Source organism: Crinia signifera, chromosome 4 (assembly GCF_055691185.1).
Source record: "Crinia signifera chromosome 4, ASM5569118v1, whole genome shotgun sequence".
Lineage (NCBI taxonomy): Eukaryota > Metazoa > Chordata > Amphibia > Anura > Myobatrachidae > Crinia > Crinia signifera.
This window is the reverse complement of record NC_139220.1, coordinates 109,304,943-109,371,466: the sequence shown is the minus strand read 5'-3', so window position 1 is coordinate 109,371,466 and position 66,524 is coordinate 109,304,943. Positions and strand designations below refer to the sequence as shown.

The following is a 66,524-nucleotide window of genomic DNA, read 5'->3' as shown; positions in this document are numbered from 1 at the left end:
GTGATTTTGAGATTGTTTTCTCGTGACACATTGTACTTCAAGTTAGTGGTAAATTTGGGTCGATACAGTCTGTGTTTTTTTGTGAAAAATACCAAAATGTCGTGAAAAAATGGAAAATTTTGCAATTTGCAAAATGTCACATTTTCTGCTTGTGAGATAAATAAACATACCACTCAAAATAGTTAATAACTAACAAAGACCATATGTCTACTTTATGTTGCAATCATTATTTCAACCTCCTTTTCATTTTTTTGGACACTAGGAGGCTTCAAATATGAATAGCAAATTCTCAAATTTTCAAGAAAATTTCAAACTCTGATTTTTTTAGGGACCAGGTCAGTTATGATGTGACTTTGAGTGACTTGTATGTGAGACACCCCCATAAATGATGCCATTTCAAAAACTGCACCCCTCACAGTATTCAAAACAGCATTTTGGAAGTTTGTTAACCCTTTAGGTGTTTCACAGGAATTAAAAGAAAGTGTAGGTGAAATTTCAAAATTTCATTTTTTTTGCAGATTTGCAATTTTAATACATTTTTCTAAGGAACACAGTAGATTTTACTAGAGAAATGTGACTAAAAATTGATTCCCCCAATTCTTTGGTTTTCATAAATATCCTATATGTGGCCCTAGTGTGCACGGTGACCAAACCACAGGCTTCATAATAGAAGGAGCACCTACTTGATTTTGGAGCCTCCTTTTTATGAGATTATTTTTTAGGCACAATGTAGGTTTCTAGGCACCATAAGATGCTAAAAGTTAGGTACCCCCCCACAAGTGACCCCATTTTGCAAACTACACCCTTCAGGGAATTCATCTAGGGGTATAGTGTACATTTCAAACCCCCAGGGGTTTCACCAATTGTGGTACAACTGGGCAGTGAAAATGAAAAAAATTAATTTTTCATTTTCACAGCTCAGTTGTATCAAAATTGGTGAAACCCCGGGGGGTTTGAAATGTACACTATACCCCTAGATGAATTCCCTGAAGGGTGTAGTTTGCAAAATGGGGTCACTTGTGGGGGGGTTCCACTGTATGGGTGTTTCGGGGGTCATTCAACCAGAATCTGTGCTGCAAAATCCAAAAATCACTCCTTCCCTTCTGAGTCCTGCCATGCACCCAACTGGTATTTTTTGGTCACACATGAGGCATTGCCGTACTCGGGAGAAATTGGGGCACAGATTTTGGGGTGCTTTGTCTCCTTCATTCCTTGTGAAAATGAAAAATTTTGAGCCAGATCTGCATTTTTGTGTAAAAAAATGTAATTTTTTACAGAAAAATGCAGTTCTGGCTCAAAATTTTTTATTTTCACAAGGAATGAAGGAGACAAAGCACCCCAAAATCTGTGCCCCAATTTCTCCCGAGTACGGCAATGCCTCACGTGTGACCAAAAAATACCAGTTGGGTGCATGGCAGGACTCAGAAGGGAAGGAGTGATTTTTGGTGGTGGAATGAATGGTGGGTGCTATGTCGCATTAGCAAGACCCCCGAAGCACCAATACAGTGGAACCCCCCCACAAGTGACCCCATTTTAGTCACCAGCTTTGGGAGTGGGGTTGGCGCTGCGGCTGGCGGGGGGGGTGGGAGGGGTGCTGGCGCTGCGGCAGCCGGGTGGGTGGGAGGGAGGGGGGCTGCCGGGTGGGAGGGGGGGGGGCTGGCGATCGGTGGTAATCGGTGCGGTATACACACACACACACACACACACACATATATATATATATATATATATATATATGTGTGTATATATATATATATATATATACACACATATATATACACACACATATATATATATATGTGTGTATATATATATATATATATATATATATATATATATATATATAAATATATTTTTTCAGTTCATATATTTAATTTTTTACTTTTTCTGCAGCTTGATGCTGCTGCTGCTGCTGCGGGGGGGAGGGGGGAGGAGGGCAGCGCTGCGTGCGCTCCAGACGCTCCGGGGGAGCCGGGGGTGCTGCTGCTGCTGCCGGGTGAGTGCCCGGCGGGTTCGAGGGGGGGGCTGCACATCGGTGGTGATCGGTGCTGTACTTGACAGCACCGATCACCACCGATCCCTGTGTTACCGAGCGGCTTAGCCGCCGGTAACACAGGAAACGCTGTGAATGGCTGTTCAGATTTGAACAGCCAATCACAGCGATCGCCGACCGGGGGGGGCACCCCTGCCCCCCCTGGGCGGCGAGGGGGGATGTCTGCTGTCAGGGACAGCAGACATCACCTAACTGTCACTGCGTCTCTAGACGCAGTGACAGTTAGAAGTCATGACGTACATGTACGTCAAATGTCGGGAAGTACTTCCCGACCATGACGTACATGTACGTCAAATGTCGGGAAGGGGTTAAGGATGTAGAGTCACCACTGTGAGTGTCTGGCGCACAAAACTGTTTTATTTTTTATTGTAGTCTTGTGTGTCTGTAGATTCCCTATGGCTTCAGAAAGATCGCTATAGAGATGTATATGTTCAAATAATTATAGTACAGTAGTCCCAGTTGTTGTTTTTAGTCCCAGGATTAAGGCCCCCATACACTGTGTGATTTTCCTGCAATTTGGGCTTTTGTCCTGTGATTGTGGCAATATAGGGGCCTTTATCCTTTACAGTGACTATAAGGTAGCACATGTATGGGATCGGGCTACTATAGTATGTACAGTAGCAGGAGGATTGAGCATCTTTCTCAGAGGACATGGCCATATGATTTCTAAATATTGAGACATTTGTTTGAGGATTCACACAAATATTATGGAGGAATTGATTAGAATGATTTTTGATCTTACATGGAATGCATGAAAATAACACTTGTGGTACAAAACTACTACAAAGCAGAATGCAGAATGGACAATGTAATGGATACTATTACCTCCTCACATCACTGAGGTCATGGGTTTGAATCTCACCATGGCCCTAACTGTGTGGAGTTTGTATATTCTCCCCACGCTTGAGTGTTTTTTTTCCCCGGGTACTCCGGTTTCCTCCCACAATCCAAAAATATACTTGTAGGTTAATTGGCTTCCGACAAAAATTAACCCTAGAATAAAATGAATGTGTGTGCGTGGTAGAGAATATAGATTGTAAGCTCCTCTAGGCACAGGGACTGATGTTAATGTTCAAATATTCTCTGTCAAGCCATGCGGAATATGGGGGTTATTCTGGTTGATTCGCATGGCTGTAAATTTGAAGACCTGCGAGTCCACCAGACACCGCCCACTGAATGCCGGTACGCCCCCTCTTGCACACCGCGTACATTCGCAGGAGCTGCAAATGGATGTTTTACATAAACATCCATTCGCAGGCTGTGGGGAACAACCACATCATTTGATGGTCGCCGACCATTGAATGATGTGTAAGGCTCAAGCACATCTACGGTTACTCTGAGGTAACCTTAGACATGCGTGGGCATTCGTCAGGAAGTGGTGATATCAGCTTCCCGGTGCCCACATCACCAGTCGATTTTCATGGAACTATCCGCTGGCGCCCCACGCCTCCCACCCGCTGTCTTGGGTGTGTGTACCCGAAAAAAAACGCCGTGACCGTACGCACTTGGCATATGCACCTGCGCAGAAATGCGACTGTGCATGCACATATGCCCAACATTGGTCCACGTGGGAACGAACGGCCCATGTGAATGGACCAGAATAAGGGCCTATGTGTGTGCTATATAAATAAATAAATCTATATTTGCAGAATGATTGAAGATGTCATATGAATACAAAGAGGTACCTGTAGGAGGAATGGGAAGGTTATATTGACACTTTATATAGTAGGTCATTGATAAGACCTCAACTTGTGCAGTGAGTAAGTTCCGGTAGCCATATTGCCAAGAATTTATCAATATAATAAACCTAGAGAAACAAGCTGCTAAAGTACTGCAAACAGCAATTCAAGAAATTCTTTAATTTGAATTGAGAAGGGACTTTGGGCGAGATGTACTAAGCCTTGAAAAGTGATAAAACGGAGTGATAAACCACCAACTAATCAGCTCCTACCTGTCATTTTTCAGACACAGCCTGTGACATAGCAGTAAGAAGCTAATTGGCTGGTGGTTTATCACTCTCCATGTTATCATTTTTCAAGCTTAGTACATCTGGCCCAGAGGGGATCCTTTACATTTAATATTTGCGGCTAAATCCCCGATAACACCAATTTTGCAATCCTTAATAAATGGGCCCCTTAATGAGAGATAGTAAGTGAATCAGAGGAAAGAATACTGAGAGGTAACATGAACAAGAGATTTATTTCTACAAAAATGATGGGATGTAATAGTTTCTGAGTTACCAAATGTTTTTTTAAAGTGGCAATAATTTACACGGCATGGTAATCAAACCAAAAAAAATCCAAAAGCTACAATAAAATAATAATAAAAAAAGAAACCATCAGTCTCCAAAGAGCAGATAAACAAATTGAGGACTAGATACTGTGGATTCCCTTCTGACAGCAAGTTGTATGTTTCAGTTGCCATCAGCTGACTGATGATAAGTGACTGATCATCAAGTACTAACAAGGAATTGTTTGTAAACAGAGATATCCCCATAATTGGAATTATGACTCTTCTGATATCTGTATTTTCATCTGTCTCATTATATCAATGCAATACCGTATATTTTTAAACTGTGGGCTAGACAAGAATTGGGTAACAAGAAATTATAAGACAATATTAGGACATCTCTGCTCCACTGCATAAAATAGCCATGAACTAACCTAATGAAATGAATCAACTAGTTTCTGAACAGGGTATCAAAATATACTTAAAAATTATATTTTTTAATTTTGCAGGAGACCTATTCAACTAGTGGCCTGCAGGCCAGTTACACAAAGCGCTTTCTCCAACAGCGAAAATAGACTTGATAATTTCAGAGTTGCGGTATAGATGGGGTTTTTCCCTCTTTTTGCTTATTTTGCACATTGAGCAATTGAGAAGACTAATGTTATGACATCATAAGAAAGAGAAAATAACAAGTCAGAAGGCACTTAGGGGGGCTGGTGTTGATAAAGAGAGAGAGAGAGAGAGAGAGAGAGAGAGAGAGAGAGAGAGAGAGAGAGAGAGAGAGAGAGAGAGAGAGAGAGAGGGAACACACAATTACCAAAACTACCATTGCCATTAACTAATATTACCATTGAAAACTTATTTGACCACATCAGTCCCGTCTGCCCCAATTAAACTTTTTGGGGGGTTCATTCATGTTGGGTGCACACCTAGACTGGGTTACAATGTGTGCAATTAACATAAATATAACAGAGATCACACTCTTCCTTCAATCTCAGCCCACACTTTTATGACCCTATTGCATCATTAATTATATTGCCAAGGCATGTCACTTTCATTTGTTCAACACTGACCGAATATTTGCTTTTTTTAAATTAAAAAAATCTCCATTACGATTAAGGGATATATTTACTATGCGATCCTTTTGGATGAAATGTATCATCCTGCAGATGCAGGGACAAGTGCGATGCTGTCTGATGTTGATACATCGGGCCCCATCGCATCCCACATAGAAACCTATGATAAATGGGCCCCCAAATATGTTGCTTTGATTGTGTCAAGTAACTCTGGACTTGCTCTGGCAACAACGAAAAAGCAAGAATAACATCTGGAATCAAAGCTTACTAATGGAACTGCACAAAATGTAATAGCATTGTCGGGTACTTGTTTCCTAGCACGGTGCCCATCACATTGCAGACCATAAGGCATACGATGGTATGCGATGCGATGCAATGTTACACGATGGCAGGCGATTTTATACAATTTTAAATTGTATACCATCGCATTGTATGGCATTGTATCGCATATACAATGGTATGCGATTTAAAATTGTATAAGCACCCTAATGGGTTTTTCAATGTTAAAAGTGCCCCCTATAAGATAATTAACCGTGATGGGTGCTTAGTATGTTAAAAGCACCCCCAACGGCACCTCCACTATGAACGCCAACCCGAAGCGTGGCAAGCGCAGCGAAGGGCGGCGGGACGCGTCCTCCGACCTTTTCATACCCCCACTATCCATGTCGGCGTGGAGTTGATTTTATATAGTGCCCGAAGCGTGGCGAGCCCCGCGAGTGGACGCGGAATACATGTAAAGTAGTACACGTCCGCTCGACACGCTTTGGGCTCGGTGTGCTCGCCACACTATATAAAATAGACTCCACGTCGACGTGGATAGTGGGGGTATGAAAAGGTTGGAGGACGCGTACCGCCGCCCCCTCACAGGCTCGCTGCGGTCTCCACGCTTCAGGTTGGCGTTCATAGTGGGGGTGGCGTGGGGGTACATTTAACATTGTAAGCCCCCCATTAGGGTGCTTATACAATTAAAAATTGTATAGGGGGCTTATACAATTTAAAATCGCATCGGGTGTATGGCATGTGATGCGATTATATGTCGTACGACTTAATATTGTGGGCGACGTGCTAGGAAATAAGTACCCATTGTCGTCCTCAATACACACATTCTGGTGTACACTATGCTGTGTGAAGCCTACAGCATTAAATATGTGTCCTCTCCTTAATATTACAACTGATTTTGCATTCAGTCCAATAACAAATACTGGATTGCATCTTCCTTTATTTAACCCTAATTGTTCTACTATTTATAAGGCGATATTTTAGAATCTCCCACATCAATGAGATCGCCGTGGGTAGCACAGTGCTGGCGCTTCCATGTGTTCTGTGACCTGTGTTTGCTTTCATCTGGCTCACAGTGGGAGGCTAAATGACTGCATTGTGCTTTGAAAGGGAAATTCCTGATGATACAAGATGCTAGGAATCTCTGTCCCCCTGCTCGCTGCTGCCCCCTCCCTCTCTGCGCTGCTCCCACAGTCACAGGGATTCTATTCCTTGGAACGGACCAAACCATCTAGAGAAAGAAGGGGGAGTTCCTTCTGAGACGGAGTAGGCACGATTGCCTGAGCAATACATGGACTTCAGCTCGCGCTGTCTTCCTGGAGCTAGAGAGCGATAGGGAGCCATCATATGGTCACACACTCTGCAGCAGTGCACTCATTGCAGATGTATGACAGGCGCTGTGACAAGGATGAGTGACACAAACTGAGAGCGACCAGCCTGCAGCTGCAGCAGCGCATCTCATGGCTGCTATTATTATTATTATAGGCATCATATGAACGAGCACATGTCAGTGACAGGGAAGGGAACGAGACCCCTTCCTCACTTGGCGCACGGCCAGCAGCAGCGCACACAGACGCAGTGAGATCGCAGTGCGCATGCGCCGTGCCCTGCTGTGGCTACCGGTATGTGTATGGTAAGGTTCCCCCCGCAGTCACAGTCTGGGGAGAGTTGCTACTGCTGCGACTTTTATTACATAGGCGTAGGGCAGTGGCACAAACAGCGTGGTGCTGCCGAGACTCCTTCGTGCCGTCACTCTCCATCTAGAGCGGCCGCCGGGGCTCCCCATGCCGCACGCTGGCGGAGCTGCTGTGGCGGAGGCTGCAGGCAGCTGGGGGAGCGCTTCTCTCTCTGCCGCATCGCCCGCTGCCGGGATCTCCTCAGTGTAGCAGGATTTTTTTTTTATTACGCTGCTTTATAGTAAATTTGTTGAAACCAGCGGCCAGGTCTTGAAGAGATGATCCTTCTTCCGTGTGATGTGTGTGCAGCGCAGAGGGTCACGGGGTCAGGTGTAATTGCTGCAGTATTGATTCGATTGAATTCAATGTCACTACTTGCTGTTTATCAAGTGCTAGCAGCAAACTGCATGGCTGCCTTACTGTGGTACTTAGAGATTCTTAGAAATGGTGGAGGCGCTGTAGAACTTTGCCATGGAAATAAAGGATGATAATAATAATAATAGAGTGTAACTGGATATGCATGCTTTAAGAGTGTTAATGCAATATATCATGCTTTTTATACGGTAAGACTGACATATAATAATTGTTCAACTAGTTATAATCAGTTATGTCCCCCAAACAATAACATTATTGTAAAAATTCCCAACATATAGTGCAGCTCCCCCTAAAAAACTTTCTGTCCAATATAATAACTGGTGCAAGTATAGTCTACTAAAAAACTATGATGTTTATTACAGGTGACACCAGTGAGCAACAGCAGGGAATGGGTAACAACAAGATCGGCCCCCGAAATGCTTGAAAGGACCAGCTCTAGTCATCAAACTATGTAATTCCAGATCTTGTAATCTCTCCAGAGACAGGAGTTACAGACACCCTCCGGGACCAGACACTAAAGCCCTGTACACAGGGGGGGATATATCGCTCGGTGTCCCGTTTGCATAAGCGATCAGAGATGGTCGCTGATGAAAAAGAAAACGGGGGAGAAAACGGGAGCGCGCACCCGGCGATATATCGTCGGTGCACACTCCAATCGCGGGCAATATGGTAGCTCAGCGACCATAATGCCTGCGATATTAGACAAATTTGCCCCCGTGTGTACACAGCCTTAGGTGCATATTTATTAAGGATTGCATATACAATGCAATCTGGGTGGAATATTACCACCCAGGATCGCATTGTATTATGCGATCCTATAGCGGGGATGTATCATCCTGCACATGCAGGGACAGGGCTCTGAACTCAGCCCGCCCATCTGATGCACTTAGTGGGGGGGTCAGCGCTAACCCCACTGCCAACCCTCCTGACGGTGCAATCTGTAGCCCAGGGCTGGGCAACACCGGCCCTCCAGATGTTGATGAACTACACATCCCAGCATGCCTTGCATCAGTTTCAGCATGGCCACATAGCAAAACTAATGCAAAGCATCCTGGGATGTGTAGTTCATTAACATCTGGAGGGCCAGAGTTGCCCTGCTGTAGCCCATAGGCTACTGCTATTTTAGAATTGCGGTAGCCCCAGGAACCAGAAGTAATGCTGCCCGATGAAGGGCAGCATTTGTTTATTTAACATTTTAAATGAAGCAGCACCGCAGGTCCCATTAGCGGTGGCCACTTTTCTCCTGGCAGCCTTTTTTTTTTTGAAGATAGCGTGGAGCAATCTTCTTTTTTGAAGATTGATCACTAGCATTAATCACGCAGCACTGCAGCCTCACTAGCATTAGCGGCACCGTGCTACGGTGCTGGGCTGGCAGAAGCAAGGAGGAGCTTGAGTATCCCGGCCAGCAGCGTCATGAGCCGGCGACAGCAGCGCCGGGGAACAGTAATCTCCTGTGCGTATCAGTGCCTCCTGGTCCTCTTGCCTTGCTGACAGGTCCTGTATTGATGGCGGTGTAATGGAGGTCGTAGGGGGTGGGTTTAATGTGTGATGGGGTTATTACATGGATCGTTGGTTGAACACTGATGAAGGGGTGTGCAGTGATGGGGGTGCATAGGTGATACTGGGGGGGGGGGGGCTACTCATTCACAGAGAACATGCACCAGTGGTCTTGAATTGTCAGTGGTTTCTTGAATTTAAATGCACTTTACAGCAGGAGGAGAGGCAGTGGCCAGCCTGCTGCATTTACAGGACTCTGGTCCACATGGTTTGCTGTCACTGGTCCCCTCACAGCTGCCACATTGCGCCCGCCGGGTGCCCCAGGTCCCCTCACAGCAACTGCTGGAGTCCGCCAGACGCTTCCACACCCTGCTCTCATCCCTGCCACCCTTCTCTCACCACTGCTGGACAGTGGGTAATTGGTGGTATTGGAGGGGGGGGGGGGGGTTGGGAGAAGATTTGCCTAGGGCAGTGCTGGGCAACACCGGCCCTCCAGATGTTGATGAACTACACATCCCAGCATGCCTTGCATCAGTTTCAGCATGGCCACATAGCAAAACTAATGCAAAGCATCCTGGGATGTGTAGTTCACTAACATCTGGAGGGCCGGTGTTGCCCAGCCCTGGCCTAGGGTGTCATGAACCCTTGCACCGGCCCTGCCTATGGGTGATGGGGTGCAGGAGCATTCACAGCAGGGCTCGGAGAGTCCTGCTGCAGTCCCTCCTGATACATTTGGGTGATACTTAATATTTGCCGCTAACCCCCCGAAAAATTTTAGCGATTTAGCCGGAAATAGTAAATGATAAATTAGTCCATAAAAGCCCCGGAAGGGCACAATTTGATGAATAGAGGCTGTCCAGTCTGGCATTACGGGTTTAGTCCGGTTCCACTTTTTACTGCCTCCAAAAGACATCTCCGCCAAGTTCTCGCTGGCAGACTCAAATTCCTTTCTACATTGTTGTCATAATTGTTTGTTATTACTAAGGGGCAGATTCCACAACAGGTGTTCTTGTTATAACTCGTTATGAATGATAAATGGAGCTTCTGTAATTTTTCAAACACATGACAGGAGCCGATTGGTTGGAGCACCCTTTATCATTCTTATGGCCAGATGTAGTAAGCACATGAAAAGTGATAAAATGGAGAGTGATAAACCACCTGCTCCTACCTGCCATGTCACAGGCTGTGTTTAATAAAATTACAGGTAGAAGCTAATTGGTTGGTGGCTTATCACTTTTCTGGGCTTAGTACATCTCGCATTTAATGAGTGAAAACAAGAATATCACTTGCTGGTAAATTTACAGTGGCCAGTATTCAATGAGAAAACTTTGCCTTGTTTTATGGCGAGTTTGTGCTATTTTCACGTTGGAAGGAGCATTTTGCTCTCCAAAAGTGAACCACCCTATTCAATGTGATATTTTCGCCGTCTTTTTAAGTGATTTTCGCCGTGTCTCTCCGTGTAGCAATTCTCCATCTTTTCATGGAGAACTGGAATGTGAACTTTTAAACTAAAAGATTTTTTTTTTAATTTTGGTGTAAAAAAAATCAGGATTTTAGCACATGAATATATATTTAATAAAAAAAAAAATTACATTTATTTTTTATTTTTTACACAGAGCAGCCAGCAGGGGGCCGGAGCGCTCGAGCCGCTCATTAGATATTCATATATTCACTGCATCCGATCATTACATATGCACGATCGGGTGCAGTGAATACTGGGTCCCCCGCTGGCTATAGGGGGGGCAGCTTGTGCTGCCTGGGTCCCGGGGAGCCCACCTCCCCCCCACATATGTTCTGGGGCAGCCAGGGAGACTTTAATCTCCCTGGCTGCCACCATCCCCCGGCTCCCTGCCGCGGACGCTCGTCCGCGGAAGGGGTCAAGACTCGCCGCGAGTGGCGGCGAGTCTTAACCACATTGAATAGTGGGAGCAGGAGTGGCAGCGAGCCCTCCGGAACAGGGCGAATGCATGGTGAGAGAAAAAATCTCTCGCCATGCACAGAGAATTATTCTCGTTGAATACTGCCCAGTGACAACAAACAATTATGTCAACAAAGTAGAAAGGAAGTGGAGGCAGCCGCTGAAGGCATTCGTTATCTGTATAATGTTCATGTTACAGCTAACATAAATTTTCACAAGAAAGGTAAGCTACAGTACCCTTTTTATGTGTAATAATAAAAAAAAAAATAGCCCCCCCTTAAAATAAAAAAAATAAAAAAAGTTTTGCAAATTCTAAGAATAAGAATAAGAAAAATTCCTGAAGTTAGTTACCTTATATTTAATTGGACCCTAATATCTCAAATCATTGTAGTCCACAGTAAACTGAAAGAAAAAAAATGTTACATCCAACTCAACATGTTAAAATTGCTTTCCAACTATTTAATAGCTAGACAGCAAATCAGAGACAATGGCCCTTAGTCTGGTTCACTCGCAAAGGCAAATTACTTCTGAAATGGACAAAACCATGTGCACTGCAGGGGGGCATATGTCACATGTGCAGAGAGATTTAGATTTGGTTGGGTTCTTTTGTTTCTGTGCAGTAAAATTACTGCCTGCTTTATTTTTACACTGCAATATAGATCTCACTTTGAGGTAAAACCCCACTCTGCACAAGTTACTTCTGCCCCACCTGCAGTGCACAGAGTGGGGATATGAATGTTTTTAGAGATACCACATTGGCCTGAGGTTTTACTTGCATGTGCTTAAATGTGCTGAGCAATGTAGTTTAGCACAGTTCACTCAGCACACATTGCTGGCACACATGCTATGAGTTTGAAGAAACTCAGGGAGCCCAAGGTGTGCTCCCACCAGTGCGTGACCTAAATCATGCATAGGGGGTTGTGCGATCGAATGGACCCTCTCCCAAAGGAGAAGGGCCCGTTGCTCCCCTAAACCCTCTCCGCCATAAGGCTGAAGAGGGTAAAAAAGGGATCGGTGGGTCCTCTTCGCCGAAGCTTAGAGAGACCCTCTTTCCTCAACCCCTGGAAGGGTTAGGACGGTGGGTCCGAAGATTTGGAGAGACCCGCACTAAGTTTCCCTTCACTTTGCAGCTCGGGGTTGCCCTCGAGGGATCGAAGCTCTCCCCAAAAGGATGAGAGCTTTGGTACATTGGGGAGTGGATAGCCCATAAGGGCCAAACACAAAAAACGTGAAAAGTGACAAACGTGAGAGGGAAAATAAATAAATAAAGGGACCCCAGCCAGTAGGCCAGGATGGGGGTGTAAAAAATTGTCCTACACCATCCAAAAGGCCAGGGTAAAGATGTGAAGCCAAACCTAGAGCATGGTGATTTTGGGATCACCTGTGCAGGTTCGGACCCCTGAGTTTCGCTGGAAGCCAGCCAGTCAGCGTCCGACCAAGTGTTTCTCCATCTAGGGCACTTTCCAGCCCCTGGCATGGGAATTGATACTCCACTTGGCTTTTCGAATGACTCCCTTAGGGGTTGAGGCCCCCTTCGGAAGATCAATCTACTCAGTCTCAGTGTTTCTCGCATCCCAAGGTTAAGGTACTAAGCTGGGCTTTTCGCTGACTCCCCATCAGAGGCTACGAACCTCTGGAATGGGAGCCATCTACTCGGTCCCAGCCTTTCTCCGCTCCTTGGGAATGGATACTAGACTGAGCCTTTCACTGTCTCATCCTTCGGGGGCTACAAACCCCATCAAGAGAGTCAAACTACTGGGCCCAATGTTTCTCCCCCCCTCCTATCAGTGGGTTTACCGAAACATTACCTCCTACCACATGGCAGAGGTGAAGGTACTCAGCCAGACTTTTCGACACTCCCAGGCATGAGGGGGTCACACACCCTACGCCTATCAGACCAGTTACTCAGTCCCGCCTTTCTCTATTCTCTGCCAGAGGCCAGTCCATACCCACTGATAAGAACAGATGAGTTTGAAGAAACTCATGGAGCCCGAGGTGTGCTCCCACCACCAGTGCAGTGACTAAAGCCATGCATAGGGGGTCGTGGGATCGAATGGACCCTCTCCCAAAGGAGAAGGGTCCTGTTTTTCCCCAACCCCTCTCAGCCATAAGGATGAAGAGGGGAAAAAAGGGATCGGTGGGTCCTCTTTGCCGGAGCCCAGAGAGTTGCTCTTTCCTTAATCCCCGGAAGGGTTAGAACGGTGGGTCCTCCGCACTCGAAGGTTTGGAGAGACCCGCATTAGGCTTCCCTCCGCCTTGCGACAATCACTGAGCACTTTCCCTCTGCCTTGCGGCTCGGCACCATTCACTCTCCAATTACTGCATTATTGACCATTAATAGTAAACAATAACTTTGTATACCACAACTAAAGCAGGCCATACAGTCTGCTATATAAAGCAAACTTTACCAATATTGTATCATTTTTGGCCCTAAGAAGAAAATACGCTAAGAGTACATATTACATGACATTCTGAGGGCACAGTGTTTTTCCTCTTTAATTCATTGAATGTCCTCTCTGTTACCCTTAAAATGAAATCTTTACCTTGAAGAAACAATGGCTATCACTACTACGTGGAAGAAAATAAATAATTTGAACAGGGCAGGTTCCTCCACAATTACACCACTGTAACGTGTGTTATGTCTGCTGCTCTATTTAAATTTTTTGTTCCTGTTTTGCTTGAGGGTTCTTTCCTATGCTTGAATGATTTAAGAGAACATCAGGAAGCTTTAATGTATCATTTATGAAGGAGAATATCTGTAAACACTGGGTAAATTATTTAATATAAACTTTCAGGTGATAAACCCTTATTTGCTTCATCATTTCCCTTTTCTAAGGTATAGTTATTAAATGTGGTGGGAAAAAACAACCAAAATACATCCTTACAGTGATGAGTTCACAGAATTAAATTAATCTATTCAAAAAGGGATATTCACCTCTAGGTATTGGTAAACCAAGCTTTAACTAGCCTAATAACTGCATAGCTGGCAATATGAATACCAATTTATACAACTTAGCAAAAGGAGAATTTACCAATAACAGTTTTTGTTACTTTATTATTATTTATTTTACATTGTTCCTATGCTCTTCAGGTGCAGTTTTGATTTGTCCATTCGAACCCAATACCTTTTGCCCATCCATAATCCTATTCCTTCCTTTTTGCAAGGCATTGGTTACCGACTCCCCCCCCCCCCCCCTCTCACCCCTCCCATGCCCTACATTTTAATACACAGGAATGCCATTTGGAGCATTTTTGTGACATTGTGCTTAATAAATTCATTTATTTGTTTACCTTTACGCTTTGCAAATCTATTCAGTGTCACACTACACATTGTTTTTAGCGCAGGACTCCAAATTTACCCTTTTCCATTTTATATCAAGCTGCTATTCAGCACAATTGATATTCTTTCTTCCATTCCATATAATGACAACAGTAGTCTCTGATGGCAGTGGCCTATTTTAGAAAGATAATGTGCCCTCCCACACTGTAAAATGTTCAGGAATGGTTTGAGGAATAAGAGCTCAAGGTGTTGACTTGGCCTTCAAATCTCCAGATCTCAATACGATCGAGTGTCTACGGCATTTGCTGTAAAAACAAGTCCGAGCCATGGAGGCTCCACCTCACAACTTACAGGACTTAAAGGATCTGCTGCCAAGGTCTTGGTACTGGATAACACAGGACACTTTTACAAGTCTTGTCTAATCAATGTCTCAACATATCTAAGCAGTTTTGGCAGTATGAGGGGGACCTACACCATATTAGGTAGGTAGTCCTGGGCTGCACATAAGATTTAGCATCCCGACCCCGATCCGATGCGCACGGGACCGCGCATCGGATCGAAAGGGGGTGTCTGCAAGTGCATCCGAATCGGGTGAAATCGTGCCCAAATCGCATATTGTATGGGGGCCTTTAATGTTATTCCAGATTTATCACCTGATGATGTGGATGTGCAGTGGTAATATTGGCCCAATCCTTTGCTTGGATGTATCCATTATTGCATGCATGGATGCCACTCCACAGCATTATCAGGTATTTTTAATTAAAAATACCTTGATTACGTGTTGCGCATGTGCTGCTGCCGACATTGCAGTTTTTCTCACGAAAGCTGCTCCAAAAGCATTTATATTACTAGATGACAGTAAAAACAGTAGTAGGTCTCAAAATATAAAGCACAATCACACAAAGAATCCAGACAGACCTCTGGATAAAACAGATTTATAATATGCAGTAACATTTTTCATATTTTTATTTATTTTAAGTACAAATAATCAGAAAGAGAAGCTTATAGCTATTAAAAACTGTTGGTACAGTGTACTGTAATTAAATTCAAAGAGAATCTAACAGAACAATGTTGTAAAAACCAGAAGAAGAAAAGGGAATAATAATAAGAAACAGAGGCGTGAGATACAACAAAAGTATCATGAAGGTGCTCCCCTGCATAGATGAGGGATAGATAAATTGAACCAGGGCTACCCGTTGGTGGGTGGACACAATGTTATTTAAAAGGATGTAATATATTCCATAGAGGAAATGCCCCATAACCTGTTGATTAGAGCATTTTTGGATGGGGCTTGTGGAGATTTCCAGTGCTTGGCTATTAGGAGCTTAGAAACATTACACATATGTGCAATCAGCTTATTCTTTTTGTAGGATGTTTCTCTGACACTGACATCAATGGAAGCTTCAGCAATCCGCTGTCAAGTGTGAAACCATCCGTTGTCATCTAATTGTAACCCAAAATCACGCTTACGGGCTATTTCAAATGTTTCCTCAGGGGAGAAATTAGGGGCTAGAATGGAGTTATATAGCACAGAGATAACTCCACTGAGTCCCACGGAGAACATACGACAAAAGGGGAAGATTGTTAATGAATCCGTGATATTGGGGTCTGGACAAAATGACAGAATTGTAATAAGAGTAGTGAAAAATAGATAATTCATTTTAACAATTCCTAGATGCTAAAATAATATCAAAAGGGTGTGAAAACAAACTTTTCCACATTATTTTAGTAAAAATAATGTTAATAAATCTGGCTGTGACACCTACAGAACACAAGAACATCGGAGGAGAGATATCCTGCTCTGCAGCTGTCCATTTGTAACTTCTTTATTGTAATACAAACTGATTTTGAATTGAACAAAGTTCCTTAAAAGTTCAGATGCCTTAAGGGAAACAGTTGACTTTATTACAGTTGATCATCTAGTCATTATATTTAGCTGATGGATTATTGCTAGTACTTGCTTTTTGCTCAGTTTTCTGAGAAAATTAAAAGACACAGGAAACAAAACCTGAATTGACAAGTAGGCTAGAGTGAAGTTTCCTAAGACAATAAGTAGATGTATTTTGTGTTCTCTGGGAAATGATGGTGAGGGTATGCATACTGACAGCCCAGCTAATCCTAGTTATTAGTCTTTAGCAGTAAGCACACATTTTCCCTAGCTACAGCCACCATAGATTGAGTATGAGCTCTTTAAAATAATAGATGTTATACAATATTCTGTTAGAGTTTCTGTGCCACACCCACTGCTTTTCTCCCATGCAATGACAGTAGGCCTGATTCAGACCAGCTTGCTAGCCTTAGGCAAACGCAAGGGGGGGGGGGGGGGGGATCTGGTTGCCTTATATGCACCAGTCCCTCTGACTCACTGAATAGACACCGTACAGAGCAGCGACAGCCTGGCGGGACTCGCAACTGCCCCCTACCGCGGACACTGCCGGGTGGGATGTGGGGCAGTTGGGAGGCATGTACATGGCTATTATGTGGGAACAACTACATTTCTGTTTGAAATGTCCCACTGCCTGACTGTAGTCAGTAAATTAATTAATATGTCAGCAAGACGGCAGGAGATTTGAAAACAGGTACTGATATTTTGGCCTTTTCGTAGTCTGCTCAGAAGACTTAGATGGGGAAGTGGGGAGATACAGCCAGCAAAGTAAGTGATTTTCAAAATCTCTACTGCATGACAGACTTCACGATGGAATGAAAAATTTGGTACTTGTGTATTATAGCGGCGCCCCCAATTTCCATCGCGCGATGTTTTAATCGAATCGCATGCCATGCATCCGATGGCATGCGATGCGACGCGATTTTTAGCCCCTATACGATGAAAGATTGTATAAGCACCCTAATGGGTGCTTACAATGTTAAATGCACCCCCACGCCAACCCCCCCACTATAAACCTGAACCCGAAGCGTGGCGAGCGCTGCGAGTCCTTGAGGGGCGGCGGTACGCGTCCTCCGACCTTTTCATAGGTCTGCGCATTATCCTCAGCCAAAAAGCACAAGGATTATCCATTCAACGTGGAGTTTTGAGCTGTTCCGTCACCTGTTTCAATGCGTGTGTTCAGTGATTGTGTTGGATCGGTTTCTATTCAGTTTTTTTATTTGTTCGCCACACTTTCTATTCTCAGCTCCACGCCGACGTGGATAGTGGGGGTATGAAAAGGTCGGAGGACGTGTACCGCCGCCCCTCGCGGGCTCGCTGCGCTCGCCACGCTTCGGGTTCACGTTTATAGTGGGGGGGTGGCGTGGGGGTGCATTTAACATTGTAAGCACCCATTAGGGTGCTTATACAATGTTTAATCGCATCGCATCGTATGGCATTGTATGCCATATACAATGCCATACAATTTTTAAATTGTATGGCATTGTACAATATCGCGCGATATCGCGTCGCATCGCATACCATCGTATGCCTTATGGTATGCGATGCGATGGGCGCCGCCAAAATACACAAGTACCAAAAATTTTAACTGTTGTAATGATTTAAGTGGAAGACAAGGTGCCAGTAAGTCAAAGTGAGGTTTGGATAAGCACTGCCTGTAACCCTTTTCAAGTTTACCATTCTATTTAAATAATAATCAAACTTTCAAAGTTTTTAGTATATGTTTCCAAATTCTATGGGAAATTAATTGTGATTGAAATGTGGTGGAATTGATTATGCAGCTATTCTGGTTGAAGTTCACAAACTGAGGCTTAATGTTCTTGTCGTCTATATTATTTTATGCTCTTTTAGCGGACATTGACATCGCTCATTACACCAACCCACTGCCCATTGTGTATATATTTAGCTTCTAAATAGTGAGCAAGGATTAACCCCTTTTAGAAGACGTACAAGTAGAATACATAGAAATGTACACATTTGTTCACTTTTGAAAAGTACCATATTATTATTATTATTATTATTAGATTAGTTATATATTTTTTCATTCTTAAACTGATTTTTTTTTTTAAATAACGTTTCTACCGATAACATTGTGATAAGTTTCTGGCATACAATCCAGTTGAATTATTATTGCTTATTACAATTGCTTTTTTTTTTACATTGTACAATTGCTCTATAATACTATCCTACTGTATATGTGTTTTTCATCAAATCCAAATGTCAGTCGGTATGATATAATAAGCGTCCTTCAAAGTCATGCTTTTATAGTTTTGATAAGACATGAAGCAGTTAGCGGTTTCCTCAGTGAAGCTGGAAAGATCTGTGTTTATTTTAGTCTTTCACACTCCAGAGCGCGTCATTCTGTTTTCTAACCTCACAGTAAGTGCTGCCAATCTCACCGGCTGTTCTGTGCTGCACCCAAGTTCTTCTTTTACAAACAGCTTCCTCACCAGGAAGTTCTTTCTAAAAATGGTAAAGACTTGGCTCATGCCCAAGCTACATTGCCCAGTCAGTAGATCACGCAATAAACTCCAGTGTCTCACTTTGCACCCCCTGAATAATTTGTTCTGTTCTGGGAAGGGATATCATCTGCCATTTTCTTTTTTTTATTACAAATACAAATCTCTATATTCATTTACTATATAGTATATAAGGTGTCCAACAATATAAGGAAAACACCAAGTGTAGTAAATACTGTATATACCCATCTATCTATATGTAAATGTGTTGAAATAAAGGGTGTGCTCCGTAGTGCATGAATCTGTATAAAAAGTTTTGTCACATCCGGCACAACTGGAACTAGGTCATAAATCACTTACACAGGATTGTGGTCCGACCGCTGCAAGCAGTAACAGCTTTAGGGGGTTATTCTGGTTGACTCGCTAAGCTGCGAAGCTCGCAGAGTCCTTGTAACACCGCCCAGCCACCCCTGCAAATGCACACCCCCTGCCGCCGTTTCCCCTAGCAACAATCATGAAGACACATCCCCTCGCATGTGCTTCGAATGATTTCCCCAGCTTTCGCAAATATAAGTGGACACTGACTTATGTGTGTAGGCAGCTTTCATAGGGACACTGGGCGTTCCCATGGGCAACACCCGAGTCCACCGCCGCACGCCCCAGTCCGCACCGCTCTGCAAACGGCCCAGCAACATTGCAAATCACAGCGACTGTTCGCAGTTGGGATTTGCACCTGCGAAGAAAGGAGCATGTGCAAACCACGACCATCGGGGCAGGGGACGATTTGCGTTCACTGTGAGTGAACCAAAATCGCACCCATAATCTATTGTGCACCGCTCCAATATACGTAGATGGCTGTATGCACCCTCATTCACCCCCCCCCCCACATATATGAGAGGTACCAGTCACAGTACTGCATTGCGGGGCACAGTACAGCTGCCATTTAGAAGGAATACAGTGTCAGGCTGCTCCATCTCCATTCTCTCTGAAGCGGGGCGGAGGGGCCCGGACTGGAAATCAGTCCTGGGCCCCAAAATTCCTAGTGGCAGCCCTGCCAGTAGGGTTAACACTGCAACCTGTAGCCAGTAAGAAGCGGCACTTTGATATCATCTACTGCTCTACTGACCAGTAATACTAATGGATTTTGAGTCATTTTCACTTTTGATCCAGCTTCATCAGGTCAGCTACACCTGGCTCCGCCTACAGCCTAGTTACCCCTTGCAGAGACTGTTTATATAACCACAACAGCACTCCAACCTTCTGTGCAGCTGGGAATTATTTATTTATTATTATTTTTATTTAATTATTGACCATCACAGCGATTTATTATGACTATCAGGCATTCCTGATATCTGCACATCGAATAAACTTTGTATTACACCCATCTCTGTATGAGGAATTTATCATATTTCACCCCATTTCAACTTAAAACACTACCACTCACATATACACCACTATCCTCAACAATTACTGTACATCGGGTACCCATCTCAGACACCTGTATCTCACCAGTCTCATATACTGACACATACTCCCAGAGTTACTAAATCACACATCTAGAGATGACACGGTATGTTACCCATTCCCACACCACACCCCCATAAGTACCTTCTTGCATTCCTCATCTCTAGGCAGTGCCGGATTATCCACAGGGCGACAGGGGTGGTTGTCCCAGGCCCCACATCGGGCCCCCTCACTGGCACTGCTGCTGCAGTGGCAGGCAGCAGGGTGGGGCAGCCAGGGGGTCCCTGCTGCAGATGGGAACTAGTAGCGCTACTAGTTCCCATCCGCTGCAGGGACCCTGCTGCTGACTGCCCATCCGCCACATGGACCCCGCTGCCTCCCCAGTACTGCACAGATCCTCGCTGCCTGGACCCCACGCTGTCCAGGTACCAGGGGGGGACCTGCCTCCATCCAGGAGAGGGCGGACCTGTCTCCGTCCAGGGGGCGTGTCCTGCCTCCATTGGGGGGGGGGGGGGGGGGAATTGACACAATTTTGTTGTCTAGGGCCCCCACAGATTTTAATCCGGCCCTGTCTCTAGGCACCACACTGCACACACAAACACCCACAGCCCCTTCCCTTCCACAGCTATAGATTGTACTGTGATAACACACAATAACACTTTCTTAGGACTGGAAAGTTCAGCCATCCAAGTTGTAGGGCACTGGAGCAGCACCATCACTGCCCTATGACCCCTTTATTTAGCAAACAGATGGCCTGTAATGGTACCTTGCAGCCAGTATAGCTGCTGTAATGCGGCTTGGATCATACTCCGGGCACGCACCCTGCAGTGTACAGCGCACCACGTTTCATCCAGCTAGCTCTCGCATTACATCACATGTTTGGGGGATGGGCCTTCGCAGGGCGCTGCTCCAGTGCTGCCTATGCTCTGTGCTTTGGGATCAAATCTTTAATGGAGGGATTATTACATCTGTTTCCACGACATCAGTAGCAACTATTTTCAAAGTGGCAAAGATGTTGCTACCACGTGGAATAGTTTATGGGGAGTTGATCCTTACTCCATTGTGCATACAAGTTGATTGATATTGAAAGCCCTTTGCTGACAGTTTGGCAGGATTTACTATGTATCTGTATTTACTACTCAGTCTCCTGCTTACCCACTCCTCTGCCACTAGTGAGCTTGGCTCAGAGGGTTAGCTATAATTGCTGTACTTTCCCATTTATGCTGCACATGTTAGTGCTATCTTAAGATACAAATTCTACAATTATGGGGAAAATTTGTCCTGGCTCTGTGTCCAGCAGCAATCGTGAAACCAAAGTATTGTGCAAGCAGATGGCTGGTAACTACCAAAGTGCCTATACAGCACTAAAGTTTAGGTTGCTAGTGGAAACATCCCCATTTCTTTAGGAAGCCTGATGCCTCTCCCCGACATGCATGTCTCTGACGTGATATCAGGTGCGAATAAACAATCCCTACATGTTGCTACTAATCGGTACACAGGATCATGCATTTAATTTCACTTCCCCTACGGTGCCCAGTAACGCTCTTAAGGCCCATACACACTAGAAGATTATCTTTCCAATCTGTCTGGTTGGAATAAAAATCTGGAAATTTTGGGGAGCAAATGACAATTGACCTTTTGCTCCTAAACATGGAAAACAGACAAAAAATGTTTAAATCAGTTTATGCAGATGGTGCTTTTGTCCATTTTCCAGCATTTGGGAGCAAACGGTTGATTGCAATTTGTTCCCAGAAATTTCCAGATTTTCGTTCCAACCAGCCAGAATGGAAAGATAATCTTCTAGTGTGTATGGGCCTTTAGGGTAAGATCCACACCCTGTATATTTCCTATTAAATTCTAACTTGCTCTTATTTGCCCATTCTCTAATACTGTTTATTACTAATACAGGTCATTGAAGAGGTTTTACTGGAATTCTGCTTGACTTTAACAAACAGTTGTACAGGGTAGTTTCCAAGTTAAAAGTCTCTTCCAAGTTTGTTCAGAGCTGCAATTCTCTGGAGTTCTATTGCATTAGTGTCTCGGAGTCCAGTAGATGAGCAGATTAACTATTAACTGACAGACTTTAGCGCTGCATATATGTTTTTTATTAGGACAGTTTAAAATCCCTGCTTTATAGCTGATTTAATGATCGAGTTTAGATTGCTTTCAGTGGACTTCTGTGGGGTTAGTATGTTATACATTATGGAGAAATCCAGCCTATGTGCCGCTAGCAATTACTGGATCAGTTCATTGCCTCCTGTAGCCTGACACATATAGTTATCTATGAGGCTGTAGCTGCAAGATACTTGTCAGACACTGGACTTAATTGTTCAATTATTGTTTAGCAGGTCACCTCGGAGCGGTGGAGTACTGTATAGTTTTACCTGACTGCTACAGCTTGATGCCAGATGTGTTAAACTGTCACTAACTGGATGAGATGTGCTAATTTAACCTTTCCACGTCTCCTTCTCCACAGAAATCAAGCACCTGAATCTGAAAATTCACCCCCCCCCCCCCTGTAGTAGAGCCACGTCCTCATGCACCATCTTCACCATTGGGGCGGGATGTATTAATATACATTGCCGCCCTTCGCCATGCCCCCACCGCAATGCCAGCGCATATGTACTAACATATGCGGCTGGCATCGCGGTGCAATGATGGAGGCCCCCCACGATACCTGTACTGTGGTCTGTGGAGGTCTCTGTCACCTCCCAGCCGCCTGCTTCTCCCCTGCAGCTGGGACAGCTCAGCATAGCTGTCCCCGGCGCCTCCTCCCCCCCCCCCCCCCCCTGCAGCCGGAAGGACGTCCTTCTGTGTTTCTAGGGGCAGGAAGGGCTTACCTTCCGGGGTCCAGGAGGACCTGTAAGAAGGTAAGCCCAAGGGAGGGGGAGAGGGGGGGGGGGGTCGGCGAGGCAGCAGGGTTGCGGCGGAGGCAGCGGGTGGCGATACTCTACCCGGCAATATTGGTGCGGCCGGGTAATAATGCATAGGAAAATGCGGTAAAACAGGGGTTTTACCGCATTTTCCCCTTAGTACATCTCGCCCTTGGTCTTTTGCCCTTCTGCTCCACTCGATGGACCGGCTAATTGGTCGATCCTTACAATTGTGCATTCACACCTCCCAATCAACTGCCCAGTGTGCCGTGTCTGCTGACACAACAGGCCGGGCATTTAAATGCTAGTAAAAAGTGCCAGTGGCGTATTTATAATGGATGCACACAGGCCGCTAAGTCCCACACTGCACAAGCTCCATAATTTTTTTTAAAACTTACCCCCCCCAGAGTCTAGCTATCAATTGCTGTGAAACTCAATGAAAATATGGCCTTTCGCACTATTTTTGCAGAGATCTGCACAGGGCAATAAAGTCTGAGTGCTCTGGTCAAAGTGCTGCTTCTAAGCCAGAGGTGGGCAACTATTACTATGACAAGCGGCCCGACTAGAGCAGCTTGTCATTTAACTGGCACTTATATTTTTGCATTATTACTGCTGCCGCCGCTGTCAATGCCCGACTGTGCCTGCCGCGCACAGCATTACTGGGAGCGTGGGACAGGACGCGGTGACGTGGTAACCACCTCCCTGCCATTGGTTAGTGCGACAGCCGCATGACCTCATCCCCGTCCACTCTCCCAGTAATGCTATTCGGTAATGCTATTCGGGGCGGGCGCAGTTCGGTTTTGGCAGCCGTGTGTCTCCCCCTGCAGCATGTCGGAGATCCGGACCCCCCGCATCACCGCTCCACTCTCTGAAAACTGGGGCCTGCCACATGCCACAGCCTAATGCTGTGTACACACAGGGGCGATAGGGGCTGAAATCGCTGGGAATATGGTCGCTGAGCGACCATATTGCCAGTGATTGGAGTGTGCACCAGCGATAAATCGCCGGGTGCGCGCTCCCGTTTTCAGCCCCTGAATGGTCGCTGGTCGGAGGAGCATGCTCCTCCGACCAGCGACATCCCCTGCCTCTTCATCCAGCAGTGTTTAAATTTCTCTGGTCGCAGATGAAAACGGGACACGGGGCAATATGATTGCCAGCGATCATATTGCCCCGTGTGTACGCACCTTAAGTTGCCGGGAAGCCGCGGATGTCAGCGCGGTTCTAGCCACCCTCCTGCTGTGATACCTGTGTTATGCCTGCAGCCTGTCACCCCCCCAGAGCGGCAGTGAGTATAACTGTGTGCGGCAGCCTGTTTTTTTAATTCCGCCCCTGCTCTGTAGCTGTGTATACCTATCAGTAATTCTGTGGCCTCAGTATTGGGAATCCCTGGCTTTAGTCTAGTCTGCTGAATCTCCAGCCACCCTCCTGCAGTGCTTTAATCCTCCTGCCCCTGTCGACCCCCTCAGTGCGGCAGTTTGCTAGGGAACCCTGCCCCCCCTCAATATAATTAGTACTGGGTGTGGCATTGCAGAGCAGGTTAACCCCATGGCAATGAGCATTTACCACTGGCAGATCATGTTAACCCCCTGGCAGAGCAGGTTAACCCAATAGAAACAAGCTTTTACCCCTGGCAGAGCATGTAACCCCACTGGCAATGAGCATATTAACCCCTGGCATCCAGCATAAAACCCATAGCAACAAGCATGTAGGTAAGCAAAACTTATGTGACATATGTAATTATGGCATGTGGTATGTAATAGGCATTATAGTGTATGGCATAATGTGTAATGAGCATTACAATGTTTGGTATAATGGGTACTGGACATTACGGCATGCAGGGCCGGACTGGGACCAGAAATAGGCCCTGGCATTTTTGAGCACACAGGCCCACCAGCAGTAGGCGGGACCCTTGAGCGGCGAAGCCGCGCGGTGAAAAAGGGGCGTGGCCTCACAGAAAGGAGACGTGGCATCACAAAAAGTAGCAGTACACATTATGGAACACACCGTAATGCCCATTACACCTTATGGCACACACCGTTATGCCCATTACAGAATATGACACAATCCTTATGCCCATTACAGAATATGACACAATACTTATGCCCATTACACATTGTGGCACACACCGTAATGCCCATTACACATTGTGGCACACACACCAACACGTAATGCCCAGCACAGAATATGACACACACCATATGCCCCCCAATATTGCCAGGTATGCCCCCACTAATGCCAGATATGCCCCCAATAGTGCCAGGTATGCCCCCACTAATGCCAGGTATGCCCCCACTAATTCCAGATATGCCCCCAATAGTGCCAGATATGCCCCCAATAGTGCCAGGTATGCCCCCCAATAGTGCCAGGTATGCCCCCCAATAGTGCCAGGTATGCCACCAATAGTGCCAGGTATGCCCCCAATAGTGCCAGGTATAGAAACATAGAAATGCCCCCATTAGTGACAGCACTCACCATTGTTGCTCTGAGAATCTGATGTCCTTCTGCTGTGGCTGCTGCCTGCTACCCTTCTTCCAAGGACAGGAGAGCAGCACAGCACATCGTCACACAGCACAGCGTCTCAACTTCAGTTCCCTGTGACTGAGCCATCAGCAAATCAAAGCTCGTGGGCCTGCTGCTGATTGGCTGCCGGCCTGCGAGCTCTGATTGGCTGATGGCGGCACAGGAATACACACTGAGGGGAAGGAGAGACGCGCGGTGCGCTCTCCTCCCATCAGAGCTAGTGGAGGCAGCAATCAATGGAGGGAGGCAGGGACGGACGGGCGGGCTGCGGGCATCTGCAGTGGCGGCCGCCGCATCATGACGTCCTGACGCGTCGGCGTCATGACGTCAGTATGCAAATGACGCGGCGGCCAGTATGATGGACTGGGAGGGCGGCAGCAGGGCGGACACAACATTAACATTTACTGCAGCACAATATTGGCCCACAGGTCCATCGGCCCTTCTGGCATTTGCCAGAAGTGCCAGATGGCCAGTCCGGCCCTGACGGCATGCGGTATATGTAATGGGCATTATGGCGTGTGTAAATTTATGGTGCGTGCCTTCGGCATGCACTGTCCCTATTTTTAGTTTGTCTGGCTCCTACCTTTTCATCCTGGCTCCTAGATTTTAAAGAAATTTGTCAACCCTGGCGTAATGTGTAAGGGGCAAGTATAAAGGGGTCTACTATTGTGTTGCATAATGTTTATAAGTGGTATATCGTGTGGCACACTACACTCAAAGAGACCCCCCATTTATGTGACCACACCCTATTTTGCATGACCACACCCACTTTTCCTGAGCTCGGCCCTCGAACATTTACTGGAAGTGTTAAGCGGCCCCCCAGCTGAAATTATTGCCCACCCCTGTTCTAAGCAGTTCCAAGAGCAGGGCTTTATCAAGAGGCCAATCCCAGGATTGACAGTATTTCAATCCTGAATTGGCCTCAATAATTTGGATACAGACACCCGCATGTTTGCATGGGACACTTTGTATACATGTGAAATATATTCAATATATGTGTCAATTATGTTGCATCGGTTATAGCTAGAATGTAAACTCTCAGAACAGGGCCCTCTTCCCTCAGGTGTTTTGCCTAATCTCTTACTTTCTCTTAATCTGTGTACACACGGGGGCGATAGGGGCTGAAATCGCTGGAATATGGTCGCTGGCAACCATATTGCCAGTGATGGGAGTGTGCCCCAGCGATAAATCGCTGGGTGCGCGCTCCCGTTTTCAGCCCCATTCTAATCACTGGTCGCAGCTGATTACCTCTGCGGCTCCCCCGGCAACTCTGGTCGCTGATGAAAAGGAGAAACTGAGCAATATATTTCCCCCTTGTGTGCGCACCTTTACTTAAACCAAATCCTGTGTATTCTGCCATCCTGATACTTATTTCTGTGTCGTCTGCTAATGCAGCTATGTTTATGTACCTTTTACTTGTCCTTCATTTCAGTATAAGTCACTGTTTTGCTTATAGGTTTATGTAATCTGTAATTGGGCGATGCAGATCTCTCGTGGAGTCGTGGTGCCATATAAATAAAGGATAATGATAAAAATCCCTCAGGCTCAACAGCTCCTTCCTCTGACAGTATATACATATATCAGGTTTACATTTTCATACATAACCATATCATATAGCTGTTTTTCCAGTATTAGCAAATATTCAGGCACCACACACAAACAAGGTCTAAAATATGCCTCTAATGGCTCTGAGCATCTTGGTTGCTTAGCAACTCTTCCGCTTTGGTATTCATTTCCTTCAGCATTACAGCTTTCACAACATGCTCCTATCAGTTCTATTATCAGTTGTGTCCTTAACATTACATTTCAACTTAACATGCAAAGGTTAAACTAGCACAACAATAATGGCAGAACTGACGTTCCATTGTATTCTGTTGCTTTGCAATTTAGTTTCTCTACACCACTGGCATTTGTATACTCCTGTAGGTTCAGATGGAATTTTACCACAGAAAAGCAAAGAAGAAGGTAACTTGCAAAATATGTAACCCAGTGATTCCTATCAGTTTCAGAACTTGTGAGTGGTTGGCCCAGGTGCAAAAATATAGTTTAAGCCCCCATCTCTACTCAGACCCAAGTTCACAATTGTTACAACACAGTAAAATATATTGCTGGTTAATGTGCATTGTGTACAGTAATATTACACCTTGAAGTCTGATCACTTCATTTTTAACTGGCCTATCATCAGAGCCTATGGGGGTACTCAATCATTGCCAGATTTTTTGCCAAAGCGAAATATCATCAATTTTCCTCCATTTTTGGTGAGATTAGGATTCACCCTATTAAAGGCCCATGCCAATTTTTCAGCTGGGCAAACAATCTGGCAAAAGGTGAAAACTATTTTTGACCACTTTTTGGTGAATTGGCAGATGTTTTCATCTGATTTTGGGTCACCTCCCCCCCGTCAAAATTTTCAAAAAAAGGCCCACAATTGAATAGTCAAGCATGGAAAAGGTGCAGTTGTTTTGTGTAGCTGGAAAAAAATGACACTTAATTGAATACCCCCTATATTAGATGCCATATACTTCTGTGGTCTGAAAGATCTAACCATGCAGCAGTCAGGCCATAGTGTCAGCTTGCAGTACAGAGTTAAGTGACCCAGACAGATGTCTGGGAAATTCCTTTTCTATGTTCTATTCCTGTTCTATCGAGGCATTGGGTAAATCGAACATGTTGGAAAACACAATTTTAGCCATTACTTGACGTTAGCATCATAAGCTATACAGTTGTGCTCATAAGTTTACATACCCTAGCAGAATTTGTGTTTTTGTAGCCATTTGTCAGAGAAAATTAATGATAACTCCATTTATTGTCAAACAACTGTGTTTACTCTTTTTAAATCATAATGACAACAGAAACTACCCAAATGACACTGTAAAAGTGTGGCTGCTGCCACAAAGACTCACACCTGCGAGGTCATTGCGTTTAATTGAATTGAGCCTAATGAGTATTATTAACCTTGATTTACAAAACGCATACATTTGAGTTGAAATTCCGTTTCTTTTCTGTCTCCCTTGGTTACATGAAGTAATAGACTTTTATTCCTCTGAAAACAATCGTTATTTTCACTTGCATCCTATAATAGCAAGCTGGAAAGTATAATAGTAGCTTCAGGTTTAGACACATCTGTGCGTTTAACATACTGGAGCTAATCTTGGCCCATCCCTGTGTACACACAGACCAGTGCATTGTGATGTTACCCCTTGCATCATTTCATTAAGATGATTTAATGAGTACAACAATTAACCACAATTCAGCCTGACCTGGGATTGCTGCAGGCCCTGTGATGGTATAATCAGCACCATTATATTGCTGAAGATATTAATGCGAGAAATCCGAGAAGAAAACATTTCTACCTAGTAATTTGGAAACTGACAACTGGAACTGGGAACATACTGTATATAAATAAATATATTCTCTCCCAAGAATTAGTAATGACTATGCATGACCAAAATTATGAAGATTGCAAAATCAAACATGTAAAATAGCTAACAGAAGCAAAATTGTATTGCTGAACATTTCATATCTGCTGGTTCCAGTAATACCCCTTTTCCACTAGCAACCTGGGTCGGACCCGGTAATTTGTACCCGGTTCGAACCCAGGTGGGACATGGGTAGGAGACACATTTCCACTACAGTGCTACCCGGTAAATTGCCTGATCATCCCCTTTTACACTTAACCCGGGTAAGGCCTTTTTTTTCCCTATAGATAAACATAAGAAAAAGCCTTTTTAAAGGGCTTTACCATGGGAGGTCACAAAGTAGGGCCACCATTACACCAAAAGGGCCACCATTAAAAATATTACCATATTAGAAGAAGAGACCACACTCATTTCTTTTAAAAGAATTTTTTTTTTTACTGGCAAATATTACCACACTCATTTCTTTTAAAATAACTTTTTTTTTTTTACTGGCAAATATTACCACACTCATTTCTTTTTAAATAACATTTTTAATATTTTACTGTAAAATATTAAATATTTGGAACTTTTAAAAGTTTCTTCACACAATACAAGAAAAGACATGCCAAAAAAGGGTAACAAACAGAGTCCTGGGTGCTTCTTTCTGGTGTTATGCTGCCTTGCCTTAACCAGTGGTTCCCAACCCTGGTCCTCAAGTACCCCCAACAGTGCATGTTTTGCAGGTCTCCACACAGAATCACAAGTGCTATAATTAGCTCCACCTGTGGATCTTTTCAAATGTGCCTGAATAATGAGTGCACCTGCCGGGTGACCTGGAAAACATGCACTCTTGGGGGTACTTGAGGACCAGGGTTGGGAACCACTGGTCTAAACCTGAGGGCTATTCCTTCTTCGCCCCAATAGAAGCAATGCAAATAGGTATTTTGGTAAGGAATCTGATGTAGCGCCTTATTCCTTACCAAAAAACCTATTGACAAGAAAAGACATGCCAAAAAAGGGTAACAAACAGAGTCAGGTAAAATGTTTGCCGTACACCTGAGCCTTTGGCATACATAACAATGAAAAAAGTGCACGTAAACATGTTAAAAAACAAGTGCCCATAAGAATTTTTAAAAGTGCAAGATGTAGGCTTTAACCAAACTGTGCCCACAAGGCGACTGAATGCTATAAATGTATTCAACATTGTTATTGCAATAATGCAATAAAGAACTTCGAAGAAAAAAAAACAAGTATTTCTTAGGACAAATTACGATATACCGTAAATTCAGGGGAGTCTAGGTTTGGCAGCAGCGTGTTGGTGTTTGCCTCACTATACTCTGGGTTTAGTGGGGCACTGGTAGCAGTGCTGGAGGCATAGCTAGTGGAAGTGTTGGGTGCGTGGCTAGCACCAGTGGTGGGGTGGTAGCTAATTGCTGTGCTGGGGGCGTGGCTACTGGGGCCTCTATATGGTTGAGGCTCTCGGTGTGGCTGTTGCTCACACGAAGTGCTAGGGGCGGAGGGAGTTGGCCCTCTACTGTATTGGCCATATGCATACTCATGGTGTGCTGGGTATGCTGGGGCCTGTGAAGCATGTGGCGGATACATTGGATAATGAGGAGGTGGCATATACCCACGATTAACTATCTGTTCCAAGAAGGACAATTGTCTGTCCTGCATGTCCTTTAATTGATCCAAGAAAGAGTGCTGCATCTGTCTTTCATTTTCTAAAAACTTCTCCATACGAGCATCCTCATTGGCCTGCATGTCGGAGTCCATTTCACGCAGTTGATCTATTACTACTGAAGAGAAAGCTCTCGCTGCTTGATCGGAACGGTTTGCTTTTTTCTTCTTTGGAGGCACCTTGTAAACTGCAAGTGGGACAAACAAAAATACACTATAAACATTAAATAGCAGAGGTGTTTGCAGCCCTGTGCTTGCGGCCCTATCCCACCTACACACTTGCGGCACTCTGCAACATATACCGTTGATAACTGGGATAAATGTTTTTTTTTACTTACTATTTGAACGCAGTTTTGGTGTTTGATGTTCAGTCGCTTGCTCCGTTGCTGTTTCGGACCCCTCCTCCACCATGGACTGTGCGGTGTCAGACAAAGCAGACCTATCAAGTAGACTGCACTCTTCATCGACATCTTCCGAAATCAGGAGCGGAGAAGTTGGGCAGCACGGTGACATTGCCATGGTGGACTGTGTATCAGGTGGCTCCTGGCTACTCTCCATTGGTGGCTCCTGGCTACTCTCCATCTGGCTGGCCAACGAGGATGACAGTGCCACAGGATTAATCAGAGCTGTGTTGCCAAATGCCCTGCAGCATAGATCGTAATGGACCCACTCGACACGTGCGGCACCGCTTTTTTTCCTGTTCTGGTCACAGACCTTGGTGAACTGCCTCTTTAGTGCTTTCAATTTATTAAGCACTTGCTGGTGAGAGCGGTGTATCCCCCTAGACTCCAGCATCTGGGCAATATTTCTGTACAAGATTGCGTCTTTTACGGTACCAGTCACCTGGCGCTTGATTTCCTCCTCTGCCCTAATGAGCAGCAGCTCCTTCACTTCAGCATCAGACCAATTGCTGGCACCAATAATGAAGTTGTGCTGCGGGATGATTAGCAGTGTCCGCTGGGGCAGCCTGTGGTGCTGGCGGCAGAGAGGAAGGTGGCTGCTGGAGCAGCCTCTGATACAGCAGGGGAAAGTTAGCAGGACAGACATGCAGCACATGTGCACACAACGCTGTCCTCCGTGCTATGTGCGCAGTTTGCGGGGCTCTGAGTGATGACATCACTCACCAGCGCCCCAGCAGCACCAATCAGTGAAGATTTTTACATGCTCAGTCAAATAACCCGGTTAGGGAGCGTTTCCACTACCCTTGAAGCCGGGTGCGAACCGGGTGCTACCCTGATCATGACCTGGGTAGGATTGCCGGGGAATCCAAACCGGGTTATTTGAAAGGGAGCATTTCCACTAGCAGAAAAACCCGGGTAGAAGCGCGTCCCCGTGGAGATTACCGGGTTATTTCTTCTAGTGGAAAAGGGGTATTATTATGTCGGGTACGCATCATTGGATAAACATCAATTAGGTCAACCCCACAAGGTCGACATACATCAAGGTCGGCAGGGTCATTAGGTCAACAGGGTCATTAGGTCGACATGGGGAAGGTGGACAGTCAAAAGGTTAATATGGGTTTTTTCACTTTTTTTGTCCCCAATTTCTACACAGTCAACATGGACACTGAAGCATAGAACCACGTTCCCTCGCTATGCTCCGGGCATGGGGCCTTTCTACGCCCGGCACACTATTTTATTCTCCCACCACACCCTCGTGGATGGTAGTGCATGAGATACTGCCTGTCGGCACATCGGCTAAAAAAAAGTGAAAAACCCCATGTCGACCTTTTGATTGTCGACCTTCCCCATGTCGACCTAATGATCATGTTGTCCTAATGACCCTGACAACCTAACCCCATGTCGACCTTCTGTCATATCGACCTTAATGCATGTCGACCTTGTGGTGTCGACATAATGCTTGTCTGTTTAGTGACCGTATCCCATTAGGTCGACAGTGGTCAAAAGACCAACATGCACTAGGTCTACATGGACAAAAGGTAAACACAGACAACAGGTACACATGGCAATGGTGGAAACATGAAAAGGTTGCCTTGAGCTTTTCACAATTTTTTTTCATTCAAATAACTTGTACATACTCTACGATCCACATGGACTACAATCTGGAGCAGTAAAGTGCCCGAGGCATGATGAGCAAAGTGAGCCATGCGAGGGGATGTGTTACCATAATTGGGGATACATGTCGACAGATTGACGTAGAAAAATCTGAAAACCCCATGTTGACTTCAAATAAAAATGTACCTTCTTGTGTTACAAGCAGATGCATTAAACAATACACACAACCTAAACTCCATACTATTATTTAGCAGACAGCTCCAACATGATGGCCAACATTGTTAACCAGAGAGCTGGCACCTGATTTAGCAGCAGTAGCTTCAGCCGCGCATGTCTGTTCTTGGAGAAACCTCTCCGCTGAGAGATATTTTGACATATTTCTGATCAACCCTGACATTTTCCAGTAGATTTTGTTGGTATTTTTCAGGTGTCATTGTTTCTAAATACTGTTGCCAACTAGGCAATGAGGCTGCAAAGCAGCCACGGGCCATGATACTAAAACTGCCAGGCCAGCTGTTTTGATTATGTTACATAATGCTTCAACCTCACTTATGTCTCCACAGGACTGTGGACAAGGCCCTGGGCGCTGTGATCTTCATTGGCATTCATGCACATGAGAACATCTCTGTACACACAGTGCCCTAGGTGTGTTCCAACAATTACTAATGTGATGCCACAATTACTATCAGTTTAAAAATATATATACAGATCTGATATTGACTTTTTTATTTTATTTCTTTCTTATTTGCCCACAAATTTGTCCCAACAGTATCATTTTAATATTCGAAGATGTATTTACAGTATCTATTGTTTGAACCTTATTAGAAGCCAAAATTGTACTTGTGTGGCGTAATAGGAAGTCTGGACAATTACACGAATCAAACCCAATGTGGCTCTATATAGCTAGGAAGCTTTGTTGTGATACCCTTGAAAGTGGGGACAAAATAACTCTAATATTACCTCCAGGCTTTGCTACCATAGGTCCAGCTTTGAGCCTTCTCACCTATCCATGATTGTGACAAACCACAACATGTTGGGGACAATCCACTTTTCACATTTTTTGCAGCAGATGTGGTATTTGTTAATACGTAAACATGCATCCAACCCTTATTATTCCTCATATCTCTCTTTCCAGGGCAATTTCTCCAGTTCCTTGACCTCTTGTCAAGCGGAATGCATGTTGGTGAAGCCTGAAGTTATTGTTCCTTTCCAAATGGCGTTTCTGCAAGCCCAACATTATGCGAACCACAGAGCCTACCTTTTCATACCGCATAGTTGACACAATCCGTTTGCCTCCTTGCTCTCCCCCCCATCCATAACAAAGTAATGTTTTGATACACAAATTACCACTTACCCATGAAAGCGCTCTTTATGTTATCCTCCTGCGGGGTGCTAGAGTATCAATAGGTAGCTATCCGTAGCAATTTCTGATAGCATGGAAAAGTGTGCTCCAGGCCTGCATACAAAGACGTCAACCACCTCTGACCTCATTTAGGCACAAATGATACAATGTGCTTTGCCTGGATTGGAGAGTGGCCTATCTGCAGAATGAGTCTCGCATACAAAGCTTTATTATATGCGATCAATGGTAAATGGGGGCCTTGGTCTCCTACTAAAGAAAAACTGTAAGTTTTAAGAAGGTACTTGTGTAGTTTCACGGTGCCAGCATGGCGCCGTGCTACTTCCGGGTTCTACGCTCGCCACAAACTATGTTAAAAAAAGTAACAACTCCATGCCAAAATGGATAGTGTGTACCCCCACTATCCATGTTGGCATGGAGCTGATTTTAAATAGCGTGGCGAGCGTAGCGAGCCACCGAGCCCCGTAAGGGGACTCAGACGCGCGGCGCCATACTGGCGCCGTGAAACTACACAAGTACCTTTAAGAATGCTGTTTGTGTTACTATTGTTTTGACCCTTCTAATGCTTTCTAACTCTGGATTTTGCATATAATGAGGGTAGCTTTCATGATATCTGGCATGTTTGTCTTTCCGTGCACCTCATGTTTCATATGTAATTTTGGTAATTGTTTAAGCTTTTCCAAGTGCTGCCGCCTCCTCCATAGTGTTAACAGGATCCTGTTTGCGTAACCCGGGTTACCGCTTACACTACACAGCAACCCGTGTCCGACCCAGGATTATCCCTTCTTTTATCCTGGTTTGGAATGCCAGGTTGTTGGTTTTGTGAAAATTAAAAATGCCCTTTCAGAATGAACAGAGACCCAGGTTGACGGGGCAACAACCCAGGATCGACCCGGATTATTTTTGCGATGTTAAAGAGATATGAGAGACTTGAGGGCATGTGAGGCTGAGAGACATAAGGAAGATGAGGATTGGAGACGTAGGGGAGATGATTTGATGGCTGGAGATGGAGTGACACTGGGGTAGGCTGACAGACACAGAGGGTGGAATAAGGCTGAGTGACACAAGAGTATGTGAGGCTGAGAGATGCAGTATAATCCAGGTGAGGATAGGAGACGTATGGGAGATGATCTGATGGCTGGAGATGGAGTGGCACAGGGATAGGCTGACAGACGCAGTGGGTGGAATGAGGCGGAGTGACAAGGGGATGGTGCAGAAGAGACTGGAGAGACCCAGGGGGTCCAGGGCTGACATACACCGGTGGGGATGAGGCTGGAAATCCAGGTAGATAAGGTTGGAGTGTCACAGGGGGAATATACTATAACAGGAGGGATAGGGGACTTGGCAGTGACCCATGACTACTTTATATGTTTTTTGCGTGGTTTTCACCCATTCAAAAACCAGATGATTGTAGATGTCTCTAAATTCTATACTTTCTGTCACACTAGTACTCAATGACCTGCAATCTATTAATATCACTTATATAGACTAAATATATATTTGTATTGTTTTTATTGTTTTACTATCAGTGGAAAGTACAGTATAAACCTGTCTGTTTCCGTCTCCTATAAATATATTTTTTCTTTTTTTAGAAACAAGGCAAAAATACATTTTCCACGACAGATCTATTTCCACAAAGCTGTGTCATTTCAGAAAAACAAGTGCCGTGGTTTTGGTAGCGTTGTGGTTAGCAGAGTCAGAGGAAGTGCTACGTTTCTCTTTTATCACACTTTCCATGAGCATCTCTGTCACCAGACAAGATATGAATGAAGCAACAAGAGAACTACACAGTCTACAAAGCATCTGAACTAAGTCACCGATCCTCAGTGCTTCAACCACTTCCCTCTATTTCTCCCCAGGAAACTTGCTTCATCCGAACAATTTTAGCTTAACTTTAATTGGCATGAATATCATTAGTTGTTCGGTGATCTGCAGGTGACAGGTTGGACTAATGTGTTTCTTCTGTTCCTATAGCTTGCTGTGAAAATTGGAAAGCTGCAGACTGTAGGCTGTGTGGTTTGTAGATAAAGATCTATATCTGTCTTTAAATAGTGAGAAGTGATTGCATATACCTTACCTGGTTTTGCTGTTTAGTTTAGGTCTGTTGCATTTATTCACAAAACATGGACCCTATGGCTTTGTCAATGTTTGATTTTAGTTATCTTCTCGAAAAAAAGCTTTGAATGGCTGATGTCATAACTATTTTTATAAGGCAAGTGAGCTGTTTATTTTAGATAATCCTTATGGTATATTGTTTTGCTGTCATCGTTCGTGGGTAATGTCATAGTGAAGTGTGGGCTATTGTTTAGGTACATGTGGACAGACAGATTCCCTGCACTGGAAGTAATATCCCTCTTATTTTGTAACAGTGTAATTATGGATTTTTCTGCACGGTTGTGTAGGTTATATAAAATGTGCACAAAACAAACAATATGTCACAAACATGTTTTGTACATGCTGGACCTATTGTGTGTGTTTTTTAGTTTGCAAATTTGTAATGAGTCTGTATTAATTGTTTATATTAAACACTTGCTGTAATACATTTTAGCTGATTTGCTATGACATGGTGTGTTGTCCCTTAGATCATTTCCATTTCCCAAACTGTTAGGTACAAATAAAAAAAATAAAAAAAAGATTGAAGAAACAATTAATGGAAATACATATAAAACTCTTGTATAATGTACTGTTAGAAATACACGATTAAATCGCTGAAAAGAGGTAGACCAAATCTGGACGTGCTTTTACAGACAGAGCACTTGAATAAAACACATCAGTCAGTGCCTTATATCAATGTCTCACATGGGCCCTTATTCTGATCGGTGCGGATATTCCCGCATGCGGACGGCCCGGACAAGTTTGGCATTCTTGTTCTAGAAGATAATAGATAGAATTTGATTGGTTCCTATGGGCCACATCCCATCTTCAATAGATCTCCCATCTTAGTAAATTTACCCCAGATTGCTTTTGTGTTTGTTGTTGCCATATATTCCTCCTCTGAATGGGCTTATCTCATGGCAAGTACTTTATCCCTATGTGTTAAAAAGTAGATGAGACTCCAGCATGATGGTCGACAGTCATTAGGTCGACATGGGTCTAGGTTGACATGGGAAAAGGTCGACATGGGGAAAAGGTCGAAAGGTCATTAGTTCGACAGTTCGTTAGTTTGACAAGTCATTAGTTCGACAGTGAAAAACCTTTCCCTAGGTCGACATAGACCCATGTCAACCTTTTCCCATATCGACCTAATGGTGTCAACCTAATGACTGTCTACCATCATGCTGTAGACCAAATGACCGCATCCCACTGGTTCCATGTCAAAATAATGAAGCTGTCTAAAAGTTTCATTTAGCATGGTACCCCTACAAATGCTTCTCATTAGGCCCAATGCTTACGTCTCATAAAAAATCAGCAAGCTGAACTGTGTTCATCACCATATCTCATGTGAAAAATACCCCACTCCTGTGTCACCGTGGTCTCTGTAAAAGGTGCTAGTAAACATATTTAGCAACATGAGCTGCCCAGCATTTTTACACCAGACCTTAAGCCTGACGGGATGTCCTTTGCTGAATTGACACAGAAATCCTATTTGATCAAGTGTTTATGTTGGCAGATTAACATGTATGTATTAATGTATTGTACAGTAATATGGCTTTTAGTCAGCTTCTACATTTATTTCTAATTTACTGAATATACTAATTTGCATACGACATGCTTCTTCTCACTATCCTTACAGCATCATGGTTTAGGGCACTATGTTCCATTACTACACTTGCTGAGGAAGTGAAACTGACTATACTCAGCTTTTGTGCCCATGCTAATATTAGTTACTTCCTCACTGAGTGTAATGGAAACATGCACTTTTTCTATACAAGGCTGATTGCAATTTCCGTTTCTCCTTTTAAAAATACAATTATATAGCTAAGAATAGAAGATAAATATGTATTTGTGTATTGCTTAAATAATGGCTGCTTGAAGAACGCCACAGAAAAACAATGATAAAATGCTCTATCACCATTAAAGTACTTTGAACATGTATGATACTGCAATATAATATACTGTAGTATAGAATTTAGTCGACAGTGTTTTGGTTGACTCCAAAAAGTCAACTTGCACAAAGTTGACATGAGAAAAAAGGTTGACAAATTAGTTTTTAGGGTGTAAATGTTTTATTTTTACCACATGGACCCCCAATTAGTGTAATGCGCGCCCCCCCCCCCCCCCCCCCGCGGCAGAGGTTACCACTTCTTATCATAGTCCACGTGGATCGTAAAGTATACAAAAGAAAAAAACAAAGGTACTTATGTAGTATCTGGGCTGCCGATTTTGTGATTGTATGCCTTACCTTAAGGCATACAATCAGATGCGATGCGATGCGATTCGATGCGATTTTGCATAGGATTCAATGTTAAGAAGGTCCTTTTCATTTCCCCACTATCCAAGTGGGCATAGAGTTGATTTTATATAGCGTGGCGAGCGCAGCGAGCCACCGAGCCCGAAGCGTGGCGAGCGAAGCGAGCCCCGCGAGGGGACGCATATTTCTTAAAAAGTATTCTGTGTCCCCTCGCGGGGCTCGCTACGCTCGCCACGCTTCGGGCTCGGTGGCTCGCTACGCTCGCCACAGGTTTATATCCAACTCCATGCCCACTTGGATAATGGGGAAAGGAAAAGGACCCCTTTTTCCCATTGAATTCTATGTTAAATTGGACTCAGACCATTTTAACATTGAATCCTATGGAAAAATCTTGACCATCGCATCGCATACGATTTGGTCGCATGCGATGCGATGCGATGCGATCCGATCCGATTTCTAAATCGGACGCCCAGATACTACATAAGTACCAAAACAAATGGTGAAAAACTCATGCCAACCATTCAATTACAGCTGCAGTGCAGAGCAGTACTGCATTGTGAGCTGGATAAGAAAAGTGGGAGGTGGAGTCTGAGCATGGAGGCACTGTGTCAACAACAGGGGAGAGAGTAGGGGGAGGAGCTTCTGCAGACATGCCTATTTATCAAACTCCACATAGCTTAGCATATATTCAATGAGCTAACGTCACATGAAGAAGATAGCCAAGCCAGAGACGGATCATCTGATCACTTTTTCCTTTTTGTACATGTGCGCACATGTATATTTATTTATTTATTAACAGTTTCTTTTATAACGCACACATATTCTGCAGTGCTTTACAGAGACTATTAGAACATTCAAATCAGTCCCTGCCCCAGTGGAGCTTACAATCTATATTCCCTACATGTACACCCACACACACAGACATTCTAGGGTTAATTTGTTGGGAGCCAATTAACCTACCAGTATATTCTTGGATTGTGGGAGGAAACTGGAGTACCTAGAGCAATGGTCCTCAAACTATTTAGCTTCGGGACCCCATAAGACAATAAAAATAATTACATAAACTTACCATTGGAAATCTTTATGCCCCACACTTTAATAAACTTATCTAAAACCTTAAACTAACTTAACACTAAAATAACGAGACAGACACAAGTGCTGGCTTTCAAATATATGATGTCAAATTTATTAATTGACAGCTATAACTATAAAAGGGGTGGCGGCCCTAAAGAACGGTCATAGAAAAGAGAGAGAGGGGTAAGGTCACAATACACCATTCATACATCGTTGGTGTCCAACTCTCCCCTCGCAAACCCACACGTGCAGATGGTGCAGCCCACCCCCTGTCCAAGGGTCGTGGGCTAGTGACATATTGATGTCGGGAGAGTGCACCCCACTATATTCATACTATATTCATTTAAACAAGGAACGTTCTTTACCGTCTCCAAAGAGATAGAAAGTTACGGAGGGAGGGTGGGGAAAATCTGACCAGAGAGGCAGATCACCTGACTTCCTGCCTATTCCTAGCTCAAGGAACTCCTCCCTTGATCCCTAATTGGCTATCCTGATCTTGTCATCACACAACCTAAAGTGCAGACAGCTCAGATTCCTTCGGTAGTTTATGTCACCTCTTGCTTAATCAGCCCTCGGTTTTCTGGACCTCAGCAAGTTACTGCAGAAGGCCCTCACATCACATATGCAGTCAGCAGACAGCACATACATGGCAGCATTTTGGAGGCACAAAATGATGTGAGGAGTCTAAAATAACAGACAACTCAACAGATTTTTCAGACTCCTTGAATCACTGACTGAGATTAGAAAAGTCATCATCCTGTTGGTCAACAACATGGAGTAGCGACCCCATGCTGAGAACGTCGGGACCCACTTTGGGGTCAGGACCATAGGCAAATCTAGGGGGTGGTCCGGGGGTGCACCGGACCACCCATTAACCCATTTTGTAGCTGAGGGATGGGGCTTTCCAACGAGCCCAGCCCTGTGTCTCTAGTCCCCTGGGAACCGGAGAAACTGCCAGGCAAAGCTGGAACGTTTTCCCTATAGGATAACATGGGACCCGCTAATTCCGACCACCCACCCAGTTCAACGGCTGCCAGTTCCCCCTTCAGCATCACTGAAGCTCGAGGTTGATCTCAGTCTAACCCAAATCGCTGGGCCTTCAATCTGATACCAGGCTGGATCCATATGGGTTAATTGGTTCCAGGGATATTGAGGTTAAACTGTTTTTTTTTTTTTCATTTCTTAAATGTAATTTCATGACTGTTTATGTTATTTGAGGGCAGATTTCTCTGGAACCAAACAGCCCAGTTTCACGGGACCAAAATCATTTGAAGCCAACTCAAAAGTTCTTCAATATGATACTGGTCTCATTTAAATGGGTCAGTTGGTTCCGAAGATATAGCTGGTTGGTTAAGGGGGGGTAGGGGGAGGGGAGTGGTTGTCTCTCCCCCTCACACCAGAAAATGCAGGAACTAGGCTGGTGTATAAGGGGTCAGCCTGGGAATGTCCCTGCATGATCCTGGGACCATATTCCCGGGTAAATCCCTGTATTTTCTGTTGTGAAAGGAGTATTATTTCAAACAGCCGTGACCTGCAGTGCTCTGAATACAGCCGGGCAGCCCGCTGCTCTCTGACCAGCTTTCAATGACTGTCACCCATGCAGCTTCCGCTCCAATTCTTCTCCCCGCTTTCACCTCAGCCTGCCCCCCCTTTAATCATGTGGTGCTGGCGCCCGGTGTGCTCCCCCGACGTCGCGCACAACAACAGCGCGCACAATATTTCAAATGTCCACTCGGCTAGAGAAGACAACAGGAGGGGAGTGGGAGCATGGTCTGCGCTGCGCTCTGCTCCTCTCCCCATAGAAGCAGCTGCACCGCTCTCCATCTCTCCCTGTAGCAGCAGCGAAGGCTCATATAAAAATTTACAGTAAGTGGTATTTTTGGGGGCATTGCTTAAGGGATGTTACAAGTGGCGGTATGTGGGGGCATTACGCATAATGTGTGTCTTAATGTGTAAGGGGCATTACGGTGTGCAGCATCATGTGCAAGGGGCATTATGTGTGCAGCATCATGTGTAAGGGACATTATGTGTGCAGCATTATGTGTAATGTGTACTATGGTGCGCGGCATCATGTGTAATGGGTACTATGGTGTGCGGCATCATGTGTAATGGGTACTATGGTGTGCGGCATCATGTGTAATGGGTACTATGGTGTGCAACATCATGTGTAATGGGTACTATGGTGTGCAACATCATGTGTAATGGGTACTATGGTGCCATCAAGCAAGAACCCCCTAGCAATGAGCACGTAGGTAAGCAGCACTTTTGTGGAAAATATGTAATGGGCATTACGGTTTGTTATATAGTATGTAATGGGCATCCTGATGTGTGGCACAATGTGTAATGTATTATGGTGTGGGGCTTTATGTGTAATGGGTATTACGGAGTTTGCTAAAATGTGTAATGGGCATTACGGTGTATGGTCTAAAGTGCAATACCACACCCCTTTTTGTGATGCCACGCCTCCTCCCAATGAGGCCATGCCCCCTTTTGCCCCCGTAGCCGCGCAAAGGTCCCCCTGCTGTTATGTCTAGATCTGTGAATAACCCATTACCATAATTCTAGATTCGCCTATGGTCAGGACCCACAATTTGAGAACAGCTGACCTAGAGTAAACCCACGCAAGCACGGGGAGAATATACAAACTCATAATAGGGCCATGGTGGGAATCAAAGCCATGACCTCAGTGACCCATGACCTCAGCTATGTATAAAGGGTTTCTTTGTACCAAACAATCAGTGATGTTTTTGTTCTTTTGAGGTTAATATGTGTATTTAAAAATAAAAGTTTTAATCATTTTTTATAATAAATGTTATAAAATGTATTAAAATTAACAAAATTTTATAATAAAATTAATATGGCAAAATGTATCCTGCACTTAAATTGATCCTTGCATTGAGCATATGTGATTAAACCTACAGTGCATCTCACCGTTTTCTTAATAGTTTAGGTATCGGTTTCTGACACGCTTATTATAGAAGAGGGAGAGAACATCGCCTGCAGTGTTCTACAGCACTTTCAACAACTTTCAGCCATCAATCAAATTAAATACATATGTCTCCTAAGTAAAAGTAACTTATATGATAATCTAGAAACAGCAGAAATTGTACTAGTCACTTTTTTCCCCTTTGTGGTTTCTATTGTATTTATATTATACCAGTAAGCCCACTCAAAGCAAAAGCTTCGAAAGCTAATCTACCTTCTGTGTTTGTGCACGTGTTGAGAGAGATGTAGTTTTACTCTCTGCCAGCAGATGGCAATGTTTCGGAGACTCACGGACACTAGACATATATAGATGATAAAGTAACCTTTCTTAGTGTATTTGTATTTTTATGTACATAATGTTTTATAGCATAGTTTGGATACCTTTAGCTCTGTCTACTATTCCGGAATCGGTACATCTGTCAGACCAGACTTAGGTCTACAGTCATTAGGTTGACCCCGGAAGGTCGACTGGCCCCAAGGTCGACAGGGTTAAATGTCGACATGGCTCAAGGTCGACATGACTTAAGGTCGACATGGTTTTAGGTCGACAGTCATATAGTCGACATGAGTTATTTATTGTTTTTTTTATCCGAATGTCGACACAGTCTTCCGGCACGGTGCCTCGCTGCGCACTATTTTATTCTCCCACAGTGGATGGTAGGGCATGAAATACCGCCTGTCGGCACATGTCGGCTCAAAAAACAGTGAAAAACTCACGTCGACCTAATGATTGTCGACCTAAAACCATGTCTACCTTGGCCCATGTCGACCTTAAGTCATGTCGACCTTGAGCCATGTCGACCTTTAACCCTGTCGACCTTGGGGACAGTCGACCTTCCGGGGTCGACCTAATGACTGTCGACCTAAGTCTGGTCTGACAGATGACCGTTTCCCGGAATTTATAACCCAAATAACTGTCTTGTAGTTTCACAACACCAGCCAACCTTTAGCCTGTTTTGTATTAAAGGATGATTCCTGTTAATACGTCAACAGGGGCTAGGTCGAAAGTCAATAATTTGACCGTTATTGGTCGACAGGCCCAAGGTCGAAGTAGACAAAAGGTTTACATGCACTAGGTCAACATTGACCAAAAAAAGGTTCACATGTTAATGGCTGACATAAAAAGGTTGACATGAGTTTTTCACAATATTTTTATTTCTTTAGACTTTTTCATGCCTTACTATCCATGTGGAGGACAATTGGGAAAGGTAAAGTGCCCGAAGCATGGCGAGAGAAATGAGCTATGCGAGGGTACACATTACGCTATTTGGAGGTCCACGTCGATGCATGTCAACATTGACACGAAGACAGAGCCGGATTAACAATGGGCCTGATGGAGCTATAGCTCCAGGCCCACTCTCCAAATAGGCCCATTTTGTAGCTGAGGGTCAGGGCTTTCCAACAAGCCCAGCCCCGCGTCGCTAGCCTCCCGGGAACCGGAGATACCGCAAGGCAAACCTGGAACGTTTTCCACATAGGATAACATGGGACCTGCTAATTCCGACCTCCACCCGGTTCCAACGGCTGCCGGTTCCCCCTACAGCATCACAGAAACTCGAGGTTGATCTCAGTCGAACCCAAATCGCTGGGCCTTCAATCTGATACCTGGTCCATATGGGTTCATTGGTTCTAGAGATATTGCAGGTAAAAATATTTTTTTATTTATTTCTGAAATGTAATTTCATGGCTGTTCATGTTGTTTGAGGACAGATTTCTCTGGAACCAAACGGCCCAGTTTCACGGGACAAAAATAATTTGAAGGCTACATGTAAATGGGTCATTTGGTTCCGAAGATATAGCTGGTTCTTTAAAGGGGGGCAGGGGTGGTTTTCTCTCCCCCTCACACCAGAAAATGCAGGGACTAGGCTGGTGTAAAATGGGCCAGTCCGAGAATGTCCCTGCATGATCCTGGGACCATATTCCCTGCATTTTCTGGTATGAAAGGGGTATTATTTCAAATAGCCGGGACATGCAGTGCTCTGAATACAGCCGGGCAGCCCCCTGCTCTCTGCCCGGCTGTTAATGGCTGTAATTTCTGCCAGGCGGCGACTGTCCCCCAGTTACCACGAGTATGTATTCCCCCTTGGCAATGAGCATGTAATCCCACATGGCAACGAGCATGGAACCCCTGGCAATGAGCATGGAACCCCTGGCAATGAACATGGAACCCCTGGCAATGAACATGTAGGTAAGCAACACTTATGTAGCATAATTTTTAATAGGCATTATGGTGTTTGGCATAATACGTAATGGAGATTATGGTGTGAGGCTTAACATGTAATGGGCATTATGGTGTAAATTTTTAATGTCCGCCTTTGGCGCGCAATGCCCCTATTTATGAAGCATATTGTGCATTATTGCTCAATCTGTTTGGTATAGTGCAGGCATGTCCAAACTATGGCCCTCCAGCTGTGAAACTACAAGTCCCATCATGCATTGCCACAGTTTTGCAATTAGGGAATGCTAAAACTACTGTATGTCAAGGCATGCTGGGATGTGTAGTTTCACAACAGCTGGAGGGCCACTGTTTGGACATGCCCGGTATAGTGTGTATTTTGGCTCAATCCATGTGGCAAAATGTGAATTTTGCCTTAATCTGAGTGGCATAACGTGAATTTTGACTCAATCTGTGTGTCATAGTGTGAATTGTTGCTCAATCGGTGTGAATTTTGTCTCATTCCATGTGGCAAAATGTGTAAGAAGCAAGTACAGTATAAGTTACTATTGTGTTGCATGATTTGTATAAGGGGTATATGGTGTGGTAAACTTAGGTGACCACATAAAAGGTGCTGAAATGTTGGTATGACTGGAGTGCCGCCTCACCCCGCAAGTATCTTAGGACATCGGCGTCCTGCGGGTGCACCTTTGGAGGGCACCGGTCCAATATATCTCCCTGCATTTTTCTTATGCCAGCCCCCTGCCTTTTCCCGGCATATATAATTAGTTGAAAGTATTTACACAAATAGAGACACACCCATGAGCAGATCATCCAAACAGAACACTGGTCACGCCACCCACATTATTAGGTGCTGGCCACAACCCCTATTATTGCACATAATAGGCCCTTGATCATTTTCAGCTCCAGGCCCATTTAGACCTTAATCTGGCTCTGACTCATCTCAACCTTTTCATGTGGCGACCTTTTGTCTGTGTTGACCTAGTGCATGTCTACTTATGTCAACCTTGTTCCTATCAACCATTCGTGGTCGACTTCTTCTCTGTGGACCTAGTAACTGTCGACCCTTTGATCCATGCTCATAAGAGGATTAGTTGAAAGTTGTTACTTATTTATATTTGCGTCTATGTAAATGTCTGCAAGCGTTTGTGCTGCTTGATATCTCAACAAAACATGAAATCCTTAATTCCTTATAGACAATCAGCCCTGGGCTCATCTTTGCACCACTGGGACGTAGGGTGTGGAGGGAATAGTAATTAATATTTATCATTGATATTTTACAGATGGACTACAGGTTTCAGCAAGCTTTCCAGGGCATGATGGCATTTAGTGAACCACAAATACCAGCATGCACAGACATAAAGGACCCACTGGCACATATAAAATAAAATAATAATAATTGATCATTTCCAGGATTTGCTGAGATTTGCTGTTTCGCTAGTTCTGGCAAGTTACAGCTCACCCAAATTTGGAATAGTCAACGTCATATAAATCCCATGAGTTACTAATTAAATAAATAAAAATACCTTTTTTTTTCTCTGTCTGGGTTTTTAATGTATAGTGTACTGCAAGCTTATAGCTTGTATATAATTATATGTTACTGAGTATAGTTATTCTGCTTTAGCTGACCTTTGGTAGTTTATTTTACAGAATATCTGTACAGAGGAAATATAAAGACTTCATAGCAACTAGTAAAATAAATGAAGTGATGTAAGCATTCTGTGCAGCTACAGTATGTCTGGGAATCACATTCAATGCAGTTGCTATGGTTTTTCTACTTCATCATAACTATAATCATTTAGTTACACTAACCCAATCACTCAGTATATGTTGTCAGGAAGTCTTAGGAATCAGGCGGGGTATCTATCAACGTGCAGTGTGATGGGAAAGTCTGAACGCACCAAACAGTGGATATAAGAAACCCAGCGGTTTGGAGGGTCAAAACTAACCAGCAGTGTATAATAGGTTTGAATCCCCTGATTTGTGTGTGGTTTGGTATACTATAAATGCCATGCTTATCCCCACATTTTATGTAACATGGACACTTCCCGAACATCATCAAACGTTCAGCTGCCCTGTGAATTTTTTGTTTTCTTTAAGTTGGGGAGAAAAATAAGATTGGGGCAATGGTTGAGCATTGCGGAGCAGCATAGTTCCCATGTAAAGTCTATGGGAGAAGTCTGTGCGAGCAATGGAAACATTTGCTATACTGTTACATCCAAAATATCCACTATGGAATCATTGCCCTTATCTACATAAGACATTCGGGTAAGATGGGAGTTCTATTGGAGATGAGATGTTGTCCATAAGATCTATTATATTCTAGAAGGTGCTAAATAAATAAGTAGAATCTGATTCCATCTTCAATAGAACTCCCGTCTTAGTAAATGAACCCTTCAGTTCAGTGTCACACTTGGTGTACACATGGTGTTCTATGTTTTATAGCATCCATACCCTTAACACAGTGGTTCCCAAACTGAGTGCCATGGTACTAGAGTGGCCAATCAGCAGTATCCTGGGATTCGGCCCTAAAATTGTCATAATTTGAATCCTGAATTTCAGGATTAGCCTGGTCACTAAGATGCTCCTGGATGCTCCTGCCCTCGGCTGTGCTGTGTGCAGCATGATGTGGTCATAGGTCACACTGCGCAGCCTGTCGCACCTATTATCTCCAGTCTGCCATTGTTGCCTGCCATCCTGGCAAGCCCCATGTAAGTAAACCTGTGGATCGGCCGGTTTGGGGGAAGGAATTTTTTTAAATGAATACACAGATACAAGGGATGCTCAATCCTGTCCCCCACCTCATAACTGAACCAAGGATCACATATAAGCACGACTTATGTAATTTTATATTTACTTAAAATGTTATCCATAGCAAACTTTTGGCCTAGGGGTTCCATGAAAATAATTCTAACACTCTAGCCATAAACCTCTAGACCAAGCATTTCCAACCACGGTCCTCAAGACACACCAACAGTGCAGGTTTTTTAGGTATCCAGGCTTGAGCACAGGTGACTTAATTAGTATCTGAGGGATTCTGATTAAACCATCTGTGCTGAAGCCTGGATATCACTAAGGGCGGGATGTATTAATATACATCGCCGCCATTCGCGTAACAGCCACCGCGATGCTGCCGCATATGTACTAACATATGCGGCTAGCATCAGGTTGCGGTGACGGAGACCCCCGCGATACCTGTGATGTGGTCTGCGGGGGTCTCCGTCACCTCCCGGAGGCTGCCAGCGCCCCCCTGCGTCTCCTCCTCCCCCTGAAGCCGGATGTCCTCCCGGCTGTGACACCTGGGGGAGGAGGAGATCAGGGGGACGGGGGGGGGGGGGGCGCACGGACGGCGGCGGCCGTCCGTGTAAATATTTGTGTACAGACATGGAGATGCGGCAGGGTTTCTGTACACACCAGCAGAAGCTTTACAACTATGAAAACCCAGTTACTTAACCAGTGGACTGGGTATATTGAAAAACTAGCCGTACTAACTTTTATAAACACTGGTAGATGGCTAGGGGGTGTGTGTGTGCTCTCTAACATCCACGCCCCCTCACTGCTGCCCATCGCCGGCTACCACAAACATAATTATCGCATATGATCTAACATATGTGATAATTATGACAAAAGACAGCTCTTGCGTTATAAGCTGTCTTTTGCGGTGACCCGGCGATGAGCGGTGGGTCCCAGCGGCTCCCTCTCTTACCCGGCCTGGATGCTGCTGCTGCAGGGGGGGCTGGCTCTCCTCCTCCTCCCTGCACCCAGATGAGGATGTGCAGTGGAGGAGGTCACCGGTCCGGGCAGCACAGCTCTGTGCTGCCCGTACACAGGTGAGGGGGGGTCGGTGCAGGGCGGTGTGGGGTCGCGTTAGGAGCCCATAGGCTTCTATGGGGCACCGCCAGATTGTTCTGGTGATGCCCCACGTCGTGGTAACCCGACGGGGGAATCTTAGAGCATCCCAAAATGTGGTAAAAACACAGATAACTGGGTTTTTACCGGATTTTTTTTTAGAGAATCTCCCCTTCGGAGCTTGAGCAGATAGGGTATAATTCAGCTCACCAACTGATAAGTGTATGTGGGCGCTGCGTAGTGCTGCAGCATGCTGGAACATCAGTAAATGCATCAGATAATCATAGGTGTCACTGGAGCTAAGTGGAAAACTATTGTCTTCCACTAAGGCACTCTCACACAATCTCAAGATAGCTCTGCACATGCTCAGTAGTAGCGTTGGCAGCCATCTAGGTAAGGAAATTACACTTTCATGGAGGAGAAGCAGTATGGATTTTGTGCAGTTGCAAGCTGCACTTTCAACAAAAAACAGCCCACTTTAATGCACTTACGATAGTTTATAAGCCAGCCTTGTGATGAAGGTGAGGGCAGGCTCGTTTTTCTTCTGTGTCTGTATATCTCTGTGTGCATATATTGATGTAAACTTACGTTAAAAATATATGAGCATTATTGTGTAAGGCGTGTAATGGACAGTTACGTCCACTTGAACGGCCTTGTCCACCATGCTCAGATAATTAAAAATGGACACTTAATTTTATTGTTCACAGTGTGTCATAGGAGCAGATGTAGTAAGCCTTGGAGATAGATAAATTGGAGACACATAAAGTAGATGATTGTCTGGTACTTCTCTGTAAATGTTAGCAATCTCTGAGACATAGTATATCTGCCCCAAGTCTAATGAGTAAGGATGCATGAAACCCACACCAGTGAAGTCTGAGGATCAGGAGGATGAGTGGCAACACACACTGAACTCTTTTCTTTATGAGTTAGACCAGCGGTTCTCAAACTGTGGGTCCTGACCCCAAAGTGGGTCCTGACCTTCTCAGCATGGGGTCACGACTCCATTTTGCTGACCATCAGGCTGATGACTTTTCTTATCTCAGTCAGTGATTCAAGGAGTATGGAAAATCTGTTGAATTGTCTGTTATTTTAGACTCCTCCCATCATTTTGTGCCTCCGCAATGCTGCCATGTATGTGCTGTCTGCTGACTACACATGTGATGTGATGACCTTTTGCAGTCACTTGCTGGGGTCCCGTAATAATTTTTAATGTCTAATGGGGTCCCAGAGCAAAATAGTTTGAGGACCCCTGAGTTAGACAATTCCCCAAACATACAGATGCGCCCTACCTTGTCTATTAAGTCTTCTAAATCTGTTATAAAGATATTAGGAAACCAAAAAAAAAAAATTCCTGCTGCTTATCAAAGCTATAGAAAATCTTAGCCTACTTTCTGGCCCTATAGCAACCATATTGAATGCATCCTTAACCTAATACTTCTATTGAGACACCTCTGTACACAGCAGTTGTTGTTTTTATGAACTTTAGTAGTGTTTTAATTCACAATATGTCAAAACATAGTGCCCTCAGTTCATAGTATGCTACATTTTAGTGCCACAGTTCATAATATGCCACACTGTAGTGTCCCCAGTTCATAATATGTCACATTGTAGTGCTCACAGTTCATTCAGTGCATCATTACAGTGCCTCCATTTCATATTATATACCATTACAGTGCCCAGTTAAGATTATGCCACATTACAGTGCCCCCTTACCATTATAACATCCACTACACATGCGACTCACTGAAATAGAATGTGGGTGCAGGACGCGGTCCCGACAGTCGGGATCATGACAGTCATTTACCCGACGTTGGGATCCCAACTGTCAAAACGCCGACAGACGGGTGCCCGATGGCCACCCGCTATTTTCCCTCGTGGGGGTCCACGACCCCCATAGAGGGAGAATAAAATAGGTGGCGAGAGTAGCGAGTCACCGTGCCCACAGTGTGGTGAGCGCAGTGAGCCCGCAAGGGGCTTTGTTGCGCTCACCATGCTGTCTGAGTCCGGGCAGTCGGGATCCCGACGTCGGGCTAATGACTGTCGGGATCCCGACTGTCATAACCCTATACCACACTCATAGAATGTCACCCCATTCACACAGCCTGGACCTAATTACTTAGCAGGCCCTACTGGGAACTTGCCAGACATCTATATGTCCTAGTCTGGGTCCTTCTAAACCGCTGGTAATGGCAACCACTATTGATACACCCATGCCTACTGATGAACGCCGTGTTACAACCCAGTCACATCCATTCAGCATTAAGTAACTAGAATACATGTGACTCTGAATCACTCATACTGTATGCTTGATTGTAGAGTATGTGTAGTGCTAATACTTATACTTGCAAGATATGTGTATGATATGGGATGCAGTTTAAATCCCGGCGGTCGGGATCCCGGCGTTCAGAATCCCGACACTGGAATCCCGACCGCCAAAATCCCGACACTTTCTCCCTCCGTGGGTGTCCACGACACCCCTGGAGGGAGAATAAATTAGCGTGCCGAGCGTAGCGAGGCACCGGGCCCGCTGCGTGGCGAGCGCAGAGAGCCCGCAAGGGGGGGGGGGGCGATCCACGTCCCCCCCTGTCGGGATTCTGCAAACATTTCGGTAAATTATAGTCCAACAAGTCACTGTCAGTATATATGTATACCCCTGTATATATTAGAAACAAAGGCAGAATGTCTGTACAGTCTTCTACAGTTTGAAATAAACACTGAAATGTGAGATGAATCAAGGCTTGGAGAGAGACCAAGTGGAGCAGTGGTCCAAATCAACCAATCAGCTTCCAACTGTTAGTGGTTGCTTGGGGCAACTTTTAATATTTATATCTCTCTAAGGCTTGATACATCTCCCCATTATTGAGTGGATCAAGTCAGTGCTAGAGACATTCAGTTGCATGAGTGGGCAGTAAGGCCACCTGATATAGCCCAGCTGTGTGTTTTGCTGCCACAAGCAGTCATAGTCACAGCAGGCTCAGATAAACTTCTTCTCTTTCTAATAACCCATCCGCAAGAAGGGCAATTTCCTGGAGACTATCCAGAGAGTATCAGTGAATGGAGCAGAGCGTAGCTGCTGTGCGGTGATGATGGGAGCTATGACAGGTAGCAGGAGTTCTCTAAACGATTTGTTCCAGCTCTTTTATATCAGCTGTGATCTCTACAGGCACTCTGTGCAATAAGCCTGGCAGAGTCATTAGCAAGTAAGAGGAGAGGTAGTGTTAAGCCAGAGTCATTTACACCTGTTACAGTCCTTCTTTCTCTGAGAATTATTTAGCAATATTTTCCATATTTTGTCTCGCGTGTGTCACAAATCATTCTTAAACAGTGTGGAGTAATAGATGGATAATGTTTAGGTAGACAATCATTATGAGTCGACACCACATGGTGTAAATGAAGACACCAAATGCATATTCGCAAACACATAAGTGACCCAACCTGCCAGCTCAGGGCAGCAATAATTGTACCTACAATATGAAATGTCATTTGGGCCTTGCTCACAGAATTCCATACATTGCAAGAAACAGCTTCACCCTGATGGACAAGACTTCCAAAAGCCCTCAGATATGCCCAAGCTATAGATCAGATGTGGGAACCTTTGGCCCTTCAGCTGTTGTTGAACTACACATCCCAGCATGCCCTGCAACAGTTTTAGCATGAGCAAATAGCAAAAGTATATCAGGGCATGCTTGGATGTGTAGTTCAACAACAGCTGGAGGGCCGAAGGTTCCCCATCCCTGCTATAGATACATAAAATTATAGGTATGAGGTGACTGGTAGACAATGTCTAGGTAAGCAGTCACTAATGGTCAACAGTTACTATCTCGACACCTTGAAATGGTTGTCATATCCAAGGTCGACATTGACAAAAGATCAACACAATTTATAGTCGACACATGCTTATGTTTTTTTTTTAAAGGTGGTTTTTCAGACTTAACTGTCCTATGTCACATATGTCGACATAGAGACCAAAAAATGTGGAAAACTCATGTCAACCATGTCTATGTCGACTATAAGCTTGTGCCGGCCTTTTGTCAATGATGACTTTGCGTATGTGGATCATTTCAAGGTGTCAACCTAGTGACTGTCGACCTAGACCAGGGATAGCCAACTCCAGTTGTCGAGAGCTACCAGCAGTTAACGTTTTCCAGGTCTCCTCACAGAATCACAGAAGTAATTAGCTCCACCTGTGGATCTTTTAAAATGTGTCTGTCAGTAATGAGTGCACCTGTGTACCTGCGAGGTGAGCTGGAAACCATGAACTGTTGGTAGCTCTCGAGGACTGGAGTTGGCTACACCTGACCTAGACATTGTCTACCATTTATAACCAAAATTGTATTGCCTATTATTTTCTCTACTGATAAATTTATTTTCAGATATATATTTGGACAACCTTTTAGATGCTTTCCTTCAGAAGACTATTCACACCAAACATGCAATTTTGTAATATTGGAATCTTTTTATTTGGGGCTAAAGATCATTCTGGTAATAAGACGGCTTTCCCAATGGTTGTCACATTTCCTTGAATTAAATGTAAATTTGACTCTAAAAACGTATCTACTACTTTAAAATTGTTGTCAGCAGCTACATATAAAAAGTGAGTGGAGAACGATAAACAACCAGCCAATCAGCTTGTAGATGCCATGTTACAGGCTGGGTTTGAAAAATGGTAGGAGCTGGTTGGCTGGTAGTTAATTACTCTCCGCTTTATCATTTTTATAGCTTGGCGCATCTGGCCCTTTGCATCTGTCACCTCATGACAGATACGTCATTAGCTTCTCAGATAATTTGATTTGTCCTAAGTGTGGGTAAACTAATGCAAATTTGTATCGTTGTTTTAGGCCTACCAAGTGTGGAAGTTTAGAGGAAGAACTACTTACCTTTTACACCAATGTTGGCTATCCTTGGAATTCTGCCACCAAATATTAGGGTCTCTAAGATCGGGTGGAACCAAGCATGGTAAAATCCTCAGCATCTAGAAAATCTATTCTCCAAATGTGAACTTCGAGCTCCTACGACTCATTTATTCCATTACAACATGTTTTATGTCAGGCCTTAGCATAGGTGTGCGCACATTGAGTGTTAGGGGTGCACAGGCACCCCTAATGCTGTGCCCACCTTATGAAAACCTCCCTGCCACTAGCAATATCTGCAATACCTTTTACCAAAGACTTTTAGGACTGTATTCCATTAAAAGAAGCACCCTTTAATCAATTACGTGTTTTGCATTGTTATTTGTACTAGACCATTGTCATATCACTACATACCTGCATCATCCATATATGTTTTTTACTTTATTTGCCTTTACTGTTACACAGATTAATTAGAAGATTACAACTGTAATAGGCAGGAGAAAATATGTTGTGGCTGAGAGACGTTTTATATTGTAGCGAGTGCCAATAGATAATGGTAGACATGCCTGATTGGCACACCCTATGGGCAGTAATAGACATGCACAACAGGGGGTACCACACACACCCCTTTGATAATGCACCCCCTAAAAAAATGTGCTGCGCACACCTATGGGCCTTAGCAACCTGTGGCTCTCCAGCTGTTGCAAAACTACTTGTCCCAGCATGCCTTGCCACAGTTTAAGCACTCCGTAATTGCAAAACTGTGGCAAGGCATGCTGGGACTTGAAGTTTCACAACAGCTGGAGAGCCACAGGTTGGCCAGGCCCGCACTAAGTGAGGAGAATGGATTTGTTAGAATCAAACCATATATTCTCTGAAACAAGGGAAAGCTGTATTGGGGGCCAATGTATTATGGCTGGCATATTCAATGTGATCTGGTTGGAATCTTACTGCCAAGGATCGCATTGCTATATCCAATCCATCACCGGGCAGATGCTGGGACAGGAGCTCCAAAAGTAACCCATCCCTGCGATCTGCTCTTCCGTGTGCTGGGGTGTCTGCACATGTGCGGTCAGCGCTGACACCCAGCTGACCGCTGTCTACAATGGGCTGCCGCCATGCATTCTGTATATTGATACATCAGGCAGCATTGCATCTCCTAGAGAAACTAGTGGGGGATGCTGCTGTGTGCATGGAGTATATTTACTAAAGTGTGGGTTTTCAGAATTGGAAATGTTTTTCAAAGCAACCAATCAGATTCTACTAATTTATCTAGCATCTTTTAGAAGATAATAGCTAGTATCCGGTTGGTTGCTTCCTAGTTGTAGACATACAGCTATATGATACTTTTACTGCAGTTCCTGTACTATTTATACTATGGCACACCTTTATGACCTTTGAGATTTTGATCATGAGACCATGAGAACACTTTCTTTAAGTATGTCACTGTTTCAATAAAAAAGTTTTGGAACATAAACTGAATCCCCCTACATATCATTTCTATAGGACATGCTGGAAAATCCAATCAGCTGATGATTGCATTGTGCTGTGTCTGCTCGGAATCCCTGTCATTGGTGGCACACATGTGTTAGTGAATGTCTTGTGTTAGATGAGCAAAGAATGGAGTGTGTAAATACTGCCCCTGGCAGCAAAAGATTAATAATCCCAATGCTGGTTTCTTTCTACAACATTCTATTGAACAGTCGGTTGGTAAATGGTAAAATTATATATATATATATATATATATATATATATATATATAGATATAGATATATATACACATCACAGTTTTGTTCTAATTTTCCGATATAGTAAAGCGTGTTTTCTAGGCACAGATTCCTCTCAGCAACACAGAAGTGCAACTTAAATACAGATCTGACTACACGTTACATTTTGTGTGTGTTACATTAGTATAATTTCTCACATTCTGTGATTCTTAGGTAAAACTTCCTTCTTATAATCAATCTGACCCTGCATCTAATTTAATGGAAGGATATACCGGTAGTTTAGAGGAAATACATGAGAAAATGGCAAAAAATACACATGGACATCTATCCAGGCAAATGTACATTATTATTCTCATGTTTTGCCTGTAGCAGGGGAAATAAAACATGCCTAGAGCTGGCAGTACTGTCTGGACCTGGGCCCTTATTCTGGTTCACTCGCAAAACCAAATTCCCTCTCAAATGGACAAAACCATGTGCACTGCAGGTGGGGCAAATGTAACTTGTGCAGAGAGAATAAGATTTGTGTGAGTTATTTTGTTTCTGTGCAGGGAAAATACTGACTGCTTTATTTTTACACTGCAATATAGATCTCACTTTGCAGTAAAACCCCACCCAAATCTTATTCTCTCTGCACATGTTATATCTGCCCCCCTCCAGTGCACATGGTCCATTTGAGAAGGAATTTGCCTTTGCGAGATAACCAGAATAATGGCCCTGGTACCAAGTGAAGAATGAAGGATATTATTGAGTATCTATAAGGCAATATGCAGGGTACATGTGTGAAATCTTAATGACACATGTATTTAATGTAGATTTCCATAAAATTTTGTACAATGTAATAAACACTTAGCACTTATCTTAATATCATGGAATTAAAAATTCTTCTGTTGATTCTCCACATCTTCGGTTAGAAGGAACACACTAATGGCCCATACACACTAGTAGACTTTCATTTCAAAAGACTTTGCCAAAATCTTTGATAGATATATCTTTCACCAAAGTAGTGCGTACACACTGGACTATTTTCCTCAAAGAGCGAGAGATTTTCAGGAGGCGAAAGACTTTGCTGAAAATCTTTCATATACAAGGCTATTTACATAATGGTCTGGGTTTGAATTCCAAGGGTGGGAGCAGGGTCCATTTTAATCAGTGCATTCCTGTTCTTGGTGCCTGATTCAGAACTGATTGCTGGCAAAATCCCACCCGTGTGCACGGCAAACATTTTATTTGTAGCCGTGCACGTAGGGAGAAAATTATTCACACCATCATGTCCATTACACATTATACCACATACTAGAACGCCCATTACACAATATGCCACACACCATTGGGTGATCGGCAGTGGGTGATAGTGATGGATAGCGGGTGACAGCAGTGTAAGGGTGGTGGATGAGGGTGACGGGCAGTGGGTGATAGTGACAGATAGTGGGTGACAGCAGCATGAGGGTGATGGGCAGTGGGTGATAGCGATGGATAGTGGGTGATAGCGATGGATAGTGGGTGACGGCAGCATAAGGGCGACATCGGTGTGAGGGTGACGAGCAGTGAGTGATAGTAATGGATAGTGGGTGACAGCAGCATGAGGGTGGTGGATGAGGGTGACGGGCAGTGGGTGACAGCAGCGTGAGGGTGATGGGCAGTGGGTGATGGTGACGGATTGTGGGTGACGGCAGCGTAAGGGTGGCCGGTGATGGTGACGGATAGTGTACTGGCTGGGGGGGGCACATGCCATCCTGCCACCCGACACAGTCCGCTACTGGAACTTGGGCCCCTAGGATTATGGGGCCCTAGGGCAACTGCCCATCAAGCCCTTGCATTAAGATGTCCCTGAATATATACATTGCTGGCCTGTGCCAGCAATGTATATATTACTTGCTAATACGTAATCATTGGTGCCCTGTGGCACCAATAATATATACATTGCTGGTCTGTGCCAGCAATGCATATATTACTGGCTTATTAATAACATTGGTGCCCAGTGGTGCCAGTAATATATACATTGCTGGCATGTGCCAGCAATGTATATATTATTGGATTATTAATAACATTGGTGCCCAGTGGTGCCAGTAATATATACATTGCTGACCTGTGCCAGCAATGTATATATTACTGCATTATTAACATTATTGGTGGCCAGTGGTGCCATCAATATACACATTGCTGGCATGTGCCAGCAATGTATATATTAATGGATTATTAATAACATTGGTGCCCAGTGGTGCCAGTAATATATACATTGCTGACCTGTGCCAGCAATGTATATATTACTGCATTATAAATATCATTGGTGGCCAGTGGTGGCAGAAATATATACATTGCTGGCATGTGCCAGCAATGTATATATCACTGCCTTTAACATTGGTGGTCAGCGGAGGAGCAGGGAGGATGCGGCCAGTGGGCTGGGGGCGGGGCGTTCGGCTGGGGGGCGGGGCGCTCCGACGTGCTGCTGTGTAGCCGGAAGGAGGGGGAGAGGAGGCTGCGCTGCGTACATGTCTGCAGCCTGTGACCGGACAGCGTGGGAGCGAGGAGAGGTGAGTATAAGCAGGGGGAGGGAGCGGGCGGTCAGCTGGGCTGAAAGTCTGTGATCTTTCAGCCCGGCTGCCGTACACATTTAGCGATGATGGCTAAAAAACCAGCCATCATCGCTAGATGTGCTGGTAAAACCAGCAGACTTTCCACCTCGCTAGCGATGATGCGGGAGCGCGCATCATCGCTAGTCGGGGATCTCTGGCCCATACACACTAGGCGATTTTCAGCTGAAAATCGTCAAGTGTGTATGGGCCTTTAGATACAATTACAGTGACCTAAGGAAGTGGAGCAGAATCCCGCAGGCAAAGGAGCACCAAAACAGAGCCCAATATGTTTTTATTCCAATGATCTTATTCAGAGGTCTGGCTTCCGGTGTTATCCACTGACCTAAAATACTATTCTGGTGATAACATAAGAAACAGCATTTGTGCAAACATAATAATAGGAATGAAAACAGCTCATACACAAAATGACTGATTGGGATTCTTAAAGAAAAAATTATTGTATTAAAATAGATGTCTAATAAAGCATATTAAACATTGCCCGATTGATTCATTGCCTGATTACATCATCTATATTTGTGTTGAATATGTGTAATATAAAGAGAATATCACAAAGTATAAAGAAAATGATACAATATTATTTTTCAATATAAAATCTCATATTGTACACAATATAGATTTTATATGCACACTATACTGTTTAACCCACAAACACTACATCAAATACAACAGGTATACAGTAATAAAGGTACTCTTTACCTAGAAGGGCGCCCATCGTGGTGATCGCGGGCATCGCGGGCAGTACATTAACGGCCGCGACGCGATGCCCGCGATCACTGCGATTTCCCATAGGGTTCAATGTTAAATTTTGTGCTGACCGCGATTTTACATTCAATGCTTCAATGGCCGCGATTTGGCCATAGGAATCAATGTTAAATGGGCTACAGAGCCCAAATAGGCACAATTAACACTTAAATGTCCCCCCAAATTTGTAACGCCACCCCACGATCCACGCCAACCCGAAGCGTGGCGAGCGCAGCGAGCCCGCGAGGGGCGGCGGTACGCGTCCTCCGACCTTTTCATGCCCTACTATCCACGTCAGCGTGGAGTTGAGAATAGAATAGTGTGGCGAGCGCAGCGAGCCACCGAGCCCAAAGCGTGGCGAGCGCAGCGAGCCCCGCGAGGGGACGCGGATACCTTCACAGTTATACGCGTCCCCTCGCGGGCTTCACAGGTGTCCGTGGCGACGCGGACACCTGTGAAGTCCGCGAAGGGACGCGTTTACCTGTGAAGGGTTAATTGTGCCTATTTGGGCTCTGTAGTCCATTTAACATTGATTCCTATGGTAAAATCGCGGGCATTGAGGCATTTTACATTAAAATCGCGGTCAATCATCCTTTTTAACATTGTTCCCTATGGGAAAATCGCGGTCATCGCGGGCAGCAGATTTTTATGTACCCGCGATTTACCCGCGATGCCCACGATGCCCGCGATTTTTTACCCCCGACGCCCGCGATTCCAATCGCGGGCGCCCTTCTAGGTAAAGAGTACCGTAATAAATACATATTAATTATTAATGCAATCATATAACTTAACATTGAATATAGTTCAGTTATTAAACTAAATAATACCTAACATTTTTACAATTCAATACATTTAATAATAAGTTCCATGTACAAAGGGTACTATGTCTGTCCATCGTTGTCCCGCCTCCCCACAGATTCTGGTGCCCCTAAAGCTGCTTAATGGTAGAGCCGTCCCTGAGAAAGTTCATAATAATTTTTTTTTAATACGGACATATTATTGTATCCTAATTTTATTTCAATCAAAGTTTTTCTGAAAAATCAAGTTACAGCCACACTTTATACCTAACGAATGTGGAATTACATGAAATTCTTTTATTTAATAGACCATTTGCACATATTACATTTTGGTTATAGATAGTGGCAGGTGCTAGTGGCAAGAATTTATCTGTCTAAATGAATGACGTTTTAATATATGCTACTTGTACACTACATATAGAGAAATAATCTCTCTCTTAGAAACAATCATGGTATTATTTATATTCAGTATATATATCAGTACAATGTTATAAGTAAATTGTAAAAGAGGACTACATTAAGAACCCCTGTCCTTGTGAAATACAATTTATTAAAGTATTAAAATATTAAAGCCTAAAATAGAAAAGCAATTTTAATACTTATGATTTATGGCCAATCATGTTCCCAGCTGGTGTCTGTCTGGTGATCATCATTCTGTCATGACGATGGGCCTGATTTATGTGGAGGTCTGGAGCTGCAGCTCCATCCTCCCCATTGTTCATCTGGCCCTGCCCCCTGTAAATCATTCTCTCCAGCTGATAGGGTGACAGCCGGCTCCTTCCATCCTCTCCTGCAACTGCCCCTGTGCCTATCTATCCACCTATCTATCTATCTATCTATCTATCTATCTATCTATCTATCTATCTATCTTATAAAATACTAGCTGAGATACCTGGCATTGCTCAGGCTTGGTTGTGCAATTAGCATTACTTTGAACTTTGCCCTTCTTTTTTTTTAAGCTTAACCGCTCGCCATGCCCATAGTGCAACCAGCATACACTTCTAGGGGTAACTTACACCCAAAGTATTTTTCTTACACAGATTCTAAATTGTATGTGTACCAAATTTGTTGTAAATTGCTTCAGGCATTCCAGAGTTATGCTGGAACATACATACATACATACATACGCGCACATACATACATATATATATGGCTACAATACACATAGCTATCACATCAATGTTTGATTCCAGGCATGTTATCTGGTCTGAAGCTCACAGCACACTTTGCTTTTATAGGTGAGCAGCTACCAACACACCTGTCACTAATCATCTAGGGAAATGGTTAACATAAGCTATGAAATCTTAGTTAAAAACAGGGTGCATGAGAGAATGTGACCACAATAAGACTAATTAAAAAAAAATAATCTAATAAACAATATATACACTTAACATCGGCACTCACCTTTCCTAGTTTTGGGGTGCCCTATGGCTTGTGACCACATTGTTTAAACAGACATTGTAGGGGCTCTGCACACACTAAATTAACTGATAATAAATAGTGGAGATTTGGTTCATGAATTGATCAATGCATTTAAGCCTGCAGCCCCCTTCAAGGGACCCCACTTTTCTGCAGGTCCTAACACTATCGCTGAAAATGGCTACAATACACATAGCTATCACATCAATGATTGATTCCAGGCATGTTATCTGGTCTGAAGCTCACAGCACACTTTGCTTTTATAGGTGAGCAGCTACCAACACACCTGTCACTAATCATCTAGGGAAATGGTTAACATTATATCAGATGGCAGTTTTGTTGTTGCCCATTACTGACTCCAAACTGCCCTGACTCACTTTAAAAAAATATGTAACCTGATATTGATTCATTGGACCTGCTTTGATCACAAAGCAGCCGCTGTATACTTTAAATCTTTAACCTCCCACCACCAGCACCACACGCACCCCCCCCCCCCCCAAATACACACACACACACCCTGCAACCCTCATTGTCTCCTGCTGATAAGGGGATTAATGGGACAAATCATTTATTGCTCTCTGTACTTGCTTTGCTCTCTAGCTGTATAAGCCAGGCAAGGCAGTGCACAGCATCTCTGAGCATGTGTGTTCCTTTCAAATGACGGTTACTATTTCTGTCTCAGCTCAGGAGTGTTCTGCCAGGACTTACATAATTAGGCACTGATAAATTTATCAGCTTGCAAAAGTAAGCTGGTTCCTCTGCAGTTACAGAATAACATTTCTGTCATTTTACAGCGATTTATTAAATGAATTATGCAATAGCAATAGAAAGACTCAGAGACTGACCAAAACCTCATGGATCCTGTTGCAAGACACCAATTTAGGCCACCATAATCCTCGCCTTTGGTGAAAACCCCACATAAATATACAGTATGGGTAACCAATACCACTCAGTGCCCCCTGGTGTCTAGATAGCAGTGAGGTTGTCTAATGGATTGCCCAGCTCTGGAATCATACATTTTATGGGCTGAGCAGCAGCCCATAAAAATTTGGGTTCTGCGCATGCACCGGACCCGAGACCCTGAATATGCATCTGGAGAATCTGGGTAAATCTGGGTAAATTGTAATGTGCCATTATTCTCGGTACATTATGACGTGGTGTGTCTATCCCTGGGGCGGCCAAGCATTCTGCGCTTACTTTCACTGGCTTCCTTGCCATGCTTTAAGACCTTAACTTAACTGTTTTCCTTACTTGATGCCTGAAATGTTGCAATACTCACGGTAGCTCCCTCTGTTCCCCAGGATTAAGTGCTAATTGTGCCTATGGATCACCAGGGCTGCACCAGAAATGTTGGGTCCCGGGACTGATTTCCAGAGCCACAACCAGTCCATGCTCAAATATCTGCCCAGCTTCTAAACCATACATATATGCTCTACCTGAAATATCAGGGGGGCTCCCAATTATTGGTAATAGCTTCAGGGGAGCCAGTCACCCTCCCTAATACTGGTGTAATGGAAAGGACATAGGGGTTATTTTGGTTCACTCTTTCTGACAAAATCCTTCTTAGATGGACAAAACCATGTGCACTGCAGGGGGGAAGATGTTACTTGTGCAGAGAGAATTAGATTTGGGTGAGTTATTTTGTTTCTGTGCAGGGTAAATACTGACTGCTTTATTTTTACACTGCAATATAGATCTCACTTTGAAGTAAAACCCCACCCAAATCTAATTCTCTCTGCAACAGTTACATCTGCCCCACCTGCAGTGCACATGGTTTTGACCATCTAAGAAGGAATTTGTCAGAAAGAGTGAACCAAAATACCCCCCATAATGACAAGATTCTATGCAACTCACAAAATTTTGGCCTCTGTAAAATACCACAATGTAGGTCAACTTACTGCAGCGGAGGATGCCTGTGTCTCCTGTCTGGTGACTCCGAGAGGGGAGTTCAATTAAGTCTGAATATCTCATTTAGAAACTGCTAATGATGAGATAACGGGTTTTGATGAGGGAAGGTCCTGGATGGGCCTCCCCATCACTGACAGTACCGAGTACTGATCTCTGATCATACAGGTAGGGGACATGTCATCTACATACAGCTAAGAGCAACAGTTGGCAGACACAAGGTATCCTGTTATCTGGATTTTTAGCTAGAACAGAAGGGATAATTGTTTCATCGCTCATAGGTGGGAATATAATAGCCTGCAAATCGCAGGCATTAGCAAGATTCTGGCAGAATTTTGCCTTGTGAATGATTGCCACTTTAAAACATTGGGCAGACTTGTCGGAATCTCGCCCTTGCCTTTAAGTCTTTGGCTATTACATTCCTCCCCAAATGGTGTCAAGAGCAAATTAACTGAATTCAGAAAGTTCTGAGATTCAGGGGTGTAGCCAGAACTTTATGTGCCCCATATCACATTATGAAGGTGCTGCTCCCCAATGCTTCTTCAGGGGCACCTCTCACCACAATGGGTGTTCATTTGATACCCCATAATATTGCTAGTTAATTTTATGAAAACTACAGTAACAGTTCACTAATTTCTTATTACACACAGTTCCCCAGTACATATTATGCCGCTTGTGTGACTGAGAATCAGCCCCTTCTATTAGATATTACAAGCTGAGAATTTTCATTATAATGCATTTCTTTTCTCACCGTAGTAAGTATAATACTGCCCACTCTGACAGTACCAGTAGTCAGAAATTATTCAATTAGAGGATAGAGGGTCTACCCCAGTCTCCCCTTCCTGTTGAATTTGGATTTTTTGCACCTATTGAATTTGTTGCACTGCATTGATAAAGGTCCATGTAAGGACCGAAACATTGCCAGGCCTTTCCTTTGTGAATTAAACCATTGGACTTCTTTTGAATCATTGAAACCTTCAGACTGGTGAGTGCTGTTTTCCCATCTCTGGGATTACATGGTATTAGATTTGTGAGGGCTGCTTAATTGTGCTACTCTCTAAAGGCCCCCATACACTAGGGCGACTTGTCCTTAGGACAAGTCGCCCCCGACTTCCCCCTGAGCTTCCCCGTCTGCTCCCCGGGGGAGCTTGATTAGATTGGCACTTGATGTGCCATTTTTTACATGTGATAAATCGTCTCGATTTATCACATGTAAAAACCCCGGGGAGCAGGGGGGGGGGGGGCTACAGAGGTGGGAGCTGGTGGGAGCAGGGGGGCGGGGGACACGTCTGTGTCCCCCGCTGCTGGGGACGCTGCGGGGGACAGCGTCGGTGCGAGGCGGTAGAGGCAGCAGGGGGGGCTGGGGACGCTGCGGGGGACACGTCTGTGTCCCCCGCTGCTGGGGACGCTGCGGGGGATAGCGTCTGTGCGAGGCGGTAGAGGGAGCAGGGGGGGCTGGGGACGCTGCGAGGGACACAGGCGGCAAAGAGCCGGGCAGGGGGAGCCGGCCGGGAGCTGTCAGTAATGAATAAAAAAAAAAAAGCCCATACAATGAATGGGCAGCCTGTGATTGGCTGCTGAGCGCTCTCTCAGCCAATTGCTGACTGGCTGAGAGAGCGCTCAGCCAATCACAGGCCGCCCATTCATTGTATGGGCTTTTTTTTTTTATTCATTACTGACAGCTCCCGGCCGGCTCCCCCTGCCCGGCTCTATGCCGCCTGTGTCCCCCGCAGCGTCCCCAGCCCCCCCTGCTCCCTCCACCGCCGCGCCGCCCCACTAGGTCCCAAGTCGGGTGGTCGGACGTGCAGCAGGTCCGACCACCCGACGCAGATCCGATGCGCACGGGACCGCGCATCGGATCTGAGGGGACATCAAAACTAGCCGATTTTGGTCCGATTTCGGCCAGATCCGACTGATCTGGCTGAAATCTGACCAAAATCGGCTAGTGTATGGGGGCCTTTAATGGATGCCTGGTTCTAGGGTGACACTGCAGAGCTTTGATCACACACATATATATATATATATATATATATATATATATATGTCCAAAATAGATCCGGCACTCCCACTGTAGACCAATACTTGCTCCGGTGCCTTCCCAGGGGGGATACCCCAAATATACAGCACAACAGCTCACCAAAGCAGAGGCGTCACTCTGAGACTTGCAGAAGTGATTCTTTATTCAGCAAAGCATGAACAATCCAACAATTGTTTCGAGCCTACAAGCTACATATATATATAGCCATAATAGTGTTACAAGGCGCCCAAACAATGGTGATTCCTGTCTTTCCTTATCTTATAAATCCATACAGAAGCAAATTTTTACTTCTTATATGTAAAACATTTATTAAAACAATTTTAAAACAACCTTTTTCTTGTCATAGGAGTGGTATTTTTAGTTTATGGATGAAAACATGTTAGATTTGTGAGGGCTGCTTAATTGTGCTACTCTCTAAATGGACACCTGGTGGTTCTAGGGTGATACTGCAAGGTTTTGATGATATATATATATATATATATATATATATATATATATATATATATATATATATATACTTGTAAAATGAAGCCGCACTCCAACCAATATGACCAGTGAAAAAAGGCTCTTTTATTAGCAACGTTTCAATACGGGTGTATCATCTTCAGGCACCCGTATTGAAACGTTGCTAATAAAAGAGCCTTTTTTCACTGGTCATATTGGTTGGAGTGCCGCTTCATTTTACAAGTCTATATTCCCTTGAAGGCACACAACAAAGTACCCTGCTTCTAGGAGGAGTGCCCGGCCTCGCAGAAAGTCTATATATATATATATATATATATATATATGGGTAAGGACAGTGGCACTCCAAGGGACTTCTTAATAATAACGACACACACGCAGTGTAGCTTCCGACGTTTCGGATTTTACTCCGTCTTCAAGGGAAAAGAACAAAAAACATACATAGAACACTCACCTAAATAAGCTCTCACCAGTCAGATTCTGTTAGCCGTCCCATGGCGTCTGCCGGGCGTCCCGGGCACTTCCTGTCACAGTAAGTCACGTGATGGAGACGTCATGCTGTCTCACATCCGGAATCCTGAACAGGCGTCCAGGTCGCTTAGCAACCATGACGCTTAGGGACCTGAAAAAAACAGAATGCGGTGTGAACAAAACAAACTTAATGTGGCACAAAGATAAACAGCAAGGGACTATAAACCAATAAAACACCTAGAAATGTAAAATAAAAAATGCAGACAAATAAAGGAAATGAATAAAACACTCAGAAATCAAAGAAAAATGTTGAAGGAGATCTGTTCGTTTAAGCCTTTTGGAGAGACCGTTTGCAACTTAAAGATCCAGCTCGTCTCAAGCTGGAGCAGGCGTCTGTTCCTATCTCCGCCCCGTAGGTTATCAGGTACATGGTCAATTAGGATGTATCTGAGGCTTGAAAGATTATGTTTCAATAAAGCAAAATGTTTTGCAACAGGTTGCTCATTAGGTTTGCTGGCCAGTGCTGCCCGAATTGCAGATCGATGTTGCGCAATGCGCTCTCGAAAGGTCCTGATGGTCTTGCCAACGTAACAAAGTCCACACGGACATTTCAACAGATAGACCACGTGTGTACTAGTACAAGACATTGCATGCTTTATTTTAAATTTGTATCCAGAATGGGGATGTGAAAAGAACTTTGAGCTGATCAGTGCACTGCAGGTAGTGCACCCTGTGCATTTATAACACCCGCCAGGCTTCTTGTGGGTACCAGGTGTAAGTCTGGTTGACAGGTCTGTTCTCACCAACCAGTCCCTGATATTGCGACCTCTCGTGTAAATGGGCATAAGGTGTGTATTTTTAAGTTTCGACAGATCCTTATCATTCTGGATGAGCGGCCAAAGAAGTTTGGAGACAGACGAGATCTGGGTATCACCGGTGTTATATGATCTCACCCATCCTAGTCTGTCCGGGATGGGGGCATCTCTGTTTTTTCTTTTCAAGGTATCGGCACGTGAAAGGGTATTCAACCTACTCCTGGCTTTGGTGA

General features: G+C 44.3%; 1 long non-coding RNA gene across 3 annotated transcripts; it reads left to right on the top strand.

Moving 5' to 3' along the window:
* Positions 1-7,217: 7,217 nt before the first annotated feature.
* LOC146074275 (uncharacterized) lies at positions 7,218-38,199 on the top strand. 3 transcript variants are annotated; one of them, XR_014473397.1, is made up of 4 exons: positions 7,218-7,259; positions 33,241-33,322; positions 33,813-34,302; positions 35,630-38,199. It is a non-coding gene; the product is annotated as an uncharacterized LOC146074275 (long non-coding RNA). The 3 variants fall into 3 exon arrangements; XR_014473398.1 differs by having other exon boundaries at positions 7,220-7,270; XR_014473399.1 differs by having other exon boundaries at positions 7,224-8,139.
* Positions 38,200-66,524: the final 28,325 nt, after the last annotated feature.